General features: G+C 50.1%; 4 protein-coding genes and 1 pseudogene across 5 annotated transcripts in view; 1 reads left to right on the forward strand and 4 right to left on the reverse strand.

The window, feature by feature from the left end:
• LOC136992160 (interferon-inducible GTPase 5-like) overlaps positions 1-1,022 on the reverse strand; it is a 2,826-nt gene extending 1,804 nt beyond the window's left edge. The window contains exon 1 of one of the 2 annotated variants that reach the window (XM_067297048.1): positions 639-1,022. In XM_067297048.1, the coding sequence (XP_067153149.1) occupies positions 639-883 (245 nt within the window). In that variant the 5' untranslated portion in view covers positions 884-1,022. Of the gene's footprint in view, positions 1-591 lie in introns of both variants that reach the window. The other variant, XM_067297049.1, reaches the window with a different exon arrangement.
• Positions 1,023-7,420: 6,398 nt separating this feature from the next.
• On the forward strand, positions 7,421-15,504 carry LOC136992129 (interferon-inducible GTPase 5-like). Its single transcript, XM_067296982.1, has 4 exons — positions 7,421-8,663; positions 9,238-9,317; positions 13,975-14,499; positions 15,312-15,504. Exons 1-4 carry the CDS (start codon positions 7,530-7,532, stop codon positions 15,502-15,504), a joined length of 1,932 nt encoding a protein of 643 aa, XP_067153083.1. The 5' UTR covers positions 7,421-7,529.
• Positions 15,505-21,347: 5,843 nt separating this feature from the next.
• On the reverse strand, positions 21,348-22,982 carry LOC136992161 (interferon-inducible GTPase 5-like). The gene has a single exon (XM_067297050.1). The coding sequence runs from the start codon at positions 22,918-22,920 to the stop codon at positions 21,550-21,552; it is 1,371 nt and encodes a 456-aa protein (XP_067153151.1). The 5' UTR covers positions 22,921-22,982; the 3' UTR covers positions 21,348-21,549.
• Positions 22,983-28,171: 5,189 nt separating this feature from the next.
• LOC136992162 (interferon-inducible GTPase 5-like) lies at positions 28,172-31,217 on the reverse strand (annotated as a pseudogene).
• A 4,089-nt stretch (positions 31,218-35,306) lies between these two features.
• Positions 35,307-38,206, reverse strand: LOC136992163 (interferon-inducible GTPase 5-like). Its single transcript, XM_067297051.1, has 2 exons — positions 38,112-38,206; positions 35,307-37,151 (listed from the first exon to the last, which is right to left on the reverse strand). The coding sequence occupies exon 2, from the start codon at positions 37,118-37,120 to the stop codon at positions 36,209-36,211; it is 912 nt and encodes a 303-aa protein (XP_067153152.1). The 5' UTR covers positions 37,121-37,151; positions 38,112-38,206; the 3' UTR covers positions 35,307-36,208.
• Positions 38,207-69,935: the final 31,729 nt, after the last annotated feature.

Below are 69,935 nucleotides of genomic sequence, written 5' to 3' on the forward strand. Positions count from 1 at the left end.
CAAGCCTGGGGTACGAGGAAGGACTCTGAGGCTGTGCACGCTGGGAGGCAGGAGGAGGCCTGGGGAGCGTGGGCCAAGGTGCTGTGGGGATGGAGAAGAGGGATCCGAGCTGGGATGGGCTGAGGGAGCAGCAGAAGAGGTGCTTGGGGGCAGTCTCAGAGCTGCGGGACAAGGGCTGGGTGAAGGGGGGGTGTCTTGTCTCAGAGGGGATTGCCGGGAAATGGGCCCAGGCACGGGGCAGATGGGCAGGGGAGCCCAGAGCGGGGTGGACCGCAGGGTCCTCTCTCTTGCTGCCTGCTTGCACAGTTGCTTTTCACAGACCAGCACCAGCCGCCTCTCCCAGCCGCTGAGACCCACCAGCACACTCGGCGGCGTCACCCTGCGGGAAGCCAAAGCCCTTCCTGCCCCAGGAACTAGCCGGGGTAGCAGTCAGCACGAGGCAGGCCGAGTTAGGGTAGCTGTTTGCAGAAGCCTGTGAACGTTAACCCTCTTTTTGCTCGGGGAGGAGAAATAGGAAACCACTTTGTTACCAAAGGCCCCAGACAAGAAAGAGTCTCAAGGGGCGGGGGGGGCGAATGGGGGAACTGTTACCATGTCGGACAAGAAGGAGTCTCAACAGGAGCCTCAGACAAACATACCCAAGGACACCGGTGCAGCTGGGCCTGATACATCCTGAGAAAGTACAGATAAACCAGCAGAAGCCAGTTGGAGCCAAGATAAGGACTGAAACAGTTTTTCTCAAACAAGGAAGCAGGCCAAGTTGAGACCATGTATGGAAAAGTAGAGCAAAGTTCATGGCAAGACACTGAGTGACACCTCTTCTGAGACCACTAGGGACCACCAGAGACCCCCACAGAAGACCCCCCAGAGAGTCAGATTGCATGCCTAATGATTATGTAAATGTAGTAATTAGTTCTAGGAAATAGAATGAATATGTGTAATAATTTCTGGAAATTTAATGTGTACGTATATGATAGAGCAATATAAACTTTAGATGATGCGACACCCAGTGTGCACGTAGGGTGGAGCTATCCCCCGTGCACCCGGCGCCGTAATAAAGAGAATGCCTGCTTCTTAATGCTACATTGGTGTAGCGTCCTCTGTTCACCTTGGTGGCCCTCAGCCAGACGCTCTCCCATTTTGCACTGTCCCTCCTGAACAGGGCCGACCGAAACTGGACACAGTTGTCCCGGTGTGGCGGAACAAGCGCCCAACAGCGCGTGATAATCCCGTCGCTTCACCTGCTGGCCACACGTGGTCACCGGTGCCGCCCAGGACACCGCGTGCCTTCCTCCTCCCTGCGGGGAGGGGAGCGCTCAGCCCTGGCACGTGGAGCAGGCCTGGGCTCCGCGGACGCCTGCCCCTGGGGCCAGGGAGAGACGCTCCGCGCCCGGCGCCAGGCACCCTCTTCTCGCAAAGGCGTCTCCGGCAGGGCGCCGTGAGGCCACGGGCGCAGAGCAGCCCTGGGGCGAGGCTGCCCCCCTGCCCCTGCTCCGCACCGGTGCCAGCGGAGCCCGCTCCTCGTCGGGGTCGCGTGGGCGCGGGGGAGCAGACCCGCGGGGCCGGGCGCTCAGCCCCCCAGGCCCTTGGCGGGAGGGCAGAAGCTGCTCTCGTTGAAGGCCCTCCCTCTGCCGCCAAACCCTGCGGGGCTGCGGCGGAGCCGGGCGCAGACGGCACCGGGGCTGATGCCTCACGTGACGGCGGCCCAGCCCTTCTCGTCGGCTGTCAGCCTGCTGCGGCTCGTAGCGACCGCGGAGCCAGAGCGTCCTTAACGGGAGCGCCCGGGCGCAGCAGACCTGTGCGGTTCCCGCAAGGGCACGCAGTCCCTCCCGGGCCGAATAACCTCCGGGCGACGCTCCGAGCCCCCGACCAAAGGCCGGAGGCGTTGTGCCTGCCGGAGAGCGTGTGTGTGCAAGGGCAGAGCGGGAGCCGAGCTGGGAGGCCGAGCAGGGGGAGCTGCGGCGGAGCCAAGCGCAGCCCTTGCGCGTGCCCTGACGGCACCTGAAGCTGGGCAGATAGCTCCTGCCTCTCCGCCGGGCTGCAGCTGTGAGGAAAGCGACTGGGTCTGAAGGGATGAGGTTTTTAATCCCCGGCGGGAAAGCTGCTTGCACCATGCAGGCACTGTGTGTGACAGGTGACTTAGCACAGGCCTTGCAGTTTCTGAACCTCCTTCTCTAGGAGGGGAGAACAGGCCCAAGGGGCTTCTTGGGGAGGAGACCCGGCCTGCTCACCACCGCAGCACGCAAACGACGGACAAGGAGCCCATGACAAGGAGTCGGTGCTGTGCGGAGCAGCCTGGGGTGTGGGCTGCCGGGAGCAGGGCTAAGGTTTTGCTCACAAGAAAGCAACAGTCTCGCGCCACTGATGTGGGACCGGGAGAGCGACGCAGGGCTCCCGGCCTGCCAGGGGCCAGTGGGGATGCCTGGCTGTGCTATAAAGCAGCGTTTGGGACTGCAGATTGCGACGGAGAGGACGCCAAAGGGGCGCCCGTCCTCGGCCGGGGACCCTTTCCCACGGCTTGCCTGAGCTCTTCTCCGTCGCCTTCCCGGCAGCAAGGCAAACTCGTCCCCAGGCCACCCGGGGCAGCCAGAACCGCTGCCCTCAGCTAAAGGCTGCGCCGAGGAGACACTCAGAGCGGGAAGAGGAGGCACAGCCCACCCCGAATTGGACACAAAGCCAGCACCCCCTCAAAGCCAACAAAACCTCAGCCCAGGGGAGGAAAGCAAAGTCCTTCCAGCCCCAGGCCAGGCACTCCCCTCCACATGTTTTCGCTCTTGCAGGTTCCTTCTTTCGCTTTCTCTGTAGGCAGGGCTTGGGCAATACGAGGGCGATGGGCTCAGAGGCCTGAGAGAGCGAGCAAGCGCGCGAGCGAGCTCCTCTCTGCCTCTGCAGGAGTAAGGGAAGGAATCAGCAGAAGGACCCACAGTCAGCGGCTGTCTTTGGGAGAGTGTGTCCAGTGGGGAAGGGAAGAGCCCCTCCTTGCTCTCCCTCCGCTCACGTCCCCTCCTGCTTGGCTGGGAGCCCCTGCCGTTTGTGGGAGCCTGGAGCGGCTTTTGCAACACATTCCAAAGAGCAAAGGTCTGAATTATGGGGGAAATCTGCCCATGTCCCCAGCGGGGGAACACACAAGCCCTACGCAGACAGGATTTCTTCTCCCTTCTTCAAGGAAATACTCCGAGAGGGGAAAATCCCAAGCACGGGAGCTGAATCTCCAGGTCACACAGGTCCAGATGAGGTTCGAGTGGAGCGAAAGCATGCGGGACAGGCCCAAACACATGTCGTTCTCAAGCAAGTTCTTTTCCACCAGCTCTCAGGTGCTTCAGGCAAAGCCCTACGTATGGGAATGCTTCTGGATCATTAGTCGAGCCAAGGGTAAAAGCGAGAGAGCAACTTCCCCCTTCACCGCCAGCGCTGCCCTGGGAGCCCCGCTGAGCTGCACAGCCCATCGTGGCGAGCAGAGTCCGGCCAGGCTGCGCTTTGCCCTTCAGCTGTGCGGAAGGCAAGGGGCTGCAGTGAGGAAAGCACACCATCGCCATCTTTTTGGCCAAGCCTTGCATGCGTCCTGGGAGAAATGACACGAAAGCCTGCAAGCTGAGGGGAGAGGTGGGGCTCTGCGTGGCCCTAAACCAGAAGCGCCCCTCTCCTGGAAGACGAGGAATTTCTCCTCTTCCCCTCCAGAGCACCGGCTCTCTCACCGCAGCACCACGTGCACGGAGCAGCCTAAAGCCCGGGCGGTCTGGGGCACAGAAACACCCAAACGCCAAGGAGCAGACGCGGCACCATTTTCCTGTGCTCCTGGGCCACACAGCAGCACGGTCACTGGTGGAAGTAGCTCCCGTCTTTTTAAGACAGCTACAGGCATCCTCGCCAGGGCCGTGTGAGAGAGAGCGGAGGGAGCTCTGAGCCCTCCAGCCCACGTCCCGGGAACAGGCTTCCTGCAGCACCAGGAAGCCACGCGGAGCTTGTGGGTAAACCAGGAATGCGTGTGGCGCGTGCTACCTGGCTTGCCTGGCCCGCGACACAGGTGAGGCAGAGCAGGGTCCGCAGCGAGAGGGGCTGCAGCCTCGCCTGGTGGAGTGGGCAGAGCAGGGGCCCGACGGAGCCACTTGGAGCCAGGGGAAGCTTTTGTAGCACATTGCGATGTCCCCCTCCCACGAGGAAAGGCGATGAAGTTCGGGGTTACTCCCCACGCTGGATGGAAACACGTGCCGCAATAGCGTACTTTGCCCCAGGATGGAAATGCTGACTCTGACAGCCTCCACGTCAGCTATGCTTTGACTGTGCGAATAGGGGAGAGGAGGGAGGACACCCCGAGACGGGAAGCCATGCTGCTACACGAACGGTAAGCATTTGCCACTCGGCAGCGTGAGCACCGAGAGAGAGCTTGGCCCTCTCTGCTTCAAACAGCTCCTCTGAAACCACTGCGGGGAAGCAGCACGTACCCAGAATCCCCAAAGGCACAACCTTGCAAGCCTTCACTGCGATGCATCAAAGCAATCGTTAGCAAGGCACCAGGCATTAGACAGTCCCCTGGCCAGCTGCCTTGCAGTCTGTGCCCGTGCTCATGTACCCATGGAATTTGGCATGAATTTGCCTAAAGAAGGCGTCATGCCGGTGGTGCTCTGGGGAGGGACTGGCTCCTTGGAGTGCTTTCTCCAGACCAAATCCAAATCCACCCAGTCTTGGCCAAGAGCTTCCTGAGCGAGACCCTAGCACCTCTGGCTTGCTGCACCTCCCTCTAACCGACCGTCAAATAATGTCCCAGCAACACCAGCACTTGCTACGTTTTCCTATATGCGAGACTCTCCCCCGGTTCAGCCATTTGTGTGTTTGCTGCAGGAGGAGCAGCTGACATGGAAGGCGGGATTTTCTGACGCAGCCGTCTCACCTGCAGGCGGTATTGCTCTGGGCATGCTTGTACACCCAGATCACAGGTGCCTGGATGAGGGCAAAGATCCAAGCCGCTCCTCTGGTCAAAGTTTCCTTTCCTCCCCTTCTGCAAAACAAAGCAGCACTTGCTTCTCGGCAAGCTGGTCCAGATCTAGGAGAAGAGACTTGCACAGGGATTGTTCTAAGCACACTTTATTTCATTGCTGTGATGGTCGTGCAGCAGCACCCAAGAGCAGGCAGCAGTGGCTGTCCCCATGACACACATGGCGCAAAGGAGGAGGAGCAGAGAGTCCTCCCTAGCCTGGAGCACTGACCGTCCCCGAGGAAGATGGCAGGGGTGTCCAAGGGAGAGGGGCAGCCCCAAGAAGGGCGAGCTGTGCATGGCACGGGTAGCACGCAATGCCTGAAGGCCCCATGGGGCTGGCCATGGAGGCAGTAGCGCACCTCGTGGCCAAGCTGGGATGGGGGGTGTTTTGTGGGTACCGGTGTGTCAGCTTTGGGGAGAGCAGACGGCAGCTGGTGGGGCAGCCAGGCAGAGGGCCAAAGGGGGCACTGAGGGCAGGGGGATGCATCTGGCCAAGCACAGACCTGGACTTGGGTCTGGGACTCACATCGCAGAGCAGCTTGTTTCTCCTCGCCCGTGGGGAAGGCAGCACCCCCAGCGCCAAGGCAGAGATCTCCCCTGCAGGCAGCCACGCTGGACAGCGGCATCCCGGCCACGTGGTCCAGGACCTTTGTCCTCAGGGCTGCAAGATTTCTCCTTAACCAGACTGTCCTTCAGCTCTTCAGAAGCAGAGCCTCAGGGAATAATCACTGGTGGCCTCCTCAAGGCACAGATTGTAACCTGAGCCTGCGCCCGAGCGAGCGAGTGTTAGCACCATGGACACGTGGTTGGCGACTTCCCCCAACTCACAGGCCTGTCCCCAGCCTCCCCCGGCATCCATGCTGCACAGCCCCAGCCCTCAAGTGGCTCCCAAAGGAGATGCCTCTGTGCCCAGACGCTCCTCCTGAGAGGCTCCTCCTGAAACGCAGAGCTTCTAGGTGAGAAGTCCAGCAGTACTCTTTCAGGGATGTCACCAGGATTGCAATGTCAACAGCAGCAGAGAGACCAGGGATGGGAACAGCAGATGCTCCACACGACGCAAGGCTTTTCAGCCAGACATACTTCATCAGCTCCTCCTTTTTCTTTCTCAGGACCTCCCTTGAAGTGATGGCCAGGCACTGTAGGAAGCGGAATTTCTTCTCACTTGGCAGATCATCCAGGAAGGTTTGCAGCAGTCTGGGACCATCGTACATCATGCTAAAATCATCCCTGCAGACAAGAAAGACTTGAGGGGACCTTATGCCCAGACGTGCCAGCTTCATTTCACAGTCCTGCCTGATCCTAAGCAGGACTGCCATCTCATCATACCGCTGTGACCGGGTCTCAGTAGCTTGCTTCCCTTTTGCCTTCAGGACTCCCTTCTCAGCATTTGTCATCTATTATTTCTAAAACCCAGGCGCCAGGTACTGCTGCGGAGGTGTGCGGGAGCGAGGGGCTGGGTGGTGTCCTCGGGGCATGAGTGGTGGAAGCAAGTGGAGCCTGCAAGAGGGCTGCGGCTGGCCTTGGCGCTTCCCTAGAGGGGTCCGAGCGTGCGGAGATGAGGACGCGGTCCCCGAGAGAGGTCGGGCCAGTTGCCGTGGTGGTTCCTGCTGTGCTGTGCGTGGTCCTGGTGCAGGGGTGTGAGGCTTCCCTGGGCTCTTCTCTGCTCCCGGGCTTCCCTGGTGGCTGGAGAGAAGGTCCCTCCGGGACGGGGTAAAGAATACCTCGCCCATGATTAGTCCGTTCAGATTGCGCTGTGGTCTTCTGATTTGCTCTTGCCGTTGCTGGTGCTCCCAGTGTGCTTCTTCTGGACCTTTCTGGACGCTCTCGCACTTCCTGATGACCATCAGGCTGTTTGCACAGCTTGGCTATGTGCTCCCTTGGGGGCACGCCAAAATGACGCTGTAGTTTGGGACAGGTGGTTTCCTATTTCTCCTCCCCGAGCAAAAAGAGGGTTAACGTTCACAGGCTTCTGCAAACAGCTACCCTAACTCGGCCTGCCTCGTGCTGGCTGCTACCCCGGCTAGTTCCCGGGGCAGGAAGGGCTTTGGCTTCCCGCAGGGTGACACCGCCGAGTGTGCTAGTGGGTCTCAGCGGCTGGGAGAGGCGGCTGGTGCTGGTCTGTGAAAAGCAACTGTGCAAGCAGGCAGCAAGAGAGAGGACCCTGCGGTCCACCCCGCTCTGGGCTCCCCTGCCCATCTGCCCCGTGCCTGGGCCCATTTCCCGGCAATCCCCTCTGAGACAAGACACCCCCCTCTTCACCCAGCCCTTGTCCCGCAGCTCTGAGACTGCCCCCAAGCACCTCTTCTGCTGCTCCCTCAGCCCATCCCAGCTCGGATCCCTCTTCTCCGTCCCCACAGCACCTTGGCCCACGCTCCCCAGGCCTCCTCCTGCCTCCCAGCGTGCACAGCCTCAGAGTCGTTCCTCGTAGCCCAGGCTTGGCTGGGCTTCAGCGTGGCCGGCAGAGGGGAGCGGGCACGCTGGACAGGCTGCTTTGGTGGCCACGCTCTGCCTGCGGCTCAAGCCTTGTGCTGAATTCCTCTTTCTGCTGCTACGCATGGAGAGAGACAGCCTGTGCTCTTCTTCCAGGTTCACCGGGCACCCACTCGCTGCAGCTGCCATGGCCAGCGCTGAGGCACACTTGGAGGCGGAGGCTCTTCCCCCTATTTCTGAAGGAGACATGAATGAGATAAGGGCTGCACTAGAGAAAGGAGACCTCACAGCAGCAGCCACAAAAGCACAGGAGATCCTGGCTAATGAAGAACAGATCCAGCTCCACATTGCTGTAACAGGTGAGTCAGGCTCCGGGAAATCATCTTTCATCAATGCCATGCGTGGCCTGCAGGACCATGAGGAGGGCGCAGCTGAGCTTGGAGTGATGGAGACAACGATGGAGTGCAGCCCTTATCCTCACCCCCAGCACTCCCACGTGACTGTCTGGGACCTGCCTGGGATTGGGACACCCAGTTGCACACCGGACACCTACCTTAAGCAGGTGCATTTTGACCACTATGACTTCTTCATCATCATCTCCTCCAGCCACTTCACACAAAATGCTGCAACTCTTGCAAAGGAGATTCAGGCTCAGGGGAAGCGTTTCTACTTTGTGTGCTCCAAGGTGGATCAGGACGTGAGCAATGAGCGAAGACTGTACAATGAGGAGGGAGTCCTGAAGGCAAAAGGGAAGCAAGCTACTGAGACCCGGTCACAGCGGTATGATGAGATGGCAGTCCTGCTTAGGATCAGGCAGGACTGTGAAAGGAAGCTGGCACGTCTGGGCATAAGGTCCCCTCAAGTCTTTCTTGTCTGCAGGGATGATTTTAGCATGAAGTACGATGGTCCCAGACTGCTGCAAACCTTCCTGGATGATCTGCCAAGTGAGAAGAAACTCAGCTTCCTACAGTGCCTGGCCATCACTTCAAGGGAGGTCCTGAGAAAGAAAAAGGAGGAGCTGATGAAGTATGTCTGGCTGAAAAGCCTTGCGTCGTGTGGAGCATCTGCTGTTCCCATCCCCAGTCTCTCTACTGCTGTTGACATTGCAATCCTGGTGACATCGCTGAAAGAGTACTGCCGGACCTTTGGCCTGACTGAGGAATCCCTCCAGAAACTTGCAGAACAGGTGAACAAGCCTGTCAAGGAGCTCACAGATGGCATAAAGACCCCCCTGGACCACGAAATAACCAAGGATCTTGTAATTAAGCTGTTGACCCAAAGCATTGGGGGTGCTGCGAAAAATCTTCCATTTTTGTTGAAATCCATCCCCACTTTCTTAGGGCCTATAGGTTCTCTGGTGTCTGCAGCAATGGCTTTCCCCACCACGTTCTTTCTGTTGAGGAATTTTCTGTCTGATGCTGCTGATGATGCCGAACGTGTTCTGCAGAAGGCTTTAGAGGGGACGACTCAAAAGAGCCACTTGTGGAGCTGAGCACAAACTGTGTGAAAGGAGTGTGTGGAGCTGCCAAGAGCAGGGGGGAGAGGGGCTGAGTCCAGCCAGCTGAATTCTCCACGGGTGGCCAATGCCTTGCTGTGTGGAAGTGCTGCGGGGTGCTCTGGTGGCGCTGGGGAGTGGGGGGAACCGCTGAAGCTATGTGTGTCTTGGCAGCAGGACAGCTCAGGAGGAGTGTGGCCAAGACTGCTCCTGCAGTAGTCTATTGCTTTCTTGTGAAGCTAGTTAGCAGTAGGTCTTCTATTGGGAATCAACCTAAAATTTTAATCTGTTAAACCAGTCCATTTCCTCAAATGTGTTCATTGTCTCTTCTGTGCAGAGATTAGGTGGGGCATTCCTGGAGCAGTCAGGGCTTGATGACAGCATAGCTCTGGGTATGCGCACAGCCCTTATATCCAGGTACATCACGATTTTAACCACATCTTCTTTCTTATATCACAGTTATTGCTTAAATTCCTTGGATAAGAGGGAAGCAATTCATACTTCCAGGGAGTAGGCTGGGGGAAAGCTCAAGGTGGGTCCAGATTTCTCCCCACTCCATTTGGAGTTTGCCATAAGGAAGCGCTCTTCAGAGCTGGGGTTCTTTCTGGAGGTGTACGGGGGCAGAGAAAGCCAAAAGGAGGGGTCTGAGGGTGGCACCAAAAGCCAAGCCGAGCTCAGGGGAGCATAGGAAGCCTAAAGGAGGGGTGTGGAGAGCATGAAAGGTCTCTTGGGGGTTCAGAAAAAGCATGACAAAGGGATCTGGGGGTCACAAAAAGGTGACAGGCGGGATGTGGGAGGGCATCAGGAAGCCCCGTGGAGGAGTCTGAGGAGCCCATGAGGATGGAGAGCGGCACAAAGAGCGAAAGGAAGAGCCCTGGGGAGGCACCAAAGGTAAAAGAAGGGACCTCAGGGGCATAAGAAGCTAAACAGAGGGCTCTGGGGGCACAGGAAGGGTGAGAGGAGGGACCTGGATGTGAAGGAAGGGTGGAAGAGGGGTGGTGGGTGGCACAAAAAGCTGAAAGCAGGGATCTGGGGAGCGCGAAGCCAAATGGAGGCACCCAGGGGTTGTACGCAAACGTACAATTGAGGAATGTGGGAGCACAAAATGGGGAAAAAAGGGGAGCTGGGGGCAGGGGTGAATAAAGGGAAAAGGAGGCATCTGGGGGGCACAAAAAAGCCCGAAGGAGGGCGCAGAAAGGTCAAAGGGGGATGCGGGTGGCAAAAGAAGCTGGGAGCAGGGATCTTGGGGGTGCAAAATGCCAGAGGGATCTGGGGGGGTTGCAAGGCCTGAACACAGGGACTCGTCTCTGCACTCACCGCAGGGTCGCTCCAGCTTTTCCCCTCACTGAGGAAGGGCTTTGCCAACATTTGGGGTGTCCCGCGACACCATCCCACAACCTTTCGCCCATTCCCCTCATGTCCACACCATCTCCGACATGTTTTGGGTCAAGAAAGTGCAAAACAAGCACCAAAATGCCATCAAAAGGGTCCTTTTGGGGGCAAGGGGGAGGAGGAAAAAATACAGGTTACCTGAGGAACATGCCTGGAATGTGTCAATACAGCTAATATTAACACTAAATATTCTTCTATTTCAATATTTCTATCAATTTGTTTTTCCTAATAGTCTTCTATTTGTTTCATGAATATTTACATCATTTGACTAACCTTACGCTCTTAATTAACATTTCCTTTTCATTTAATGTTACTAATGGTCAAGTTTCCTTTTATTAATATTTATAATATACCTTTATGAATATTTCTCATTTATCACAAAAATTGTTTTTCATTTTCCTATTATTCTATTAATATTTCTATTAATATTTTTCTGCCAATGCTTTTCTATCGTCTTCTGTTCTATTAATATTTCTAGTCTTATTGTTCTAGCGTATTTCTACTGTTGTGTGACTAATTCTACAGCCTTTATGTTAATATTTGAATTATGATTTTAGTTTTCCTTTCAGTGGTATTCCTAGCTTTATTCTTGTGGGGGTGGTGGGGCGGCGGTGGCAGCGAGGACTGCCTGGCCCCAGGTAAGCGGGGGAGCTCAGGAACGAGCTCCGTGGCTCCTCCAGGGGCTTGGTAAAGGCAGGGTGAGGGGACTGGGAGCAGTCCTTTGTGGGAAAAAGACCTCTGTTCTTCCCCTTCTCCCCCCCTCCTGTTTTTTTTGCAAAGATCCTGCTGGATACTCCCCTTCTCCGTCCAATCTGGAGCTCTCCAGCACGTCTGGCTGCTGAAGCAGCAGCAATGGGAGAAACCACGGAGTAAGAAGACTGCAAATATTCTCAGAAAGGGGGAAAAGTCAGGGAAACGGAGGCTAAATCCTGCCTTTTGGGGGCTCAAGAACAGCTTTAGGGGCTGTTTTGGGGGCTCACAAATGCAGACTGAGCCCCCAAAGCAGCCTGCTGAACCTGTCTCTGAGCCCCAAAACCGCAGGATTTAGCTTCCCTTTCTAAGCCCCAAACCAGCCCCTTCAGCCTCTGTTTTTCAAGCCCCCCAAACAGCCCCTGAGCTTGTTTTTGAGCACCCAAAAGGCAGGACTGAGACTCCATTTCTGAGCCCCCCCAAACAGCCCCAAAACATGCTTTATGAGGCCCCCAAATGTAGGACTTACTTAAAAATGAAGGGCAAATCCTGAACTTCTGGGGCTCAAAAACAGCTTACGGGGGCTGTTTTGGGGGGATCAGGAATGGAGACGGAGCCCCCAAAACAGCCCCCGGAAGCTGTTCTTCGGCCCCCAAAACACAGGAGTTTTAACCTTCTTTCCTAACCCCAAACCTGCCCCCTCACCCTGCCTTTCCCAAGCCCCTGGAGCAGCCATGGAGCTCGTTCCTGAGCTCCTGTGCTTGCCTGGGGCTGGGCAGCGCTCGCTGCCACCGCCGGCTCCGGTGCGTGTGAAAGGAGGAGCAATCCCCCATGCGCCCGGTGCTGCAATAAAGTGATGTCGACTTTCTAACCTAATCCCTGTGGTTGGAAAACGTTATTTCCTGGATTTTTGGTGATGATTTCTGGCGACCCAGGCAGGACTCTGCGTCTGAGGCGTCGCGGACCAACGGAATCATGAGGACTCCAGTGCGCACCAGAGTATTTTCAGGGAGATCCTCCCATTCCCTGGTCTGTTAGGTCTCTCGCCTGGCCTTTGGGTAAAGTAAAAGGCATTGCTTGTGGGTTGTTGACTTACCCATAAGTCGTGATGGAAAATTCACGCAGGGTTGAGTTATTTACAGGTTTTAAGGGAATAGGGGACTGGTCTTAGGAAATTCTATATGCAATTACGGGGTTGCCTGGAGTATAGAATAAGGTATTCATATTGTTTTGGGAACTGCTACCTTGTTAATAATGGGAACGGGACAGTTGACCGAAGAGAAGGTTGTGAAAAACTTCTCCGTTAGGTTGCATGTTGAAATATTGGAAACAGTTGGGGGGAGACCCCTTGATGCGAAAGAAACTTGTGGAATATTGTAATCATTGGTGGCCAATGTATAAACTAGAAGATCATGAAAAATGGCCTTTGAATGGAACTGTAAATTATAACACCATTTTACAGTTAATGTTGTTTTGTCGAAGGGAGGGGAAATGGGACGAAATGCCTTATATCGATCTTTTCTTTACACTGCGAAAACACCCTGAACGGTGGAAGGATGGTATGCTTACACCAAAAGATCCTATGGTTCTTGCATTAGAAAAGGAGGATAAAAGGGCCCCTAAGTGGTGTTGCTTGGCCTTTAGCGTAGGGAAGCGCTGTATTAAATATAGACAGGGCGAGGAAGAAGATGTTGAAATGCTAGTGGGCCCTGGGGTTGGGGACAGGCAGGAGCTAAGGGGGGGTGAATGGGAGCAATGAGCAAACTAGACGCACAGGGCATAGGTTGGTGGGTCATGACTCAGAGGAAGACAGTAGTTCAGATGAAGAGGGACAATACGGAGGGGATGAGGGCTCTAGCCCTATTGCAGGAAGAACCAGAAAGGGACCTTCTAGAGTAATTCAGGCACCCCTGAGACAGGCAGTAGGAGCCAACAGACCAGTAACTGTTAAGGTACCATTTTCAGTAATCGATTTGAGATCTCGGAAGGAGTTGGGACTTATAGGGAGGACCCTGACAAAGTAGCTAAGGTATTAGAAACAGTTGTTAGAATGCAAGACCCAGACTGGAATGATCTGCAGGTCATAATGGACACATTATTGTCACTAGATGAGAGGACCGTAGTATTAGCAAAAGCCAAGGAAGAGGCAGAAAGGATTCATGTGCAAGGGGGACAACAAGGCACAGTAAATGACCATTTTCCACCCATGGATCCTACGTGGGACCCGAACAATCCGGCCCAGCGAGAGTTACTCACTAGAAGCAATATGTCAGACTCCTGAACCAGGGTCCGAAAGAGAGCTGAGAGCCTTTCTAGGGATGGCCAGATGGTGTCACTTGTGGATAATTGATTTTGGACTCCTTGCTAAACCATTATATGATACTGTAAGCAGAGAAGGAGAGATCCTTGTCCGGATGCTGGAGTGCTGAAAAGCATTCAAAGAATTAAAAGTTGCTTTGATAAAAGCTCCAACATTGGGACTCCCAAATTTAGAGAAACCTTTTGAACTGTTTGTTCATGAGAGGTCCCACCTAGCCTTGGGAGTACTCGCTCAGAAATTGGGATCCTGGGAGAGACCCGTGGGATACTTTTCCAAACAGCTGGATAACATGAGCAAAGGATGGCCACCCTGTTTAAGGGCAGTGGCAGCAACAGTGCTATTGATTCAAGAAGCCAGAAAACTAACTCTGGGACAAAAGATGTTGGTGTTTGTACCACATACAGTGACGGCTGTGCTTGAACAAAAGGGAAATCATTGGTTGTCCCCTAGCAGGATCCTGAAATACCAGGCTATACTGCTTGAGCAAGAAGACGTTGAATAGAAGATGACAACATCCTTCAATCCAGCTATGTTCTTGGCTGGGCAGGGAGAAGAGGAAGAACTTGTACATGACTGCCTCCAGATCATTGAACAGGTGCACACCAGCTGAATAGACCTTCAAGATATTCCACTTGAGGTAGTAGACTGGGAATTGTTTGTTGACGGCAACAGCTTTGTGAGGGATGGAAAGCGGAAGGCTGGGTACGCTGTGGTTACCCAAGAGAAGGTAATTGAGGCACAAGCTCTGCCTCCTAATACCTCAGCTCGAAAGGCAGAACTGATAGCTCTGCAACGAGCAGTAGAACTCTCAAAAGGCAAAAGAGTCAATATTTCGACTGATTCTAAATTTGCATTTGAAGTCGTCCATGCTCATGGGGCAATTTGGAAAGAAAGGGGGTTACTATCCTCTCAAGGGTCTCCCATCAAATATGGACAAACCATCATGAACCTGTTGAATGGAGTCCAGCTACCTCAACAGATAGCCATAACGCATTGTAAGGCGCATCAGTATGGTAACACTCCTGTAAACAACGGAAACCGACTTGCGGACAAGGCTGCAAAAGATGCAGTTGAGGGAGCACTTCTCCTAGTGATACCAGAAAAATATAGGGACTTGAGTGACAGCACTCCAATATACCAGGAAGAGGACGAAAGACTAGCTGAATTACTAAAAGCAACCAAGAATCAAACAGGATGGTGGGTAACACCCACCAAACAAGTGATTATTCCCCAAAATCTTATGAGGAAAATAGCGGAAGAGACTCATCAGACAACACATTGGGGCACGGAAGCAATGACTGAAAGTTTAAAATACCAAGTTTTAAGTGTAAGAATGAGTGGAATAGTCAAAAGTATTGTAAAGAAACGTGAACTTTGTTTACAAAACAACCCCTATCAATACAAATGTCCTCCACCAGGAGTCACGAAAAAAGGGAACTGCCCAGGTGAATATTGGCAGATAGACTTTTCTGAATTACCAAGACAAAATGGGTACAAGTATCTGTTGGTGTTGGTAGACACCTTTTCAGGATGGCCAGAGACTTTCCTTTGTCGCACCAACAATGCTAGGGAAGGAGTAAAAAAACCTTACTAAAGGAAATAATTCCTAGATTTGGAGTACCTCAGATAGAGGGTCTCATTTCTTACCGGAAATAGTACAAAAACTATCAAAGGTCCTTGAGATAAAATGGGATTTACATACACCTTGGAGGCCTCAATCTAGTGGGAAAGTAGAAAGGGTGAATCAGAGTTTAAAAAAAAAAAGAGTAAGATTTATCAGGAAGCTCATTTAAAATGGCCAGATGCATCGCCATTAGCTTTATTGAGAGTAAGAATAAGACCAAACTCTAAAGAAAAACTGAGCCCATATGAGATAGTGTATGGGAGACCCTATCAGACAACCACGGGGGGGGGGGGGGGCGGGGGGAGAGGATGTACACATCCTTGGGGAGAAAAAGCTAAAAGACTATGTTATGTCCTTGGGAAAGGTTTTTGTCTTTCCTTCACAGGTATGTCATCCAGTCTGCTCCGGTTCCCCTGGCAGTTACTGTCCATCCTCACCAGTCTGGAGACTGGATATACATCAAGACGTGGAGCAATGAGCTCCTGCGGGAGAAGTGGAAAGGACCATACCAAGTATTGTTGACCACCCACACCGCTGTCAAGGTGCAAGGAATAGATTCCTTGAGTCACTGCAGTTGAACGAAACTAGCTCCACAGCAGATGAAGTGGACTGTTGCCAACCCATCACCTGGTGATCCATTATGTCTAAAACTCAGACGGACAGCATGAAATTAATAATAATAGTCTGTATTTTTGGACTAACCAAGGCAAGGGATAATATGATTTTACAATTATTACAGTCATTTGGGAGCATGCACAATACCAGTAGCCTTACTGCATGCCTACCATCACCCCATTCTTTACTTTACTTCACTTTACTTCACTGCCATCCTTTAAAATGGGGCGTATTAACTTTTAACCTCTCTAGAATGTGGAACAATATCCACAATATCAGTGGGGTGCAAATTATTAAAGTCCCGTGAGATCAAACAGTATACTATAGTAACAGAACTCCATGTTGGAGTCGGGGATTAAGCATTCTACCCACCGGAGAAGAGATGATATGGAACGTACTAGAGAATAAGGATAGCTCTTGCCCAGATGGTTTTCAACAGGACGGGTTACCCAATGGTGAGGACTTACGCTGGAACGCAGACAATGTGTATAGTAGTTTATATGGTAGAAAGAAGAGGTCAATTAACTCACAATCAGGAGGTGATTAGACCTCATATGAATGTGCTCAGGTGCCATGGGGAGTGGATTTAACCTCTATATGGAAAAGTTCAGAACAAGGAGAATGGCATTATAGTCAAAAGGCAGATTGGTGTTTAGAGTGGGCTGGGGAAGTAGGTGCAAACTTATCCTCTATTAAGCAACCTTTGCTAGAAGGAGCCAGAAAGAAACTAGGAAACTCCATGCTAAACTCTACTAACATTTTTAATTGCACCTCTAGTGATCTTGAAATACAACAAATTGGACCAATAGCGTGAACTTTAAGGTTAGGTTGCCTTTGCAGGAATCTGACCACTTCTATCAACCAGACACGGATGGGAGACAATTCGATTAATCGTAAAAAGAAGGTACTCCCAGCTATGGGTCACACAGTATGGGTAAAAGGAGATGGAACTTGGACAACTCATCTACCCCTTGATGGAAAAACAACCCTTCTTCACTCTAGGATTGTTGACCCTATGTCCTCTGTGGAGGAAGAATCCCATCACTGCGGTTTCAAATGGCTTGGTAAAACGGGACCGAACTAAGGAAGAGGACTGGAAACAACCTAGTGCGGGAACTGTTGTTGCTTGGGTAGGGCACCACCAGGTCTGTTTATCTGCTGAGACCATCCTGTTCAAGTTGGAGGGGGGCTTCCTTGTCAAACTGCAAGAGTTGTCTTTAAATGACATGCTACCATAAAAGGAAAAAAGAGTAAGGGGAGATTTCTTAAACAACCACCAGGGGCCCTCGGAGTACCCCATAATGTGTATAATGAATGCACAGCTTTGTGATTAATATATGCATAAAGCTCCTGGAAATAGGCAGGGAGTTTGTGGCTAGTTAATGAATATGTAGTGGCTAGCCAAATAAATATGTGCTGTGTAAAATCGTTGGTGTGCATGAAAGGAGGAGCGATTCCCCCATGCGCCCAACGCCGCAATAAAGTAGTGCCGACTTTCTAACCTCATCCCTGTGGTTGGAGAGTGTTATTTCCCGGATTTTCGGTGATACACCCCTACTCCTCCTGCAAAGGGAACGCCGACAGATTGGTACCGATTAAAGCCGTTCCTCTTCCCAGACTTTACTCAAGGGCTTGTCCCTCACGGCCTTGAGAAAAACTGCTTAAAGTGGAGGCCTGTAATAAGTCATTTTAAAAACCAGGCTTGTTTTGCTTCTGAGCAACTGCAGTGCTGCATGTGACCTAAATATTAGCTGTATTTGTGCCAGGGATGAGCAGAAGCCCTTTGGAAAGCAGGGGTTGGAGTGCAAGGGCTTGGCCTTCCACAGCAGATGTTGCAAGGACAACCTGGACGTGGGAGGTAGGGGGTGAGCAGTCACCTGCAGCACTGCCCGGCCACCAGATCTCCCCCTGCCTCCAACTTACGAATGGTCCAAAGAGAACATGGCCTTGTCTTTGCACAGCTCTTCGCCTCCTGCCCTGGGAGGGACCACTACAGCTCTCCCTCCCCTCTTCTGCTTTCAGACATGCAGCTGATGCTTCCTCCTCGTGATTTAGCAGAGTAGTTTCTGCAGAGAAACACTGAGAAACTTCAAATAAAGGAGTACCTGGGGCATTAACAGCCTTAGATGAGTACTTTGCTATTTTAAATACTTCATAAGTTTCATGCCTTGAACCAAAGGACAGGGGAGATATTGCAGCAGAAGAGAATTTTATAGGCTGTTGTGGATGATGCAGCAACCTGGCAGAGTACTTATTGGGAGAGGAGGTAGAGCGAGATAAAGGACAGCAATTCTGAAACTGTCACAAAACATTTAAAAAGGGGGAAAAAATGTATTTGGCAGATCTGCAGCTCCAGAGGTTGTACGATGCTTGCTCGGCTAATCCTTTGTAGCCATTATTAAGAGCTACTGAAATGTCCCAGGATGGTCAGCTCCTGCCCAGTCTGTTTACTTGCCAGTGTCCCTCTGAAAAATCTTGATTTTCCTTCATCTTCACTAGAAAAGGCAGCACAGGTCTGGGAATTAGATCCCAGCTGGGGACCGATTCCCTGGTGATCTCTGATACAGTACCTCTGAGCTTGGGGGGGGGTCTCCTTTTCCCTGTCCATATGACTGCTCTTGCGTTGCACACCTCCAAGTCGTAGACAGGAGGTAGCTTGCCCAAACATCTTCCCAGCGTGGAAGGTTGTTTCTCTTGTAACAGAAGCACCCTGCGTTGGGGATCTATTTGGGGTGCTTGTGTGGCATTTTTAAGGTAACCTCTGAGTGCCCTTTTCTCTTCGTTCTCTCAGCAGAGCTCTGTGCTCCCATCTTACAGAAGGGCAACAGTGGACCAACCCCGACCCCGGGTATCTGACTCTACTTCCATGAGATGATGCTAGGCTCGAGCCACTAGTATTTGCAAGAGAGCAAGAGAGCTGGGCCTGAGGGTGACATCATTAGTAGAGTTTGACACCTCTTCCCCATCTCCCTTCCAATAGTGGCCCTTTCAGCCTCTTTCATGAGGCGCATCCCCAGTGGACACCAGGAGGGCAGCTGGAGCTGCTGGGAGGTAATACCAGGCTGTAGGTTGCCCCTGCCTTGGTGAGAGTGGGGTGATTTGTAGGGCTGCTCCCATGGCATCAGATCTGGAGAGCAGGGTGGTGGCCTTGGTCCCCCCTAGGCAGGTCCTGGCGAGAATTAGTGGGGTAAGATGGCGAGGATGTCCCAAGTCCCTGAACTGGAAGATACCACTCACTTGGCGTCTGGAACCAGATCCTGGGGAAGTGCAGAGCCAGCTTTTGTCGGGAGTAATTTCACCCAGAGGTATGTGGAGGATATTTCTTTCATTCCAAGTAGTTCAATTAGCTCAGTTCAGAGACTAATTTGTTCAAATTTTAGAAACTCTTTGAGAGATGAAAAGCTCTTTCAACAATTTATTGATAAAAACAAGGCGTGAGAGGCTAAGACCTACTAATTCTAAAATCTAAAATTCTAAAATCTTAACAGGTTTGCTAATGAGAAACAACAGTACAATTTGCTGTCTATAGATAAAGCTGACTTCATGCAAGGGAGATCTACTGAAGCAATAAAAGAAGTTCTCTCTTTGTTTATTTAAAGGCAGTTCTGTTTTCCATCCACACAGAGTTTGACTAAAATTGCCAATAAATGGTTCATTTCCTAACCAAAGGAAATGAATCATTCATCATTTTTCTAGAAGTCTTTGCCGACTCACTTCCAGTTTTGAAAGTTTTGTCTATCTGACTTCACCAGTTCCTCGGCCACAGGAGATCATGGGAGTTAACAAACTGTATTGGATGATTGTAACTGGTTTTTATAGCAACACCTGAAACAGGCATTTCTCTGTTAAGTGATTTAAGAAGCATTTATGGAGTAGCTTTCATGTAGCTTGTATTTCTTGCAGGGTTAGAGAAAGCATGAGAAAAGCTTCCAATTCCAGACACTAATTTTCTCACATCCGCCCGAGTACATCTCCAAGCCTCCTAAAATGCCATCATCCCGCTGGTGTGGGATGTTAAATAAGAACACTTACAAAGATTTCCTTTCCCTGTCAAGAGCACAAGCTGATTAAAAACAATGTCTTGAAATGACCTTTTCCACAATCGCCTAACCTGGTAGCCAAACGTTCAGCCCAGTGGTCACCCCACACTCACTATCACCAGTATCTCCTTTCTGCTCACATCCTTCAAAAATTTTGAGGCCTTCTTTATGTGGTGGTGGGTGTCAGAAAAGCACCTTTGGCTTATGAATGGTGTCTGTCGTTTGTTTTGGCCAGGGGTACGTGTTTTCCTGGACATTTGTTCCTTTATTTGTGCTGAGGAGGTCTCACACAGGTCAGGCAGTTCCAACGGTTTTAAGAAGCTGCTGTTTGATGAGGCTTTCGTTACGTGGCATCTGCTTCCCCCTGCTGGGAGGTTTCTCCTGTGCTAGGGTGAAGAGAGCAGTCCGTAAAAAATAACGAAACCCAGTAGAGATTTTATCTACCTTTATTCCATTTATTTCAGAACTTAGAAGACGGATGCAATGAGATTGTCAAGATCAGCAGCGCTCCTGAAGCGGAAATGAGATGCGACAGACTTGTGGATCTGGGACAAAAAATAGTATCACTGCAGGTTTGAATTGCAAGGCGATGGCACTGAATGGAGGGATCCTACCCTTGTGGGAGAAGAGTGATCATCTATATGACACTGCCTGGATCGGCAGAGTTTCTACAGTGGTTAAAAAGGAAGAGATTTCACATCTTATCTGGGATTTTCAGAATGACTTCGTATTGGCGTAATTCAGGGACTTGAGTGCCTAGAGAAGAGCTCTCACAAGGCCACTAGCAACTAAGTGACCACATGGGTGATACCAGGGAAAGCTGGCATGGCCCAGTAACAGTGTCAGAAAAGTCCAGTTTGGGGATGGAGGTATTGAAACGGGGACCAGTGGGGGAGCTAATTACTTTATTAGGGGCTGGTTGTTTATGTGGAAGGAGACAAGGGTGGAGAAAGGGAGAGATGGAGGTGGGTGGGAGGAGAAGAGGCACGGGGAAATGGAGAGAAGGGGGACAAGAGGGGCAGGCGGGGTGCAAGAGAGCAGCTGGTCCGTGCGCTCGTCTGCTCGCACCCCGTGCCCCAGTGCCGCAGTCTGGGCTACCTTCTCATGAAACCGTATTTCTGTGCGAGGTTGTTGTCTGCTCGGTGCGCGGGTGCATTGAGAGGTCCGAGGAGCAGCAGCTGGAGAGGGGCTGTGGGACACGGGAGCCGCAGAGCTGGGTGCCCGTGACACGAGAGCCTGGGGGCACCTGTGCTCCTGGTCCAGGCAGGGATGTTAGAAGGACTGAGAGCCTGGGCTGATACTCCAGGAACCTGCGCGCCTGGTGCGCTTGTGCACCCGACGGCGGGACTTCGGAGGCTCTAGACCGGGGCAGGTATTCATCGTAGGCAGAGGATTCAATATAGGCAGGGAGCCTAGATTTCATTGTGTTGAAAATCACAGAAATACCCATGACAAAATGGAATATTTGCATGAGTGCTATTAAAAGCGATGAACAGTCATGAAAGGCAAGTAAATACAAGAATTAAGCTAGGAATACCACTAAAAGGAAAACGAAAATCATAATTCAAATATTAACATAAAGGCTGTAGAAACAGTCACACAACAGTAGAAATACTCTAGAACAATACTACTAGAAATATTAATAGAACAGGAGACAATAGAAAAGCATTGGCATAAAAAAATTAATACTAGGTTGATTCCAAATAGAAGACCTACTGCTAACTAGCTTCACAAGAGAGCAACAGACTACTGCAGGAGCGGTCTTGGCCACACTCCTCCTGAGCTGTCCTGCTGCCAAGACACACATAGCTTCAGCGGTTCCCCCCACTCCCCAGCGCCAGCAGAGCACCCCGCAGCACTTCCACACAGCAAGGCATTGGCCACCCGTGGAGAATTCAGCTGGCCGGACTCAGCCCCTCTCCCCCCTGCTCTTGGCAGCTCCACGCACTCCTTTCACACAGTTCGTGCTCAGCTCCACAAGTGGCTCTTTTGAGTCGTCCCCTCTAAAGCCTTCTGCAGAACACGTTCGGCATCAGCAGCAGCATCAGACAGAAAATTCCTCAAGAGAAAGAACGTGCTGGAGAAAGAAATTGCTGCAGACACCAGAGGGCATATTAACCCTGTAATTTCCGCGGGGATGGATTTCAAAATAAGCAGAGGATATTGCACAGCTTTCGCCATGTTGCTGGTAAACAGCTTAAATAGAAGATCCATGCTTATATCATGGTCCAGGGGGGTCTTTATGACGGCCTTCAGCTCCTTGACAGGCTTGTTCACCTGTTCTGCAAGCTTCTGGAGGGATTCCTCAGTCAGGCCAAAGGTCCGGCAGTACTCTTTCAGGGATGTCACCAGGATTACAGTGTCAACAGCAGTAGAGAGACCAGGGATGGGAACAGCAGATGCTCCACATGACGCAAGGCTTTTCAGCCAGACATACTTCATCAGCTCCTCCTTTTTCTTTCTCAGGACCTCCCTTGAAGTGTTGGCCAGGCATCGTAGGAAGCTGAGTTTCTTCTGACTTGGCAGATCATCCAGGAGGGTTTGCAGCAGTCTGGGACCATCGTACATCATGCTAAAATCATCCCTGCAGACAAGAAAGACTTGAGGGGACCTTATGCCCAGATCTGCCAGGTTCCTTTCACAGTCCTGCCTGATGCTAGCCAGGACTGCCATCTCATCATACCGCTGAGACCGGGTCTCAGTAGCTTGCTTCCCTTTTGCCTTCAGGACTCCCTGCTCATCGTACAGTCTTCGCTCATTGCTCACATCCTGATCCACCTTGGAGCGCACAAAGTAGAAATGCTTCCCCCGAGCCTGAATCGCCTTTGCAAGAATGGCATCATTGCATGTGAAGCGGCTGGAGGAGATGATGATGAAGAAGTCATAGCGGTCAAAATGCACCTGCTTAAGGTAGGTGTCCGGTCTGAAATTGGGTGCCCCAATCCCAGGCAGGTCCCAGACAGTCACGTGGGAATGTTGGGGGTGAGGATAAGGGCTGCACTTCATCGTTGTCTCTGTCACTCCAGTCTCAGCTGCGCCCTCCTCATGGTCCTGCAGGCCACGCATGGCATTGACGAAAGATGATTTCCCAGAGCCTGACTCACCTGTTACAGCAATGTGGAGCTGGATCTTTTCTTCATTAGCCAGGATCTCTTGTGCTTTTGTGGCTGCTGCTGTGAGGTCTCCTTCCTCTAGTGCAGCCCTTATCTCATTCATGTCTCCTTCAGAAATATGGGGAAGAGCCTCCACCTCCAAGTGTGCCTCAGCGCTGGCCATGGCAGCTGCAGTGAGTGGGTGCCCGGTGAACCTGGAAGAAGAGCACAGGCTGTCTCTCCCCATGCGTAGCAGCAGAAAGAGGAATTCAGCACAAGGCTTGAGCCGCAGGCAGAGCGTGGCCACCAAAGCAGCCTGTCCAGCGTCCCCGCTCCCCTCTGCCGGCCACGCCGAAGCCCAGCCCATGGCCGGGAAATGGGCCCGAGCACGGGGCAGATGGGCAGGGGAGCCCAGAGTGGGGTGCACCGCAGGGTCCTCTCTCTTGCTGCCTGCTTGCACAGTTGCTTTTCACAGAGCAGCACCAGCTGCCTCTCCCAGACGCTGAGACCCACCAGCACATTCGGCAGCGTCACCCTGCAGGAAGCCAAAGCCCTTCCTGCCCCAGGAAGTAGCCGGGGTAGCAGCCAGCACGAGGCAGGCCAAGTTAGGGTAGCTGTTTGCAGAAGCCTGTGAACGTTAACCCTCTTTTTGCTCGGGGAGGAGAAATAGGAAACCACCTGTCCCAAACTACAGCGTTGTTTTGGCATGCCCCCAAGGGAGCACACAGCCAAGCTGTGCAAACAGCCTGATGGTCATCAGGAAGTGCGAGAGCGTCCAGAAAGGTCCAGAAGAAGCACACTGGGAGCACCACGAGCAACGGCAAGAGCAAATCAGAAGACCACAGCGCAATCTGAACGGACTAATCATGGGCGAGGTATTCTTTACCCCGTCCCATAGGGACCTTCTCTCCAGCCACCAGGGAACCCAGGGAGCAGAGAAGAGCTCAGGGAAGCCTCACACCCCTGCACCAGGACCACGCACAGCACAGCAGGAACCACCACGGCAACTGGCCCGACCTCTCTCGGGGACCGCGTCCTCATCTCCGCACGCTCAGACCCCTCTAGGGAAGCGCCAAGGCCAGCCCCAGCCCTCTGGCAGGCTCCACTTGCTTCCACCACTCATGCCCCGAGGACACCACCCAGCCCCTCGCTCCCGCACACCTCCGCAGCAGTACCTGGCGCCTGGGCAGGGGCGCCCAAGGCAGCTCTCACCCCTCCGCGCAGCAGCTGAGGACCAACAAAAGGCTCCTGGTGGCCCGCACCAGCCCTGTGCTCCTGCTCTGCTGCTCTCCTGAGTTTAAATGTTCAGCCCAGGTGTGACGTGCAGCCAAGAGGGCTGGCTTTGCGTTTAAGGAGGCTCCTGAGCAGCCAGCAGCTGGAGGTTGCTCCCCAAAGCCAGGGGAAGTGAGCTCGGCTGGCAGGGAAAAAGTCTTCCTGCTGGCTATCGGCAGGTTCTGCAGCACGGCAGGAAGGGCAGGAGGGAGCCCGCGGGCACAGCCGGCTACCCCTGCTGCTCCTGCCACGCGGACTGAATTCCCCCCCCCCCCCAAAAGCCTGTGCCCACTGCTGCTTCTCCTGTCACCTCCCATCCTCACGAAGACAGGGCTCTCCGCTCCTCTCTAACTAACTCCCCTGTAGGTATTGGGAGAGTGGGATTAGATCCCCACGAGCTGGAGCTTCTCCAGGCTGCGATAGAGCCAACTCCTTCAGCCTTTCCCATAGGCAAGTTCTCCAGCCCTCTGTTCACCTTGGTGGCCCTCTGCCAGACTCTCTCCCATTTTGCACTCTTTCTTGAACAGAGTCAACCGCATGACGAGTGAGTAAAGAGTTAACAGGATTGGAGAAGTTTGTCAACACTACGTGCAAGGCCGTGGAATAGAAACTGCATGGACCACAGGGAGGGAGGAAGCGATACGGAGGTACTGCGGTCTTCCCTCGCTAGCACGGACTTTCGAAGCAGAAAAAGAAGAAACAGTCCTGTGCTGGTGCGACTCGCAGAGGTCAGCAAAAGCAGTGTTTGCCCAGAGTCCCAGTCATATAAAAAGGAACTTGGAAACTAAGAGAGTTTGAGCAGGGACGGGGACCCTTTCCCACAGCTTGCCTGAGCTCTTCTCCATCGCCTTCCCGGCAGCAAGGCAAACTCGTCCCCAGGCCACCCGGGGCAGCCAGAACTGCTGCCCTCAGCTAAAGGCTGCGCCGAGGAGACACCCAGAGCGGGAAGAGGAGGCACAGCCCACCCCGAATTAGACACAAAGCCAGCACCCCCTCAAAGCCAACACAACCTCAGCCCAGGGGAGGAAAGCAAAGTCCTTCCAGCCCCAGGCCAGGCACTCCCCTCCACATGTTTTCGCTCTTGCAGGTTCCTTCTTTCGCTTTCTCTGTAGGCAGGGCTTGGGCAATACGAGGGCGATGGGCTCAGAGGCCTGAGAGAGCGAGCAAGCGCGCGAGCGAGCTCCTCTCTGCCTCCGCAGGAGTAAGGGAAGGAATCGGCAGAAGGACCCACAGTCAGCGGCTGTCTTTGGGAGAGTGTGTCTAGTGGGGAAGGGGAGAGCCCCTCCTTGCTCGTCCTCCGCTCACGTCCCCTCCTGCTTGGCTGAGAGACCCTGTGTCGCGGAAGGAGCGATGCACTCCCCTCGTAAGAGGGAAGCAGCACTACGTTTATTGCGGTAAGACAGCGACTTAACAAAGTTCAGTTGTAAATAAGAACGATTTAACGAGGTTTGATTGGCAAGGTTCACTCAGTTATTTACTGCATGAAGGACAAGGTCAGATGCATGCGCAACAGAGACCCTCCCGTTGAGTCACGAGGTTCAGAAAGGACCCCCTTGCTTTCTAAACTCCTTCGGAGAGGAGCCTGGGTGCGGCTGGATCTGATCCTAGTCCCAGACTTGGTCAACGGTTCATGTCTAAAGGAGTGTGTGCGCAGGAATCTCTCTCGTTGAGTCACGAGGTTCAGAAAGGACCCCCTTGCTTTCTAAACTCCTTTGGAAAGGAGCCTAGGTGCAGCTGGATCCAGTCCTAGTCCCAGACTTGGTCAACGGTATATGTCTAAGGGAATATGTGCACAATTAATCAGAGATATAGCTCATGAAAGTTTCATAAAGTTCAGCATGCTATTAATCACTTACTGAGGATCTGTCGTGGGTAGGGAATCTCTCAGCCTCGAGGAGTAACCTTGAGAGGCATCCCTGCTCAAGAGGAGGTTCTGCAGTGCAGCCCGCTGCTGTGCAGGAGAGCTCCAGGGGCTCTGGGCTGCCCCCTAGTTATGGGGAGGGGGAGATGATTGACTCATAGTCATATGATGAGGTTCTCCAGAGCCCTGTCAAGGCGAGTCTCGAATATTGCTGGGGACGGGGAGTCCACCCCTTCCCTGGGCATCCTATTCCAACGGGGAAGCAAAGGAGAATCAAGAGCAGCAAGGCTAACTTCATTTTACTAATCACTGCCACCTTGAGATAGAACAAGGAATGAAGTCTTGAACCTTGGGTGAGGTCTTGTACCTTGTAAAACACAGGAAGTCAAAGTGGATAAAAGCAGTTGGAAGTTGTAGAGGTTGCTAGTGAAACCCCCCCCAAAACACATTCTCTTAGCTCCTCAGTGAACATTTAGCCAATCAGAGGGTGACTGTACCACCCTAAGAACCGTACGCAAGTCATTTGCTTGTTGTAAGCAGGGAAGCCTCTGCCTGACCTGTGCATCAGGCACACTTCCCCTGCTGCTGCCGGTGTGTGGGAATAAGGGCGCTCTGAACCAAATCGCTGCTAGCAGCTTTCTACGACACTAATGTTCAGTCGTTCTTGGGGTGGAGGAAGTGGTGAGTGACTGCGGTGGGTTAGTGCCTGCTGCAAGTGACAGAGGCGCTCATCTGCAGACCTCACCTGTCACCTGGAGACGATTGCTGCTTGCTGGGGGCTTGGATCCACAGTGCTGTGGAGAGACTGCCACAGCTTGTCCACCCCTCGGACGATTACCCCTGCTGCTCTTCCAAGTGAGCACCAAAGATACTGCCGTGGCAACCTGGAAAGTACCAAAGCCAGTAGGAGCCCCATGTTCACAGGCGCTGATCCTCAGGGGGGACTTGAACCACCCTCATAACTGCTGGAGGGACAACACAGCAGGGCACAAGCAAACCAGCAGGTTCCTGGAGAGCATCAGTGACAACTTCCAGCTACGGGTGATATGATAGAGGAGTCCTCAAGAAGACGACATGCTCTGCTGGACCTCGTACCTTCGAGCAAGCAAGGGCCAGCTGGGGATATAAAGGTTGGGGGCAGCCTTGGCTGCAGTGACCATGAGGTGGTGGGGTTCAGGACCCTGAGAGCAGCGCAAGAAGGAGGATTACAACCCCGGACTTCAGGAAAGCAACTGTGGCCTCTTCGGGGACTTGCTTGAAAGAAGCCCAGGGGATAGGGGCCTAGTGGGAAGAGGGGTCCTAGAAAGCTGGTCCATATTCAAGGATCACCTCCTCCAAGGCCAAGAACAGTCCATCCCAATAATCGGGAAGGCAAGCAAAGATGGCAGGAGACCTGCATGGGTGAACAAGGAGCCCCTGGACAAACTCAGACGTAACAAGGCAGTATGCAGCAGGTGGAAGCCGGGACAGGCAGCGTGGCAGGAATACCAGGACAGGGTCTGAGCACCCATAACCCAACACCCGCCCCCTCACCCTGCCTTTCCCAAGGCCCCGGAGCAGCCACGGAGCTCGTTCCTGAGCTCCCCCGCTTGCCTGGGGCTGGGCGGGGCTCACCCCCACCCCCACCCCCACCCCAAGGTATATGGAGGAAATTTCCTTGCTTCCAAATAGTTCAATTAGCTCAGTTCAGAGACTAATTTGTTCAAATTTTAGAATCTCTTTGAGAGATGAAAAGCTCTTTCTACAATTTATTGGTAGCATTTATGGGGTAGCTTGGAGGTATTGAAACGGGGACCAGTGGGGAAGAAAGTAATTAGGGGGTGGTTGTTTATGTGGAAGGAGACAAGGGTGGAGAAAGGGAGAGATGGAGGTGGGTGGGAGGAGAAGAGGCACGGGGAAATGGAGAGAAGGGGGACAAGAGGGGCAGGCGGGGTGCAAGAGAGCAGCTGGTCCGTGCGCTCGTCTGCTCGCACCCCGTGCCCCAGTGCCGCAGTCTGGGCTACCTTCTCATGAAACCGTATTTCTGTGCGAGGTTGTTGTCTGCTCGGTGCGCGGGTGCATTGAGAGGTCCGAGGAGCAGCAGCTGGAGAGGGGCTGTGGGACACGGGAGCCGCAGGGCTGGGTGCCCGTGACACGAGAGCCTGGGGGCACCTGTGCTCCTGGTCCAGGCAGGAATGTTAGAAGGACTGAGAGCCTGGGCTGATGCTCCAGGGACCTGCGCGCCTGGTGCGCTTGTGCACCCGACGGCGGGACTTCGGAGGCTCTAGACCGGGGCAGGTGTTCATCGTAGGCAGAGGATTCAATATAGGCAGGGAGCCTAGATTTCATTGTGTTGAAAATCACAGAAATACCCATGACAAAATGGAATCTTTGCATTAGTGCTATTAAAAGCGATGAACAGTCATGAAAGGCAAGTAAATACAAGAATTAAGCTAGGAATACCACTGAAAGGAAAACGAAAATCATAATTCAAATATTAACATAAAGGCTGTAGAAACAGACACACAACAGTAGAAATACTCTAGAACAATACTACTAGAAATATTAATAGAACAGGAGACAATAGAAAAGCATTGGCATAAAAAAATTAATACTAGGTTGATTCCCAATAGAAGACCTACTGCTAACTAGCTTCACAAGAGAGCAACAGACTACTGCAGGAGCAGTCTTGGCCACACTCCTCCTGAGCTGTCCTGCTGCCAAGACACACATAGCTTCAGCGGTTCCCCCCACTCCCCAGCGCCAGCAGAGCACCCCGCAGCACTTCCACACAGCAAGGCATTGGCCACCCGTGGAGAATTCAGCTGGCCGGACTCAGCCCCTCTCCCCCCTGCTCTTGGCAGCTCCACGCACTCCTTTCACACAGTTCGTGCTCAGCTCCACAAGTGGCTCTTTTGAGTCGTCCCCTCAAAAGCCTTCTGCAGAACACGTTCGGCATCAGCAGCAGCATCAGACAGAAAATTCCTCAACAGTAAGAACGTGGTGGGGAAAGCCATTGCTGCAGACACCAGAGAGCCTATTAACCCTATAATTTCTGCGGGGATGGATTTCAAAATAAGCAGAGGATATTGCACAGCTTTCGCCATGTTGCTGGTAAACAGCTTAATTACAAGATCCATGCTTATATCATGGTCCAGGGGGGTCTTTATGACAGCCTTCAGCTCTTCGACAGGCTTGTTCACTCGATTTGCAAGCCTCTGGAGGGATTCCTCAGTCAGGCCAAAGGTCCGGCAGTACTCTTTCAGGGATGTCACCAGGATTGCAGTGTCAACGGCAGTAGAGAAACCAGGGATGGGAACAGCGGATGCTCCACATGACAAGGCTTTTCAGCCAGACATACTTCATCAGCTCCTTCTTTTTCTGTCTCACGACCTCCTTGGAAGTGTTGTCCAGGCACCGTAGGAAGCTGAGTTTCTTCTGACTTGGCAGATCATCCAGGAGGGTTTGCAGCAGTCTGGGACCATCGTACATCATGCTAAAATCATCCCTGCAGACAAGAAAGACTTGAGGGGACCTTATGCCCAGACGTGCCAGCTTCCTTTCACAGTCCTGCCTGATCCTAAGCAGGACTGCCATCTCATCATACCGCTGTGACCGGGTCTCAGTAGCTTGCTTCCCTTTTGCCTTCAGGACTCCCTCCTCATTGTACAGTCTTCGCTCATTGCTCACGTCCTGATCCACCTTGGAGCGCACAAAGTAGAAACGCTTCCCCTGAGCCTGAATCTCCTTTGCAAAAGTTGCAGCATTGCATGTGAAGCGGCTGGAGGAGATGATGATGAAGAAGTCATAGCGGTCAAACTGCACCTGCTTAAGGTAGGTGTCCGGTCTGAATTTGGGTGCCCCAATCCCAGGCAGGTCCCAGACAGTCACGTGGGAGTCCTGGGGGTGAGGATAAGGGCTGCACTCCATCGTTGTCTCCATCACTCCAATCTCAGCTGCGCCCTCCTCATGGTCCTGCAGGCCACGCATGGCATTGACGAAAGATGATTTCCCAGAGCCTGACTCACCTGTTACAGCAATGTGGAGCTGGATCTGTTCTTCATTAGCCAGGATCTCTTGTGCTTTTGTGGCCGCTGCTGTGAGGTCTCCTTTCTCTAGTGCAGCCCTTATCTCATTCATGTCTCCTTCAGAAATATGGGGAAGAGCCTCCACCTCCAAGTGTGCCTCAGCGCTGGCCATGGCAGCTGCAGCGAGTGGGTGCCCGGTGAACCTGGAAGAAGAGCACAGGCTGTCTCTCCCCATGCGAAGCAGCAGAAAGAGGACTTCAGCACAAGGCTTGAGCCGCAGGCAGAGCGTGGCCACCAAAGCAGCCTGTCCAGCGTGCCCGCTCCCCTCTGCCGGCCACGCTGAAGCCCAGCCCATGGCTGGGAAACGGGCCCAGGCACGGGGCAGATGGGCAGGGGAGCCCAGAGCGGGGTGCACCGCAGGGTCCTCTCTCTTGCTGCCTGCTTGTACAGTTGCTTTTCACAGAGCAGCACCAGCTGCCTCTCCCAGACGCTGAGACCCACTAGCACACTCGGCGGCGTCACCCTGCAGGAAGCCAAAGCCCTTCCTGCCCCAGGAAGTAGCCGGGGTAGCAGCCAGCACGAGGCAGGCCGAGTTAGGGTAGCTGTTTGCAGAAGCCTGTGAACGTTAACCCTCTTTTTGCTCGGGGAGGAGAAATAGGAAACCACCTGTCCCAAACTACAGCGTCGTTTTGGCGTGCCCCCAAGGGAGCACACAGCCAAGCTGTGCAAACAGCCTGATGGTCATCAGGAAGTGCGAGAGCGTCCAGAAAGGTCCAGAAGAAGCACACTGGGAGCACCACGAGCAACGGTAAGAGCAAATCAGAAGACCACAGCGCAATCTGAACGGACTAATCATGGGCGAGGTATTCTTTACCCCGTCCCATAGGGACCTTCTCTCCAGCCACCAGGGAACCCAGGGAGCAGAGAAGAGCTCAGGGAAGCCTCACACCCCTGCACCAGGACCACGCACAGCACAGCAGGAACCACCACGGCAACTGGCCCGACCTCTCTCGGGGACCGCGTCCTCATCTCCGCACGCTCAGACCCCTCTAGGGAAGCGCCAAGGCCAGCCCCAGCCCTCTGGCAGGCTCCGCTTGCTTCCACCACTCATGCCCCGAGGACACCACCCAGCCCCTCGCTCCCGCACACCTCCGCAGCAGTACCTGGCGCCTGGGCAGGGGCGCCCAAGGCAGCTCTCACCCCTCCGCGCAGCAGCTGAGGACCAACAAAAGGCTCCTGGCTGGCCCGCACCAGCCCTGTGCTCCTGCTCTCCTGCTCTCCCGAGTTTAAATGTTCAGCCCAGGTGTGACGTGCAGCCAAGAGGGCTGGCTTTGCGTTTAAGGAGGCTCCTGAGCAGCCAGCAGCTGGAGGTTGCTCCCCAAAGCCAGGGGAAGTGAGCTCGGCTGGCAGGGAAAAAGTCTTCCTGCTGGCTATCGGCAGGTTCTGCAGCACGGCAGGAAGGGCAGGAGGGAGCCCGCGGGCACAGCCGGCTACCCCTGCTGCTCCTGCCACGCGGACTGAATTCCCCCCCCCCCCCAAAAGCCTGTGCCCACTGCTGCTTCTCCTGTCACCTCCCATCCTCATGAAGACAGGGCTCTCCGCTCCTCTCTAACTAACTCCCCTGTAGGTATTGGGAGAGTGGGATTAGATCCCCACGAGCTGGAGCTTCTCCAGGCTGCGATAGAGCCAACTCCTTCAGCCTTTCCCATAGGCAAGTTCTCCAGCCCTCTGTTCACCTTGGTGGCCCTCTGCCAGACTCTCTCCCATTTTGCACTCTTTCTTGAACAGAGTCAACCGCATGACGAGTGAGTAAAGAGTTAACAGGATTGGAGAAGTTTGTCAACACTACGTGCAAGGCCGTGGAATAGAAACTGCATGGACCACAGGGAGGGAGGAAGCGATACGGAGGTACTGCGGTCTTCCCTCGCTAGCACGGACTTTCGAAGCAGAAAAAGAAGAAACAGTCCTGTGCTGGTGCGACTCGCAGAGGTCAGCAAAAGCAGTGTTTGCCCAGAGTCCCAGTCATATAAAAAGGAACTTGGAAACTAAGAGAGTTTGAGCAGGGACGGGGACCCTTTCCCACAGCTTGCCTGAGCTCTTCTCCATCGCCTTCCCGGCAGCAAGGCAAACTCGTCCCCAGGCCACCCGGGGCAGCCAGAACTGCTGCCCTCAGCTAAAGGCTGCGCCGAGGAGACACCCAGAGCGGGAAGAGGAGGCACAGCCCACCCCGAATTAGACACAAAGCCAGCACCCCCTCAAAGCCAACACAACCTCACCCCAGGGGAGGAAAGCAAAGTCCTTCCAGCCCCAGGCCAGGCACTCCCCTCCACATGTTTTCGCTCTTGCAGGTTCTTTCTTTCGCTTTCTCTGTAGGCAGGGCTTGGGCAATACGAGGGTGATGGGCTCAGAGGCCTGAGAGAGCGAGCAAGCGCGCGAGCAAGCTCCTCTCTGCCTCTGCAGGAGTAAGGGAAGGAATCGGCAGAAGGACCCACAGTCAGCGGCTGTCTTTGGGAGAGTGTGTCCAGTGGGGAAGGGGAGAGCCCCTCCTTGCTCGTCCTCCGCTCACGTCCCCTCCTGCTTGGCTGAGAGACCCTGTGTCGCGGAAGGAGCGATGCACTCCCCTCGTAAGAGGGAAGCAGCACTACGTTTATTGCGGTAAGACAGCGACTTAACAAAGTTCAGTTGTAAATAAGAACGATTTAACGAGGTTTGATTGGCAAGGTTCACTCAGTTATTTACTGCATGAAGGACAAGGTCAGATGCATGCGCAACAGAGACCCTCCCGTTGAGTCACGAGGTTCAGAAAGGACCCCCTTGCTTTCTAAACTCCTTCGGAGAGGAGCCTGGGTGCGGCTGGATCTGATCCTAGTCCCAGACTTGGTCAACGGTTCATGTCTAAAGGAGTGTGTGCGCAGGAATCTCTCTCGTTGAGTCACGAGGTTCAGAAAGGACCCCCTTGCTTTCTAAACTCCTTTGGAAAGGAGCCTAGGTGCAGCTGGATCCAGTCCTAGTCCCAGACTTGGTCAACGGTATATGTCTAAGGGAATATGTGCACAATTAATCAGAGATATAGCTCATGAAAGTTTCATAAAGTTCAGCATGCTATTAATCACTTACTGAGGATCTGTCGTGGGTAGGGAATCTCTCAGCCTCGAGGAGTAACCTTGAGAGGCATCCCTGCTCAAGAGGAGGTTCTGCAGTGCAGCCCGCTGCTGTGCAGGAGAGCTCCAGGGGCTCTGGGCTGCCCCCTAGTTATGGGGAGGGGGAGATGATTGACTCATAGTCATATGATGAGGTTCTCCAGAGCCCTGTCAAGGCGAGTCTCGAATATTGCTGGGGACGGGGAGTCCACCCCTTCCCTGGGCATCCTATTCCAACGGGGAAGCAAAGGAGAATCAAGAGCAGCAAGGCTAACTTCATTTTACTAATCACTGCCACCTTGAGATAGAACAAGGAATGAAGTCTTGAACCTTGGGTGAGGTCTTGTACCTTGTAAAACACAGGAAGTCAAAGTGGATAAAAGCAGTTGGAAGTTGTAGAGGTTGCTAGTGAAACCCCCCCCAAAACACATTCTCTTAGCTCCTCAGTGAACATTTAGCCAATCAGAGGGTGACTGTACCACCCTAAGAACCGTACGCAAGTCATTTGCTTGTTGTAAGCAGGGAAGCCTCTGCCTGACCTGTGCATCAGGCACACTTCCCCTGCTGCTGCCGGTGCGTGGGAATAAGGGCGCTCTGAACCAAATCGCTGCTAGCAGCTTTCTACGACACTAATGTTCAGTCGTTCTTGGGGTGGAGGAAGTGGTGAGTGACTGCGGTGGGTTAGTGCCTGCTGCAAGTGACAGAGGCGCTCATCTGCAGACCTCCCCTGTCACCTGGAGACGATTGCTGCTTGCTGGGGGCTTGGATCCACAGTGCTGTGGAGAGACTGCCACAGCTTGTCCACCCCTCGGACGATTACCCCTGCTGCTCTTCCAAGTGAGCACCAAAGATACTGCCGTGGCAACCTGGAAAGTACCAAAGCCAGTAGGAGCCCCATGTTCACAGGCGCTGATCCTCAGGGGGGACTTGAACCACCCTCATAACTGCTGGAGGGACAACACAGCAGGGCACAAGCAAACCAGCAGGTTCCTGGAGAGCATCAGTGACAACTTCCAGCTACGGGTGATATGATAGAGGAGTCCTCAAGAAGACGACATGCTCTGCTGGACCTCGTACCTTCGAGCAAGCAAGGGCCAGCTGGGGATATAAAGGTTGGGGGCAGCCTTGGCTGCAGTGACCATGAGGTGGTGGGGTTCAGGACCCTGAGAGCAGCGCAAGAAGGAGGATTACAACCCCGGACTTCAGGAAAGCAACTGTGGCCTCTTCGGGGACTTGCTTGAAAGAAGCCCAGGGGATAGGGGCCTAGTGGGAAGAGGGGTCCTAGAAAGCTGGTCCATATTCAAGGATCACCTCCTCCAAGGCCAAGAACAGTCCATCCCAATAATCGGGAAGGCAAGCAAAGATGGCAGGAGACCTGCATGGGTGAACAAGGAGCCCCTGGACAAACTCAGACATAACAAGGCAGTATGCAGCAGGTGGAAGCCGGGACAGGCAGCGTGGCAGGAATACCAGGACAGGGTCTGAGCACCCATAACCCAACACCCGCCCCCTCACCCTGCCTTTCCCAAGGCCCCGGAGCAGCCACGGAGCTCGTTCCTGAGCTCCCCCGCTTGCCTGGGGCTGGGCAGGGCTCGGCCCCACCCCCACCCCCACCCCCACCCCAAGGTATATGGAGGAAATTTCCTTGCTTCCAAATAGTTCAATTAGCTCAGTTCAGAGACTAATTTGTTCAAATTTTAGAATCTCTTTGAGAGATGAAAAGCTCTTTCTACAATTTATTGGTAGCATTTATGGGGTAGCTTGGAGGTATTGAAACGGGGACCAGTGGGGAAGAAAGTAATTAGGGGGTGGTTGTTTATGTGGAAGGAGACAAGGGTGGAGAAAGGGAGAGATGGAGGTGGGTGGGAGGAGAAGAGGCACGGGGAAATGGAGAGAAGGGGGACAAGAGGGGCAGGCGGGGTGCAAGAGAGCAGCTGGTCCGTGCGCTCGTCTGCTCGCACCCCGTGCCCCAGTGCCGCAGTCTGGGCTACCTTCTCATGAAACCGTATTTCTGTGCGAGGTTGTTGTCTGCTCGGTGCGCGGGTGCATTGAGAGGTCCGAGGAGCAGCAGCTGGAGAGGGGCTGTGGGACACGGGAGCCGCAGGGCTGGGTGCCCGTGACACGAGAGCCTGGGGGCACCTGTGCTCCTGGTCCAGGCAGGGATGTTAGAAGGACTGAGAGCCTGGGCTGATGCTCCAGGGACCTGCGCGCCTGGTGCGCTTGTGCACCCGACGGCGGGACTTCGGAGGCTCTAGACCGGGGCAGGTGTTCATCGTAGGCAGAGGATTCAACATAGGCAGGGAGCCTAGATTTCATTGTGTTGAAAATCACAGAAATACCCATGACAAAATGGAATCTTTGCATTAGTGCTATTAAAAGCGATGAACAGTCATGAAAGGCAAGTAAATACAAGAATTAAGCTAGGAATACCACTGAAAGGAAAACGAAAATCATAATTCAAATATTAACATAAAGGCTGTAGAAACAGACACACAACAGTAGAAATATTCTAGAACAATACTACTAGAAATATTAATAGAACAGGAGACAATAGAAAAGCATTGGCATAAAAAAAATAATACTATGTTAATTCCCAATAGAAGACCTACTGCTAACTAGCTTCACAAGAAAGCAATAGACTACTGCAGGAGCAGTCTTGGCCACACTCCTCCTGAGCTGTCCTGCTGCCAAGACACACATAGCTTCAGCGGTTCCCCCCACTCCCCAGCGCCACCAGAGCACCCCGCAGCACTTCCACACAGCAAGGCATTGGCCACCCGTGGAGAATTCAGCTGGCTGGACTCAGCCCCTCTCCCCCCTGCTCTTGGCAGCTCCACACACTCCTTTCACACAGTTCGTGCTCAGCTCCACAAGTGGCTCTTTTGAGTCGTCCCCTCTAAAGCCTTCTGCAGAACACGTTCGGCATCATCAGCAGCATCAGACAGAAAATTCCTCAACAGAAAGAACGTGGTGGGGAAAGCCATTGCTGCAGACACCAGAGAGCCTATTAACCCTATAATTTCCAAGGGGATGGATTTCAAAATAAGCAGAGGATATTGCACAGCTTTCGCCATGTTGCTGGTAAACAGCTTAATTACAAGATCCATGCTTATATCATGGTCCAGGGGGGTCTTTATGACAGCCTTCAGCTCCTTGACAGGCTTGTTCACTCGATTTGCAAGCCTCTGGAGGGATTCCTCAGTCAGGCCAAAGGTCCGGCAGTACTCTTTCAGGGATGTCACCAGGATTGCAGTGTCAACGGCAGTAGAGAAACCAGGGATGGGAACAGCGGATGCTCCACACGACAAGGCTTTTCAGCCAGACATACTTCATCAGCTCCTTCTTTTTCTGTCTCACGACCTCCCTTGAAGTGTTGTCCAGGCACCGTAGGAAGCTGAGTTTCTTCTGACTTGGCAGATCATCCAGGAGGGTTTGCAGCAGTCTGGGACCATCGTACATCATGCTAAAATCATCCCTGCAGACAAGAAAGACTTGAGGGGACCTTATGCCCAGACGTGCCAGCTTCCTTTCACAGTCCTGCCTGATGCTAGCCAGGACTGCCATCTCATCATACTGCTGTGGCCGGGTCTCAGTAGCTTGCTTCCCTTTTGCCTTCAGGACTCCCTCCTCATCGTACAGTCTTCGCTCATTGCTCACGTCCTGATCCACCTTGGAGCGCACAAAGTAGAAATGCTTCCCCCGAGCCTGAATCTCCTTTGCAAGAGTTGCAGCATTGCATGTGAAGCGGCTGGAGGAGATGATGATGAAGAAGTCATAGCGGTCAAACTGCACCTGCTTAAGGTAGGTGTCCGGTCTGAATTTGGGTGCCCCAATCCCAGGCAGGTCCCAGACAGTCACGTGGGAGTCCTGGGGGTGAGGATAAGGGCTGCACTCCATCGTTGTCTCCATCACTCCAATCTCAGCTGCGCCCTCCTCATGGTCCTGCAGGCCACGCATGGCATTGACGAAAGATGATTTCCCAGAGCCTGACTCACCTGTTACAGCAATGTGGAGCTGGATCTGTTCTTCATTAGCCAGGATCTCTTGTGCTTTTGTGGCCGCTGCTGTGAGGTCTCCTTTCTCTAGTGCAGCCCTTATCTCATTCATGTCTCCTTCAGAAATATGGGGAAGAGCCTCCACCTCCAAGTGTGCCTCAGCGCTGGCCATGGCAGCTGCAGCGAGTGGGTGCCCGGTGAACCTGGAAGAAGAGCACAGGCTGTCTCTCCCCATGCGAAGCAGCAGAAAGAGGACTTCAGCACAAGGCTTGAGCCGCAGGCAGAGCGTGGCCACCAAAGCAGCCTGTCCAGCGTGCCCGCTCCCCTCTGCCGGCCACGCTGAAGCCCAGCCCATGGCTGGGAAACGGGCCCAGGCACGGGGCAGATGGGCAGGGGAGCCCAGAGCGGGGTGCACCGCAGGGTCCTCTCTCTTGCTGCCTGCTTGTACAGTTGCTTTTCACAGAGCAGCACCAGCCGCCTCTCCCAGACGCTGAGACCCACTAGCACACTCGGCGACGTCACCCTGCAGGAAACCAAAGCCCTTCCTGCCCCAGGAAGTAGCCGGGGTAGCAGCCAGCACGAGGCAGGCCGAGTTAGGGTAGCTGTTTGCAGAAGCCTGTGAACGTTAACCCTTTTTTTGCTCGGGGAGGAGAAATAGGAAACCACCTGTCCCAAACTACAGCGTCGTTTTGGCGTGCCCCCAAGGGAGCACACAGCCAAGCTGTGCAAACAGCCTGATGGTCATCAGGAAGTGTGAGAGCGTCCAGAAAGGTCCAGAAGAAGCACACTGGGAGCACCACGAGCAACGGCAAGAGCAAATCAGAAGACCACAGCGCAATCTGAACGGACTAATCATCAGCGAGGTATTCTTTACCCCGTCCCATAGGGACCTTCTCTCCAGCCACCAGGGAAGCCAGGGAGCAGAGAAGAGCCCAGGGAAGCCTCACACCCCTGCACCAGGACCACGCACAGCACAGCAGGAACCACCACGGCAACTGGCCCGACCTCTCTCGGGGACCGCGTCCTCATCTCCGCACGCTCAGACCCCTCTAGGGAAGCGCCAAGGCCAGCCCCAGCCCTCTTGCAGGCTCCACTTGCTTCCACCACTCATGCCCCGAGGACACCACCCAGCCCCTCGCTCCCGCACACCTCCGCAGCAGTACCTGGCGCCTGGGCAGGGGCGCCCAAGGCAGCTCTCACCCCTCCGCGCAGCAGCTGAGGACCAACAAAAGGCTCCTGGTGGCCCGCACCAGCCCTGTGCTCCTGCTCTCCTGCTCTCCTGAGTTTAAATGTTCAGCCCAGGTGTGACGTGCAGCCAAGAGGGCTGGCTTTGCGTTTAAGGAGGCTCCTGAGCAGCCAGCAGCTGGAGGTTGCTCCCCAAAGCCAGGGGAAGTGAGCTCGGCTGGCAGGGAAAAAGTCTTCCTGCTGGCTATCGGCAGGTTCTGCAGCACGGCAGGAAGGGCAGGAGGGAGCCCGCGGGCACAGCCGGCTACCCCTGCTGCTCCTGCCACGCGGCCTGCCCACGGCACTCCTGCCAGCAGTGGGCATCATCTGGGCTCTTGCGGAGGGCCCACAGCCCTCGGAGGCAGCACAGCCCCAAAGGGCCTCTCCTGCGGTCACCCTCCGAGAGCCTGACCCACAGGCCTGTGGAGCTTTCCCTGGGTTGGCCCCTGCTGCGGGACACCGAATCCCAGAGAAGTCCCTGTTGGGAGGCACCTCTGCAGATCGTCTGCTCTGACTTTCTCTTGGGAAGCAGCGCCTTAGATGAGCTTCTCCAGAGCCCTGTCGAGGCTAGTCTCGAATATTGCTGGGGACGGGGAGTCCACCCCTTCCCTGGGCGTCGTATTCCAACGGGGAAGCAAAGGAGAATCAAGAGCAGCAAGGCTAACTTCATTTTACTAATCACTGCCACCTTGAGATAGAACAAGGAATGAAGTCTTGAACCTTGGGTGAGGTCTTGTACCTTGCAAAACACAGGAAGTCAAAGTGGATAAAAGCAGCTGGAAGTTGTAGAGGTTGCTAGTGAACCCCCCCCAAAACACATTCTCTTAGCTCCTCAGTGAACATTTAGCCAATCAGAAGGTGACTGTACCACCCTAAGAACCGTACGCAAGTCATTTGCTTATTGCTCTGCCTGACCTGTGCATCAGGCACACTTCCCCTGCTGCTGCCGGTGCGTGGGAATAAGGGCGCTCTGAACCAAATCGCTGCTAGCAGCTTTCTACAACACTAATGTTCAGTCGTTCTTGGGGTGGAGGAAGTGGTGAGTGACTGCGGTGGGTTAGCGCCTGCTGCAAGTGACAGAGGCGCTCATCTGCAGACCTCACCTGTCACCTGGAGACGATTGCTGCTTGCTGGGGGCTTGGATCCACAGTGTTGTGGAGAGACTGCCACAGCTTGTCCACCCCTCGGACGATTACCCCTGCTGCTCTTCCAAGTGAGCACCAAAGATACTGCCGTGGCAACCTGGAAAGTACCAAAGCCAGTAGGAGCCCCGTGTTCACAGGCGCTGATCCTCAGGGGGGACTTGAACCACCCTCATAACTGCTGGAGGGACAACACAGCAGGGCACAAGCAAACCAGCAGGTTCCTGGAGAGCATCAGTGACAACTTCCAGCTACGGGTGATATGATAGAGGAGTCCTCAAGAAGACGACATGCTCTGCTGGACCTCGTACCTTCGAGCAAGCAAGGGCCAGCTGGGGATATAAAGGTTGGGGGCAGCCTTGGCTGCAGTGACCATGAGGTGGTGGGGTTCAGGACCCTGAGAGCAGCGCAAGAAGGAGGATTACAACCCCGGACTTCAGGAAAGCAACTGTGGCCTCTTTGGGGACCTGCTTGAAAGAAGCGCAGGGGACAGGGGCCTAGTGGGAAGAGGGGTCCTAGAAAGCTGGTCCATATTCAAGGATCACCTCCTCCAAGGCCAAGAACAGTCCATCCCAATAATCGGGAAGGCAAGCAAAGATAGCAGGAGACCTGCATGGACGAACAAGGAGCCCCTGGACAAACTCTGGGCACTGGGCAGCAGGTCCAGGGTGGCATCACGGGGGCTCCCCAAATCCTGGTACCCCCCCAGCTTTGGCTTTGTGCCCACCCAAGATCCCTCCTTCCACGTTTTTGTGCCCCCCTCCCAGATCCCTCTGCTTGGTTTTTTGTGCCTCCTAGATCTCTCCATTTCTCTTTTGGGAGCTCCCGTGCTGCCTCTGAGGGCAGGTTTTGTGCCCCCTCTCCCCAATGCCCCCATCTGGCTTTCTTTACCCCCCAGATCCCTTCATTCACCATTTTCTGTCCCTCCTGGTCCCCATTTGGCCCCAAGGTGGCTTTGGGGGCCTGAGCACTCTGCTCCCAGAGGATTCCCCACCTTGTGCAGGGCAGAGGGATGGGGGGGCAGGTAAATAGCCCATGAGGTTGGCTTCTTTCCAGCCCGACCCCTCTTGCATGACTCACCCAGCTCCTCGCTTTGGGACAGGCCCCTCTGCAACCATGATGGGATCACAGACAACCCCCACACTACAGCTTTTCTCTCCCAAGTAGGCAGAAGCAGAGAGGCTGGGGGGGGGGGGGGCAGGAAGAGGACTCAAACCTACCTCGGTGCCACCAGATTGGGTTGGATAAAGGCAAAATCAGTGGGGCAGGGGAGGCCCCAAACCCCAGGTCAAGGGGCAGGAGGAGCCCAGGCTCTCCCCTCCCCAATTCCAACCCAAATCACAGCATGACAAAAGGGTGGAAGGGACCTCTGGAGATCTGCTAGGCCAACCCCCCTGCTGAAGCAGGGTCACCTGGAGCACGTTGTCCAGCACCATGTCCAGACCACCTCTGAAGATCTCCAAGGATGGAGACCCCACAACCTCTCTGAGCAACCAGCAGGGATGGAGCTCCAGCACAAAGCAGAGCAGCACCTGCACCAGCAGCCCCCTGGGAAGAGCCTTTAAATAAACTCCCAGGCACTAATTGGCTTAATTAGGAACCTGGGGCAGGGGTAGGAGGTTGATGTTACTAGTCCTGACTGGGGAGGGAGGCTGGATTAGCTAGAGGAAATTGGGTGTGGGAAGGGGGTGGCTCCTTAAGTGAGCTTTACAAGGGAGATCAGCACTTGGACCTTGAGACCATCTGTGAGAGGAAATGGAGGCTGGGAAACCCTTTGCTTCAATGGCACCTAACAAAAGAGATGCTCCTTCTTTGCTCTCAAACCAGCTCCAGGACAGGGCTTGTCCCCGGAGGCTTGTGCAGCCAGAGGGTCTGTATGGACCTGATGTGTTGGAGGCTGCCTATGAGCCAAGCCTCTGATGCAGTTTCAGCACAACACCTTCTCTGTGATGGCTTTACGCCTTGATTTGCCTTTCACGGCCAGAGTTGGACCTCATGCCACCACTGCTAGACGAGGTTTCACTTGTCGCTAGTACCCAGAGAAGCTGATCTGACATTGTTGGAGGACTGCACAGTGAGCAGTACAGTGCACACGTCTGTCTCCACCTTTCATCTTTGACCACATTTTTCAGCATCAAAAAGTACTCACTGGAGCACACATGTCCTCTTTCCCCCTTGCCTCAGCACAACACTCTGAAAGTGGCTGTGGCATTAACTAACACCACCAGCATCGCTTTGGCTTCCCTCCCTGAATTCCTTGATTTTTACACGGTAATCCCGCTGCTTTGTCCGAAGGGCTCTCCGTGCAAACTCAACATGGAGCAGGTGTCCTGGGGAACTTTCTAACACGCCCACTGGAGAGCGGAGCAAAACACCAAGCCGCAGCACACCCGTTTAAAAGTGCTCAGTTAGTGAGGGCTGACACTGAAAATTGGCCTGTTTCTAAGAAGTTGCTATTTGCTTTGCTTTGCAGGACGCCAAATTAACCACAGGCCAGACATGGCATTTACTCAGGGTTCATCAGGCAGCCTGCAGCTTTCTCAGTCACTTCCAAGAAATCCACCTGTCCAGGCTGGATTTTTACGACACAAAAGGTAGAAGCACTGTAGTTGCACAGGCCTTTCTCAGGGCACAGCCACATCCGTTTAAAAGTGCTCATTTAGTGAAGGCTGACACTGAAAATCGGGCTATTTCTCCAAAATCCCACCTGAGGGCAGCACAGCACCACCAAAGAGGCAGAGCTGCTCAGAACGGGAATTGTCTCTTCAGCAAATACGTCCCCATGACACATCTCACAAATGCCCTTTTACTGAGTAACACATACACCGTTTGGTCACATCCAAAACATACCAACTATCGCGGACTGCCATCACGCATATCTGTTGCTAAGTCATTTTATTTCAGCCTCACCCAATGAACACCACTGCACAAGGGAATTGCAAAGCGCCATCATCCACAAACTGTTACCATTGCTCCATACCCGTGCGTATATTAACCAAAGGACCTGCTCTTTGAGATGGACTTGATGAGACAAACAGAGCTAGGTCCTAGCAAATATTTCTAGCTTTGGTCAGGCTCCAGGTCTGGTTATCTGCAGCTTCTTCTCCTCGCCTCCAGATAAATTCAGCAGACTGAACTTGCAAGCCTCCATAGTTTCTCCTTCTAAATCAATCTGAAAGTTTCATGAACGAGTGATGGATAGTATAGCCAAAAGCAACAAACTCTATGTCTTTCTTCTTTTAAGCCACTTGTCTTCCTTACACGGCTCATGAAGACAACAGGTACATAGGCATTTTATGGCATCTCCTAACACTTTATCAACTGCAGGTCCCATGGTAAACTGAATGAACTTCAATGACTCAAAAGATATCCCTCTGCTTTTGAGCCAAGCTTTGATTTATCCAGTACTCTCGAAGTCAGAGAAACTGTGTGAGGGTTTAAATCCCAAGGTGAAAGGGGTCCCATCCGGGTAGACGATACCAGTGCGCCCCTCCAACTATTCCAGCAGCGCTGGGTACCCCGTAATCAATACCTGGACGTGCTCAAGGGGAGTTAAAAAGGTTGTTGCTGGAAAGAGCACACACTAAAGGAGGATTACAACCCTGGACTTCAGGAAAGCAACTGTGGCCTCTTCGGGGACTTGCTTGAAAGAAGCCCGGGGGACAGGGGCCTAGTGGGAAGAGGGGTCCTAGAAAGCTGGTCCATATTCAAGGATCACCTCCTCCAAGGCCAAGAACAGTCCATCCCAATAATCGGGAAGGCAAGCAAAGATGGCAGGAGACCTGCATGGACAAACAAGGAGCCCCTGGACAAACTCAGACGTAACAAGGCAGTATGCAGCAGGTGGAAGCCGGGACAGGCAGCATGGCAGGAATACCAGGACAGGGTCTGAGCATGCCCTGGGGGCCGGAGCGACTGTGCAGGTGCCACCCTCGCCAGGCGCCGCCTCTCTATTACAGAGATGCTGTACTGTCGCTTTTGAAAAGGAAAGAACAAATAGTCCATTCCTTAAGCATAATTGGAAGTGTGTTTTTTTTTTTTCCCTATTCAATGTTTCTAATTCTTATCTACTATAATATATGCTGGGTGGCAGCTTCATTTAATTGGCCTTGCGGCAACTGATTCAAGCAAGCACTTTAATTAGGTAATTATTTTGTTACGCAAGGGGGTGTCTCGTGTGCCAAAGAGAAGCCAGGATTTTCACTTTGTGCTCACTAAAATCCAGACCTGCTTTCAAATGGAAGCGGTAAAGTGATAAGTAATAAAAACTCGGGACTTCAGCCTCGTGCAAGCAAGCAGCTTGCTGCCCCATGGATCTTTTCTAGCGTAACTTAGTTATCTGCATGTGGGATGTTTGTAAGAGAGCCTCAAAAGGAAAATCACCATTTGTAAAGGAAAATAATGGTTAAGAACACATTTGCAATAACCAGTGTTTTCAAAATTTGTGCTGATAGCAGTATACAAGCATATTTTTTGAAGCAATTGGCAGTCTCTGCTCTGTGCCTGGTGAGGCTGGGAAGATCTTTTCTGAGATTCCCACTATTTTTTCTACGTGGGAGCACAGAGATTTGGGTATCACTGGAAGCCAGCAGAGTTTGTTTTCTCTCTTGGCTCTGAACTCACCCCTGGAAACGTCATTCTTCAAAACGGTGGGTCTGCTCCACTGTCTCTCTCCCAGGTAGAAAACCTTTTGGGTTATTTCCCTTGGTTTCATCCTGCACTTTCACCATCTCAAGCAGCCTCTGCCTTTTTACAAGCTTGCAAAACTTTTGTTGCTTGTGGTATCTCTCAACAAAGCCCAGACAGTAAATTAGTCGCCATCCTTTCTGATAACATCTGCCATGTCTTTTTTCTTACAAGTCAGCTGTTTCCAAAAATCTTTTTTTTAAGTTTACAGCAATAAAAACATAGTGCAGTCCTGCAAGATTCATTCTTAAATGAAAAGTTAACCATTTTACCTGACTACAGATCTGAAGAGATTTCCCAATCTCTTATTTTGTCTATGTCCAAAACCATTGTCCTCTAATTTGTCCCGTGAGCGCTTGTTGTTATTAGAACCCTCCACATCTACCTGCTTGGCACATTTTTTCATGCTTTTAATTTACTCATTATGAGGACAGCAACACTTGCAGGACATTGCAGAGCACTGGAGGAGGCTATGAGAGCCATCACCCTAAGTGCTGTGCAGTAAGGCTCATACCTGAGATATTGCATAAAGAACTTGAACCTGAAGTTGATCCAAAGCTGGCATTAATGTCCCAGAGTCCTGTAATTCAGACCCAGGGACAGAGATAAATTAGGCATTGCAAACTGGCAAATTCCAACAGATTTACCAGTTCTCAGTTAAGATTTATATAAAACGCAGGATTTGGGGTACTGAACTGAACAATCAGTCATTCTGTGAGCCCTCCAAAAAGCAGTAACTAATAACTTCTAATTCAGTAGAAGGCAAAAATAGCACAGCTGTCCAAGAGACTTCAGGTTTATGCTTTAAAATGTCATTTCCTTCCACTCCCTGCAGGAATTAGCTAACACTGGTGTTTGCTTTCTCTGTAAAGCTAGAGAGCATAAGCCCTTTTGGTTGATCTTCAGAAAAAGCCCTAAATCCACTGAAATGAAAAATAAATTCCAGCAGCTTTTGCTCTACCAATTGGGAACTACAAGATTTATTCATCGCCATTCATAATGTGCTTCTCCTTGAGATTTTCAGATGCTGAGCAGGACCCAGAAACACAGGAGAAGGTATTTAGGAGGACACATGGCTGAGTCTTATAGAAAATACATTCAGAAGGCCAAGACCCTGAAGGTGATACCCGTTATTTTATCTCTTTGGGAATGCTCTGGTGGAAGAGGGGTATCTCCATGTGAAATGGCAGGGGCAACCACCTCCAATCTATTTCAGAGGGTCTTGCAGACTCTGGAGTTGCAGTAGGAAACTACCATAATAGCGCTCAGCATTCTCCATAGCTCTCAATATTTCAAAGCCTCTGTACAGAAGTTGGTTTCCACTGTGGGTATATGATGAGTTTGGATAGGCTTCTTAGATCAGCAAAATCTTGATGGGATGCAAACTGCAGGCTCTGGAAGAGATTGCTCTTCTCAGCTCTACCTGTTAGTGGTACTTTTTGAGACTGGGATCTGTGAGGCTGTAGGCTTTGCTAAAATCATTTTCAACTGTGTTTCTAAACTTAAGCTAGAACACAAAAGCCCATGGATCATTTTTCTTGGTGTTTCCACAAGATTTTACTTACGAGCAAATAAAAATGAAGATAAATATTTGATGTTCATGCATTGTTTTGACTTTCTCCCTGCACTGGGAAATAATTTTGTACATGTTATTTGTGTCACTTTTTGAAATCTTGCAGACCCCTCAGTGGTAAAAATACACCCACCCACACACCTTACAGAACATTCTCAGCTTTCCAGCTCATAACACCCTGTGGACTTCCTTAAGAGTGCGCGTTCAGACTTGAAGGCAGCAATATTCGCACCATACCTAGAGAAATGCTTTCAGCACTCAGATTTGCAATGGTGTGGAGCTGCATTGGGCAGAGAGCACTCTGTCTTCTGGCGATGTTCTTGGATACTTGATCCCCTTCTAAACAGTTGCTCACATCCATCTGTTTTCAGACCTTTCTTTAGTTACTACTCGTAAACCAGAGTTTTCCCTCACTCACACATCTGCATGTTCCAGAAATAGCCCTTCTTCAGCAAGCAAAAGTCTGTTGTGCCTGAATGGATGTAAAACACCTTCCTGGTCTGGTAGTGCTTCAAGACTGAAGGCAGTGTCAGGACAAAGCAAAGCAAGGTCATTAAAGGAGATGTAAGTCAAGGCAATAAACAGTATTTGGACTGAAGCATGCAAGACCTGGCCAGTGTTTATTCACAAGAAACTAAAGCACTCAGTTTTTACAGCAGCTCCTGGTCTTCACAGACAATACTTATCTGAACACCCTCCTCCCCTCAACTTATTACTTTGTCCTCCAAACATTTCTTTGAAATACCATGTCTGTTTTTAGCCTGCCCCCCTTCCCCCCCCCCCCCAAACACATGGCAATTTCACCTGGCCTTTTCTTATGCTCTGAAGCAAATGCAATATGCTGGGTTGTTCCTAGAGCCAGCTTGTCTTGCTTCCTTCCATTGCATTTTGTAGCACTTCAGTGTCACTCTGTTAGTCTCTCTCAAGCATTCACAATACTTCCCCTTCCTTTTTTTTGCTGGTCTATTTATAAGCTTCCACCAGATAATGAGGTTATAGAAACAGCCAACAAGGACAAATCATGTCAAATCAGTCTAATTTCCTTATCTAACAAAGTAACTGGCTGGCAGGCAGCCATCCATGTGATGAGTCTTGATTTTAGTAAAGTGTGGGACACTGTCATATGTGGCACTGTTGTAAACAAACTGGGGAAATATGATCTACCAGGTGATCCAGAGGAAAGAGGTTGAGCAAATGGGCAAAAGAGGAGTTTGCAGGGGCTTGTTCTCAAACAGACCTGCCAAGGTCCATCTTCAGTCCAAGCTCTATTTAATATTTTAATGAGTGCTTAAGGAAGGGGGGTAGAAAGTATGCTGAGGACACTGAGCTGTGAGAGACTAAGCACTCTGACAGAACCAGAACTTAAAATGATCTTGACCAGCTGGAAAAAAGGGTTGTAGTAAATATATGGAAGCTCTAGAGAAAGAGACCTACATTTAAGAAAGCCAGTGTGGCAGAAGAGGGCTAGTGGGGGAAAAAGAAAGACACAAGCAATTTGGGGATATATAAACAGGAGTCATGTGTGGGTGTCTCTATTCCATGTCCACATTACTGGAAAAATGAAAACAAACTGGAGAGAGTCCAAATACAAACAATTAAAATGGTTACAGATTTAGAAAGACTGATTTATGAGGAAAGGCTTGTTTTGTTGGGGGGAAGCAGGAAAAGGAAACATGGGGATTAATTGCATAGGAAAGCTGTAGAATCTCCACCTTTAGAGGGTTACTCAAACAGCTGTCGTGGAGGGCTTGATCTAGATCTCCTGCTTCCTCAGAGGAAAGGGTGTCCGTTTTGAGATACCTTTGAGTGAAATGAGATTCTCCATATGACCTAGAGCTAAACTGTGGAACTCACTGCTGCAAGAGACTGCAGGTGAAAAAGATTTAGAGAGACTTACCAGATTCATGGAAACAAAAAAATTTGTGAAAGCTGTTGAACATGAAGATGCCATAACTTGATCAGGAAGTCTCAAGGTAGTAATGCACCATTACGTAATTCCCACGTTCCTTTATTCTTTCCAAGATGGCTAGGAGGCTGCTGTTGATGAGAGGATACCAGGTTAGAGGGACCTTTGAGATCATCCAGTAAATCCATTTCCATGTTTTAATATATATTGATCTCTTCAGATTGTTTCCAGCCTTACATTTCTATGATTTCTATTAGCTTACAGGTGGACATTTAATGGAAATACTGCAAGTGGACATATAGCAGGATCCTACACTCCCTGTATAAAAGCTTCTCAGATTATTCTAGGAAATCTAACCTGGCTTGTCCAAGCCCCTAATTTCCTGGTATCAGCTGCCATAAAGAAACATGGAAGAGAAAGATCAGTGCAAGCAACATAAATGCTCCTGAGCGGTTCTCACATTGCTAACCAGTGCATGGGCTGGCAGAATAATCCTGAGTGCTAGACCCACCACAGCCTATATCCTGTGCTCATAGCTTCTAAATCAGGTAGACCTCCCTCAGAGCATGTGTATGCTCAGAGATAGTTGAAGCTCTCTCCTCCTTTACAAAAAGTAGATTTCTTTCTCTTCACTTCAACTTTTTTATGAAGTTGGCAATCTACCTACCTGTCTATCTGAAGGGTAAGTCATAACCCCCTGCCCCTTGTTTGTCTTGCTTTGGTAACGTTCAGAGATCATGGTTTGGAGATGAAGCGAGCCACAGGTCTACGAAATGGGCGAATGTTTTGTCAAGGTGTTGCATGAAACTTGCTTAGCTTTTGCTTGCAAAATGCCCTGCAAAAAAGTACAAAAAAAGTATTGTAGAAATGCAAGACTTAGAAAATTGATGACTTAAGTTCTTAAAATAGTTCTGCTCCTAGCTGTAGGCACTCTGTTGGTAATGTCCAAATCCCATTTGTTTCCAGAACCGAGTTTCTTGAAGAATGAATGATAAAAAAGTTAGTGGGACCTGGAGCTTTAAGTGAGTTCAGAAGTGAATGGAAATAAGACAAAGATATATCCCATCTTAATATAGTGAGCTGAGTACTTCAAATGTTTTTAAGAAACACTTAGCCAAACAGAATTTTATACATAACAAGTAGATCCTGTTTCTACTACACTTCCCCAAAGAAAATAAAGACAGCTTTGGCAAGCATTGCTAAAATAATAATGTTCAGGCATTAGCCTCACTGGTCAGGCTATACTCTATTCTGGGTAGTTAAGTACTGAGAATATCTCATGGAGTAATTTCAGTAGGTTATGGTAGTCTTCTGTGTTATTGCAATGACCAAATAAAGTAAGACTATGCTTATAGAAGAATCGGGCGCAGCCTATTTTCAACTGGAGAATAACTGAGCAGGTTCATTTGCTTGTTTTTAGGACATTTTGTATAATAGGAAAGCAACCTAGCAGCTGCTAGAGAGATCCGAGGGTATTCTCGGAGACTGTACAGCTCCAGGAGTCCCAACCCCCTGCAGCAGTGGAGTTGCCAGAGGGCTCTGTGCCGTGTGAAACGGTACAACATAACATCATAGAAGAAGGCTGGAAACTGGTCACTGCTCGTGGGAGGAGAAAGGCTCCTACTCCTCCTGAAGACCTGAAGCTGAAGAACAGGTTTAGTGCCCTCCAGGATGAGGAGGAGATGGGCATGGCTGCCAGGGAAGTACCTGGGACAACAGACCCTGTGCCTTGCCGGAACGCCCGGAAGAAGCAGCGGGTGGTTGTTGTGGGGGACTCCCTGCTGCAGGGGACGGAGGCATCTATCTGCCAACCTGACCTCTTGTCTAGAGAGGTTTGTGGCCTGCCGGGGGCTCGTGTGAGAGATGTCATGCAAAGACTGCCAAGGCTCGTCCATTCTTCGGACTATTACCCACTGCTGCTCTTCCATGTGGGCGCCAATGACACCAAGGGCAAACTGGAGACCATCAAGCAGGATTTCAGAGCTCTGGGGATGATGGTCAAGGGTCTGGGAGCCCAGGTCATCTTCTCCTCAATCCTGCCAGTGAGGGGGATGGATGAGAGGAGGAGGAGACGGACTTTCCAGGTTAACGACTGGCTGCGCCGCTGGTGTTGGCAACAGGGTTTTGGTTTCTACGACCATGGGACCCTGTTTGAAGATCGACAACTGATGGCGAGAGATGGGATCCACCTCACGAGGCGGGGCACACGGGTCTTTGCCAACAGGTTGGCCAACCTGGTAAGGAGGGCTTTAAACTAGAAAAGATGGGGGAAGGGGAGAGTTATAGTGACAGGGTAGTTGGCAAAAGACTGCTCAAGTCAGGATGCCTCCAGCAGGTGAATGCAGCCAGGGAAGTGCGCATGGGATGTGGCTATGGAAGACCCTCTTTTACCCCTCCTGGGAAACCTGCATGCTCGATCACCTCCCTGAAATGCCTGTACACCAATGCACGCAGCTTGGGGAACAAACAGGAAGAACTAGAGATGTGTGTGCGGTCGCAGGGCCATGATCTCATTGCCATTACAGAGACATGGTGGGATAGCTCGCATGACTGGAGTGCTGTCATGGATGGCTACGTACTTTTTAGGAAAGACAGGCCGGGAAAGCGAGGTGGCGGAGTTGCTCTTTATGTGAGAGAGCAACTGGAATGTATTGAGCTGTGCCTAGGGGTGGATGAAGAGCGAGTCGAGAGCTTATGGGTAAGGATCAAAGGGCAGGCTAGCATGGGTGACACTGTGGTGGGTGTTTACTACAGACCACCTGATCAGGATGAGGAAGTCGATGAGGCCTTCTACAGACAGCTGGAAGTAGCCTCACGATCCCAGGCCCTGGTTCTCATGGGGGACTTCAACCACCCCGATATCTGCTGGAAAGACAACACAGCTAGGCACAAACAGTCCTGGAGATTCCTGCAGAGCATTGGTGACAACTTCTTGACCCAGGTGGTGGAGGAGCCAACAAGGAGAGGTGTGCTGCTGGACCTCATACTAACAAACAAAGAAGGACTGGTGGAAGATGTGAAGGTTGGGGGCTGCCTTGGCTGCAGTGACCATGAGATGGTGGAGTTCAGGATCCTGCAAGGAGGCAGCAGGGCACCAAGTAGGATCGCAACCCTGGACTTCAGGAGAGCAAACTTTGGCCTCTTCAGGGACCTACTTGGAGGAATCCCATGGGTGAGGGCCCTGGAAGGAAGGAGTGTTCAAGAGAGTTGGTTAATATTCAAACATCACTTCCTCCAGGCTCAAGAGCGGTGCATCCCTATGAGTAGGAAGTCAAGCAAAGGAGGTAGGAGACCTGCATGGATGAGCAAGGAGCTCCTGGCAAAACTCAACCAGAAGAAGGAAGTATACAGAAAGTGGAAAGGGAGACAGGCCACTTGGGAGGAATATAGGAATGTTGTCAGAGTATGCAGGGATGCGACGAGGAAGGCTAAGGCCCGTTTGGAATTAAATCTGGCTAGAGATGTCAAGGACAACAAGAAGGGCTTCTTCAAATATATCAGCAGCAAGAGGAAGACTAGGGAAAATGTGGGCCCTTTGCTGGATGGGGTGGGTGCCCTGGTGACGAAGGATGCAGAGAAGGCAGAGTTACTGAATGCCTTCTTTGCTTCAGTCTTTACTGGTCAGGCCAGCCCTCAGGAACCCCAGACCCTGGAGGCAAGAGAGAAAGTCTGGAGAGAGGAAGACTTTCCCTTGGTGGAGGAGGAGTGGGTTAGAGATCATTTAAGCAAACTTGACACCCACAAATCCATGGGCCCTGATGGGATGCACCCACGAGTGCTGAGGGAGCTGGCGGACATTATTGCTAAGCCACTCTCCATCATCTTTGAAAGGTCATGGAGGACAGGAGAGGTGCCCGAGGACTGGAAGAAAGCCAATGTCACCCCAGTCTTCAAAAAGGGCAAGAAGGAGGACCCAGGGAACTACAGGCCAGTCAGCCTCACCTCCATCCCTGGAAAGGTGATGGAGCAGATCATCCTGGAAGCCATCTCCACGCATGTGGAGGAAAAGAAGGTGATCAGGAGTAGTCAGCATGGCTTCACCAAGGGGAAATCATGCCTAACCAATCTGATAGCCTTCTATGATGGAATGACTGGCTGGGTAGATGAGGGGAGAGCAGTGGATGTTGTCTACCTAGACTTCAGCAAGGCTTTTGACACTGTCTCCCATAGCATCCTCATAGACAAGCTCAGGAAGTGTGGGTTAGATGAGTGGACAGTGAGGTGGATTGAGACCTGGCTGAATGGCAGAGCTCAGAGAGTTGTGATCAGTGGCACAGAGTCTAGTTGGAGGCCTGTAGCTAGTGGTGTCCCCCAGGGGTCAGTACTGGGTCCAGTCTTGTTCAACTTCTTCATCAATGACCTGGATGAAGGCACAGAGTGCACACTCAGCAAGTTTGCTGATGATACAAAACTGGGAGGAGTGGCCGATACGCCAGAGGGCTGTGCTGCCATTCAAAGAGACTTGGACAGGCTGGAGAGGTGGGCAGAGAGGAACCTCATGAAGTTCAACAAAGGCAAGTGCAGGGTCCTGCACCTGGGGAGGAATAACCCCATGCACCAGTACAGGTTGGGGGTTGACCTGCTGGAAAGCAGCTCTGCGGAGAAGGACCTGGGAGTGCTGGTGGACACCAAGTTAAGTATGAGGCAGCAATGTGCCCTTGTGGCCAAGAAGGCCAATGGTATCCTGGGCTGCATCAGAAAGAGTGTTGCCAGCAGGTCGAGGGAAGTGATTCTCCCCCTCTACTCAGCCCTGGTGAGGCCACATCTGGAGTACTGCGTCCAGTTCTGGGCTCCCCAGTACAAGAGGGATGTGGCACTACTGGAGCAAGTGCAGCGAAGGGCCACAAAGATGATTAGGGGACTGGAGCATCTCTCTTATGAGGAAAGGCTGAGAGAGCTTGGCCTGTTTAGCTTGGAGAAGAGAAGGCTGAGAGGAGATCTTATCAATGTGTACAAGTATCTGAAGGGAGGGTGTCGAGAGGATGGGGCCAGACTCTTTTCAGTGGTGCCGAGCGACAGGACGCGAGGCAATGGGCACAAACTGAAACACAGACACTTCCATCTTAACATGAGGAAAAACTTTTTCACTGTGAGGGTGACAGAGCACTGGAACAGGTTGCCCCGAGAGGTGGTGGAGTCTCCTTCTCTGGAGATATTCAAAAGCCGCCTGGATGCAATCCTGTGCAATGTGCTCTAGGTGACCCTGCTTGAGCAGGGGGGTTGGACTAGATGATCTCCAGAGGTCCCTTCCAACCTCAGTGATTCTGTGATCATGGACCTCTTTTTCACTACCTGAAAGGCTGAGGTATCAGGTAAAACTGGGTAAAGCCAATGCAAAGTGGTTGCAAACCCCATCAGGTGGACTGGATAATCTTGAGTTAGCAGACTTTAGAGTCACTTTATGCCAGCAAGAAAGGATGTTTTGAATGAAAACACTTGAGCAACTTGAAACGTGCCTGTTTATATGCTCCAGCGATGGAGAACTCGGACCTCCCTTGAATAACATAAAAAGAGGTTTTGAAAAGAAGGCAGCTAGGTATTTCACCCTTGAGCACCTGCCTCACTGCACGATGCACTTACGGAGAAGCCTCTAGCTTTGTAAACAGAATGACAGCTCTTAAGGTAGGATCTGAACTCCTGCTGGAAGGCACCCAGACCCTTCCAGAAGTTCAACAACTGGATTTTATGTCAACCCAGTATTTGTGCCTTACGCAATGTGGCGGTGACACTATTCAAGCAGCCCAGCCTGCAACCTCTGCTCTCCCAGTGCTGTTCATCCTACACAGGGCAAAAGCAGCCCTCTTTGTCCTGAGCCCTTTCACCTCCTCCTCCCCATTTACTGTCACACCATCTGCTCTGTCTGCACAGGAAATATGAGTAAGGTCCAGTAGGTGGTTAGGCAGAGCTTTGGTGGTGACACCCCTTCGCAAAGTCCTTTTACCCTCTTCCCTCTGGGGGCTCATTTACACCTTAGCTTTGCTGGTTGCTTTCCCTTCAGACAAGCTACCACTAAAATACAGCAGTCAGTGAAACAATCCAATTAAAAACAGCTTTCCAAAAAGCAGAAGCTGGGCGAGGGGGTGGATGAGGAGGGGAAGAGGGGGTGGAGTGGGGGAGAAGGGACAAATGTCAAGAAAACTCTATTGCATGACATTTTCAGCTGAGATACTTTAATCTAAAGTACCCAAAGACTGATCATTTCTGCATGAGTAGAGCTAGGTAAAATAACCAGGACAGAGAGATAAATTTCATCATCTCTTTTGCTGTCTCTGAAGGCTTCTTCATTTTGGCAAAGCTGTGAGAAGTTCTGCCTTTTTCTTTTCAATTATTATTCTGCATTTGTTGCTCCAGCTGTTTCCTTTGACATCTCCAAGAGGTTTCCAGTTTTGGACAGAGGCATTAACTCCCTTGTTTGCTCTTAGCCAGGCAAGAAACTGATTTCTAGTGTCTGAGCAAAAACAGGCACCAGGAGTTAATAGAGTCCAAAACCCATCCAGGAGACAGGGCCAAAGGCAGGACTGGAGAGATGCTACAACATACATCCAAAGGGCTCCTCCAGGAGACAAACTACTTACTGCACAGGTCCAAGGTCCATCCAGGAGGCAGGGTCAGAGGCAAGGCTAGAGACAGGTATACTTACAACATCCTTCAGGGAAAGAGTGAGTCTCCAGGCTTGGGCTTAAATGGAGCTCCTTGACCCACAGGTGGGGAGTGAGTGGAGGTCCAGGTGAGACTGGTCAGGGCAGTTAAGGTCTATTAGTGCCCTCAGGGCCCTGGCAGACATGTTGTTTTTTGTGGCTCTCAGAGCTGAATCTCTGTCAGGGCTCTGAGCACAGTCTATGGCTGTAGCAAGATTAAATGTTGGAGGGTGGTGTGTTTGCTGAGGAATGGTCTTGATGACCCAGGCATTTTGTTCCAGGCTCTTTTTCAACCTTGTTGCTGTAGCCAGCACTCCAGTCTGATAGCTCTGGACCCATACAAAAGCATTTTGTTTTATTTTTTGCACAGAATCCATGCATGTGATCTGTGCTCCCATTTTTTCTCGTTCCTCAGTAGGTACAGCAGAAGCTGCACTAGACCAAAAAAGATGGTCCCCAGTTCAGTGTCATGCAAGTGACATGAAATATCTGCAAGATATCAACACCTTGCTGGTTTGCTTGCTTGCAGCCAGGTTCTTGGCAACAAGGATAAGGGAAAACTAAGTTTTGGAGTCTCCTCAGCTGTTGGGAACAGGTGTGTAGCTCTCCAGCTAGCTACAGGACCAGGAGAGGGAAGATATAGGTGACCTGCTTCTCCAGGTACTGTATCCAGTGAGGTCTCTGTTTTTGTCTACCCTGAGGGTATTTCCCACACTATTTTCCATTCAGCTAAGTATCCTGCCTAGGGCTGTTTGTAAAAAAAAAAAAAAAAAAAAAAAAAAAAAAAAAAAGCCTGAATTCATCAAAAGTCACTCTCTCATCCTCCTCCATCCCTGGCAATTGGTTGTTTTTCATTGCTATTGCAATTACTATGAGGGAAACTCCAGGGCTCTTGGAATGACACAAAGCAACAGATGACAGTGAGGCTTTGGAGACTGATCAGTCTAATCTAGCATGGTAATTTTGCACTCTGAATACGTGTCAGCACGGAGGTGTGTAACAGCACCCCTACAAACCTGCTAATTTTCACTACAAAAACTGGTTTTTTTTTTCAGGTGAGGGATTACTATAAATAAGGGAGCAGAGAAATTTGCCTTTTCTCACCAGAAATGCTGCATGGGTATGACAACAATGGATGTGCATACGATAGGGCTGGGATGCTGAGAGATGGTGGCTTCCTAGTGAAGAAGAACCACTGAGGCTTCAGGGCTACAAATGAGTTTGAAATGCGGGTGAGGGGATACATACCTGAAAGCAAGCAACCCTGCATTCTTAAACACAAAATAGACCACAACACTGTATTGCACATGATGCACCTTTTTCTTCTAAGTGGCCCATTATGTGCAGAAAAGGTTGCTTGTACAAACCTTTCCTTTGACAGGAATGGTAACAGAGGGAATGGAAGTTTTCCTGGAGGTTCATTTCCTCTTCTGTCCCACTGGGTCCAGCTGCTTCTTCCAAGCAGCATAAACTTTGTACTGTTGACATTTTTTGACTCAACTTCTGGCGTAAATGGTATTGGTTTATTAAACAATCTTGACTCATTTCAATTACTCTTTTGCCCACAGTACTGGTGGCATATGTGATGACTAGATGCTGATTAAATTAGAACCCATGCCCCTCTGAAAGATACTCCCCATAAAATGCCTTTCTGTTTTTTAAATAATAAAAACATCTTCTCTTTAATTCATATTCACAGGATAGATCTCTTTGGGTTGTATATTAATATTCATATGATAAACTGCATAGCTGAAGAAGGAGATTGAAGTTGGGTCTCTTAAAGAAGTAAGAGTAATGACTACAGTAAAATCTTCAAAAATGCCACTATTCCCCCAAACAGTAAGTATTGTTACTGTACATGTATTGATGCTAAGCAAGAGGACAATATCAAATGACTAAGTGCTGTCGTTTAGACAGTAATATCCACAGGAGGGGTTTGAACATGTGCACAGAGATCAGCCTTGTGCGAGGATAACCATGTTACCAGTCACTTTAGGGGGGCTGCAGCATCATCAGGGAGAGAAGGGCATTGCCGTGGGTACCAGCGAGGAAATGTATGTGGATGGGATTGTGCTACGAGATGAAACACTGAGCATTTCAACTGCTGGAGGCTACTGAAATTAACTGATCGAACGGGAGCCTTGTTTAGTGACTTACAGCTATATTCACTGCTTCTCCCCACGAGGTAGTTTCTCTGTGGCAAATCAGATATCCAGAAACAAAGCTAAGATGCTTTCGGCCCCTATGATAAGGCTCTGTATAGGATGGCATGCTGTATTCCAACTAAGAGCCACTCTCAGTCAGGGAACATGGTGTACATCACTTCTATCTTCCTCACTAAATTCGGGACCCCAAGCCTTAAGGCCAAGATACATGTTCAGTTTGCTGACACCTGCAGTGGTTTAAGGTTTAAGTTGTGCACTATTCCTAAAGGGATACCAAAATCAGACCAGAATTAGTTACTGCATTAAATAACATCCAACAGACCAAAGTGATGTTTAAAGGCATTCAGGTTGCTCTGCTGCTTTGTCTCTCTGTTATTTCCCCCAACCCTAGTTTTCTGAGGTAGTGAGGAAAAGTAATAAAATAGAAGAATCACCATGGATTAAAAATCAGTTCAGCCCTCTCTGTGACAACACTCCTGGAAGGTCGTGACTCTAACTTCTGTATTTCCATGTGCATATCCGTGGCTTGCCTGTAAAACAACTACCGACTGCTGCTGTCATTCGCAGCAGCTGCCTAGAGCATATATCCACGTGCGGGAAATAAGGAGCAGTTTAGCGCCCGTTTTCCTCCGATTGCCCCCTTTCACTCCCTCATTACCTGCCCCTACTTTGGCAGCCTTCAGATCTCTGAATCTGGAGCTCCCAGATCACATCACGGTGCACATCTCAACCTAACTGAGCTTGCTTCGTCCCTCCTCTCTTCCAGGCCGTGGTGTCCGTGGGAGAGAAGCTCAGGCTGGAGGAGGGCTGTGGAGCAACTTGGTCGCGTTCCAGCCTCGATGACCAGAGCGTGAGGGCCTGAAGGGCACTGTGAATCGTAGCCAGTTATCTGAGGAGTTATTTTAAAGAACAGGTACTTTTAGAAGACCGAGTTTTCTGGAATGAGGGTTATACACCTGAAAATAAGGCCTACAAGCACTGCATAGCGTCTTTAGGTGGCAGAACAGCTGGATGTACAAACCATCCATTTCCACAACTTCACTCATTCGGATTTAATTTAAAATTAAACTAATTTTCCACTTGCTAGGTTGGCAAAATCTGGTTTGGGAATAAAGACCGTGTTGTGTTTTTTTACCTTTGTGGAGATATTGTTTGTGCTCCTGTCATGAACTCCTCTTTAAATAGATTGATGTCTAGGAGACAGTATGTGGCAAACACAGGGGTGTTAGACTTGTCCAGACCTCTGCAATTGTTTTTCAATGAATTTCAGATCTCTCCTCAGGATTTTGACGAATACGTTGATCACTGAACCCAAACATGAATATATTTCCTATATTACCTTGCATAAAGATGTGGTTTTAGTAATGGTCTCTGAACATACGTTTATTTCCTCTGTGACCACTTCAGCTACATTAGCAGCCTGCTGAAACTTGTATCTCTCTTCCCTGCTTGTTCTTCTCTGCGAGTTCACAATAAACAACTTTTTTACCCCTTTTCCAGATTCCTGTTGACTTTGGTGGGTTCAGAATGGCACCCGTCCCGCTGACCCACTGGAAATGAGGCAGAGGAACAGTGTCCCTTTCTTACAACGTTGAAGGCAATTAAAAACTCTCTGAAAAATACCTGAGTTCATTATTACATAAAAAGACTGTGTCACACTCTTTGATCTCATCAGACACTAAAAATGAGTCTTCTTGGCTAGAAACATGTTTAATGGCCAGTGTCTTTCCTAGCGCACGGGACAATTAATTCTTTGCTGTGAATGTCATATTCGGATCTAATAAAAGATGGTGCCAACTGCTGCTAAAGGCATGATCCTGGGAATCACCATCCAGCAAATTGAACTGCCTGTCTGAAGATGGGCTGGTGGTCTCAGGTTAATAAATTTCAGGCATGAAGCCATGATTTTTTCTAGCTTATATTTTAGCTAACCCCTTCTTTAAAGCAGGAAATAAGCATATTTAATATTTCTAGTTCTCTATGGAAGAAGAGAAAATGTTACTGACATCTTATTTCCACTGACAATGGCGTTACCTAAGAGCTTCCCAGCTAATTTTTACTATGTAGGACCAGTGTCTGTACTTAGCTTTTTGACAATGTCCCCGACATTTTCTTTGCTAATTTGGTACTTCAGTGAAAAAAGGGCATTTGCTGGCTCACCCCATCAGTCTTGACACTATTTTATTATATTCAGAGGTGAACTGTCCATTTAAATTAAGCAGCTGCAACAATTTTTTCTTGAGTCTGTCAAGCAGGCATGTGAAAGAAGACAATCTTTCAAAAGCAAGGTACCGTGGTTCTTTAAAATAGCTCCTGTCTCTTCGAAGATCATTACATCCCGAAACTTTTCTTTGAAGACTATCTTCTTGAACAATATCAATTGCAAGAGGGTAAAACTCAGCACTTTCAATACCACACAAGAGGTATTGTAGGATGAATAGAATTAAGTTTGGTTAATTTGCTCTGTCTCAACAAATGCCAGCTTTTCAAAAACCTCACTTTAGAGTTATTTCACATTTTCTTTTTATGCCCTTGTCTTCATTCTGTGTATGTCCTTAATCCTTTAATACTTCTTCTTATCTTTACATGTTTGTTCAGAATCCTTAATGTTTGGTAGAGCCCTTTTTCAATCAAGTTTTAAACTTGTCAAGGAACAGTAAATAAGCATAGTATTACAGATTAGATAAAAAGGTTATTAAAGTCACATCAATGCAATCCATATTAATACCTGAACTGTCATGAGGCTTCATACCACTGCAGCTTGGAGGGGATCTAAAATGTCTTAATCCCTAAAATATAGCATAGTAAGAAAGATGTTACATTTTGACTTTTAGGCCTGCAGCATGTGCATAAAACTAAAGCTCTCCAAGGGCAGACTGAGGCCCATTCATGCAAAGGAAGAAATGAAATTAAAATAAGGCAACTTGAATTCCTGTGGGACTTTCTGTCTATTTCCTAAGTATTTGCCTGTATGGATTTATTTTGTTGTTGCTGATGCTCTTAAATCAGTCAGGATTTGTATCTACAAAACTACTTTTAAAGAACCTGGAACGGGGAAAAGGTGAACTTTATTATAAGTTCACAGGAAATACTATATTCATAAAACGGCTGCTCTTTACAGCTTCTGTTGAAACATCCCCATTTCTCCAAGTCATCTGAATATTTTCTGTTTAGAAAATATTTCCACTTGTGTTTTAGTGCTGGAAATTTCTCCAGCTTTATGACTTCTACAAAGGCATCTTATGTTCATTACCGTCTCCATAAAAACTAGCGATTTGGTAGAAGCCATGCACTTTATGAGCTGTCATGGGATATGCAGCATATTATGTTTAGGCTGGGAAGAGGGAGATGACAAACATCATAAAGTTCTCCATCTTCTCAGCCAATTTCAATCTGGTGCCTTCCTTTCAGTTCGAAATGTTAAGTGATCTATTTCTCTGCACAGCAGAATACATTAGCTGTCTATTTTCCCAGACTTTGGCTACAGTAAGTGAGTGATGTGACTCACCTGACGCCCCCTGAGGAGCAATATGAGCTATGGGGTGAGGGAAGCTCTGTAGCTCTTTGCCCTTCTCGTCAGCAGCAGGAGACAGAAAGGGGACCAAAGCCATTCTTCATGTTTTTATGCACACTTGAAAGTCTTTTAAGGAAGGAAATATTAGTGCTGCCATATAGAGTGGTAGAGTTACTAGGATAACAGCAAGTGCAGGCGTTGTATACAAGCAGAGAAGGCTGCAACAAGAGGAATCGGACCTGGCTGAGAAACATCCTGAGCTTTGCCAAAAAGGAAAAACTCTGTTAAGCAGGACTTTTCAGAGAAGATCAGGACCAGGCTGGATCTGCAGAGCACCATGAAGAATGGAGCAATGGTACTGGTTAGTGCACAGGGCAAATGGAAGTGTCTCCCCTCAAGCTACAAGGCTCCTAAGAGGTGCTGCTGCATGTTGGCTCCCCGGGAGATGTGTTTTAGTTTACTTATGTAAGATTTACCTTAAAACTCCATAAAGTTACCTTAAAACCTCCTTAAAAAAAAAAAAAAGCTGTTCTGTGAAAAACTCAGTTTCTAGAACACAAAAAGATTGTTGTTGGGAAAGGATTGAAAACATAAACAAAAGACTCAAAATCCCAAGGGAAAATAAAAACACCTCCCTTTTTTAGCTCGAAAGCCATGAGAGCTTAAGTCTTATGATTTTCACGGGACTGAGGCTAGCAAAGTCATACTGGCTTCTTTGCCTTTTGGGATGTCCCAAAGGTAGGGAGGGCTGCCAGAAGTCCATAGTTATGTCTAGTCTCAGGTCTTTCTGAGAATATTGACCAGATGGATGTCAGGAAGAAAGAAAGCAAGCCTACCAGAGATTCTCCTCCAGCAGTCAGTTCTTATTTAATAGGGAATTTCAGCTGCTCACTCAACACCCGCGGAGAGTTTCCTTGAGTTTGGAAAACAGGGTGAGCAAAGAGTCCATCTAATGAAGATGCTGTGACTTGAGCTGTGTCGCAGAAAGAGACAGCAAAATAGCTGGCATTGCCTGAAGGATTTAATGAAACATGAACATGTTTTTTTAATGTGCTGTATGACAGACTATCCTCCCAGGTGCTGGAGAGGCTGTTTCTGCTAAATCGTGGCTGCATATTGTGTATTCAACTGGAGCATTGTAGTGAGTTGGTCATAGCAAAGCCTCCCAGGACCCTAAAGAAACAGAGAGGAGAGTATCCCACAAGAAACTGAATGGTGTCGTGGCCACCTCTTTGCTGGTTCCTGAGCTGAAACAGTTTTAACTGAGCTCTAAAAGCTGCTTTCTCACCCTAGGTAGCAACATAAGTGTAAGAGACAGCATCTAGTTTCCTGAGAGCCGTGAAGACCAGCTTTTGATAAAAGATGCAGACTCTTCTCCACAACAATAGATCCTGAGAGATGTGACCTCCTTGAGGTTTGCCCTGAGCTGAGCAATGCCCACCCTTGGCCTCAGCACAGTCTGGGTTTGGGGGAGGAATTCCACATTTGGGAGGAGAAAAGGAAAGGTCTTTCTAGTTCGCTTTATTGAAGCAGAAGATGCGTAAAGCTGCTCCTGGGTCACGAACAGGGGAATGCACTGGCTTTGGATCAGAGGGGTAGGGATGTATGTTGGTAAAGAGCATCCTTCTTTGGAGGATCTACTGCTACTGGCATGGAAGTAGGCAATGCTCAGTATGTGCTGCACACATGGCTACCTGTGTGCTCTCAAGACAATGTCAAGTAAATAAATGGTGGAGCTGGGTGATATTTGAGTCGAGGATCAGCATTTGACAGGAGAAAAATTGAACCTGGGAGCAGCCCCCAAAGCACGTTCTGTCCCTGACATTCACTAGCTGCACAGTCTCCTGCCTCCTTCACGACACAGTGGAGCACTGACCCGTGTTCCTGTGGTGTGCTGGCAACTAGCACACAAGAGCAGCTGAGGATGCTTTTGTGTCCTGGAAGTGCAGGTTTGTTACAGGTGCATGGAGACAATGAAGAGAGAACAGGACAGGGGAGGGAAGGGAAAGGAGGAAAGGGAAGGGAAAGGAGGAGGAGGAGAAGGAGAACGAGGACGAGGATAAGGAGGTGAAGGAGGCGAAGGAAGAGGAGAAGAAGAAAGAGAAAGACAAACCCAAAGAGCTTAAATCAAGGTCACCACTGAGATTTGGGTCAATTTTTCTAGTCTTTGGATGAACACTGATGTCTAAGACAGTTTTGTCTGAATAAGGCTTGGGGAAGCATTGCACATGAGGGTTTCTGAGAACCAAGGGCTCCTTGCTAGGCCATTTCTTAGTCGGAGAATAGATCAGCCTGCGTGGAGCCAGTTGAGAAACAACCTCTCAGTTATGTGTTCTCTTAAATTAGGTTCTTGGTGCTTCTAATTAGTACTATCATCAGTTGCTTTTCAATGGAGTGTCTTGTTTTGGGAAGTCCCTGATTTGTGACTCAGGTGCCCTCAGCATATGTATATATAAAAACATAAATGTCTGTACATGCATCTATATCATATATAATATCATATACACCTCTGTATAGATGTATACATATATACACATCTATGTATACACATATAAATATATACTTATACGTAACATCATATACAAGTATATATACATATATACATAAACATCATACTGATATTTGTGGTTAGTGAAAGTATTGTAGCAGCCATGGTGCCAAGGAGGCTGCTTGCTAAGATGTCACAGTCATTCCCAATCACCCTTAAAATGCCAAACTGGATGTTATTTGTACAGGTTCTGGCCATGGCCTGGGATCCCACTGAGCTAGGCACTACACAGGCACAGATGGGACAGAGGGTCCCTCCTTCAGAGAGATGATGACTGCAGGGTGGAGAGTTCACTCTTTCTCCATAACGCTGATAAACTTTGCTGCATAAGCTCTTTGAACGTTAATACCTCCTTTCTATGGCAGGCACATTTGCATGTGCAAGTATTGCAGATATCTTATGGGAATAGGAGCAACAAATAGGTTTGGAATGAAGCTCGTTAGGGAGATGTACATGAAGGAATGACCAACCTTGCTGCTTTAAGGCAACGTCATCTCCATATGATAATACAGAAAAAAAGGAAAATCTCTTGAAATAGAGGAAAGTTGCACTTAAACTCTTTCCTTATGCCTTGCAGCAAATATTCATGAGTTTTTAACATGGACATTATGCTTCAACTAAAGCCTGGGAGTCAGGAAGTAGGTGAGATTTTCAATGAATATTGAGTACAAGAGAGAAAATGTAAAGATGAAATCAGCCTCTGTTATACATAGTCAGAAAAAAATCTCACATGAAAAATCTTGAATGTCTGATTGGTTTATCAGAAATGCTGCACCCTGAAGGTGCCTTGCACTCAAATCTCCCTGGGAAGATCATTTGTCCCCATGGGTAAATCACGCTATATTCCTACAACTCTTGCAAGCTGCTGTGGGACAGTGGAGTGTGATGCAGAAGAAATGCCAGATACCGGTGTTCCCTTTTCTGTGGGGCTGTGGGTCAATTCCCTGGATAGCGGTATCTGAAAATTCCCTAAAAATATGCTACCCTGGTTTCAGTGTGATAGAAAGAAAGCTGTGGATCACTTGGCTGGGGAGACGGCTGTGAGAGCGCTTTATTAAACCTGCTTCTGCTCTCTTAGTCACAGTGTACAGACCAGACCGGCACCATCGCCCCCACTTGGGACTCCCTTCACACAGGTCATAAAGATAACGGCAGGGGAGAACCGGGTCTTAAAAACAGTGGCATACAGCCTTGGTGTAGAGAGCACGGAGTGGCCTCCAAGAAGTTCCTAAGGGGGTTTGGCTACTCAGGAGATTTCTTTCTTCCCAGGTGGCTGGATGCTTTCAGGCTATGTCACTCATTGCTGGGGTGCCACCCAGCCAGTGCTGACACTGTCCTTGGTTGGACTGACTCAATACGGAGAGCAGAGAGGTGACTTTTCTCTCTCTCAGGATGCTCTTTCCCTGGCAGGATCAGGAGGCAGTGTGAGGATGGAGGTCTGGCACAGCCCATACACTTTCTATGCTCAAACAAGAGGTTTTCCTGGGTCTACATCTTGTCCCACCTTGTATTGTTACACTGCACGTGGTCCCTGCTTTTCCTAAAGTCAGCAAAAGGAGCAGGAATGGTCATGTCTCTAGGATAGTCTGCCCTCAGCTCCAAAACATGCTTCCTACCACATCTATAGTCTCTAGCTTGCTAAAATATGAGTTTAGTTTTTAACATCTGGCTTGCCTAACGGATACCCTTAAAGCCTTTTTGCTGTGTAGATAGCAAGTCGTGTTAGTCCCATGAGCTACACGTATGAAAAGAAGCCATTTCTCATACCTCCTCATCTGCTTTCTGTATCCTTAAACCCCTTGGCCTAGACAGAGCAGTGTGGGGGGCTGTGGTGCCCTGGGGTGGGGGTTAGTTGGTAATGGGATAGAGGGGACTAACTGGTACTGTCCATGATCTTAGGACATGGGTCAGCTCCACATCTCTGGAAGGATTTAACAGCCAAATGGCTACTGTGCTGTTGGAGGAAGTGACCTGGGTCCTGGTGAGTGACAGGCTGTTAAGGAGTGAGTGAAAGTATCTTGTCCAGGTACCCAGTCATGGTAATATCACGGTGGATAACCAAGCAGGGGATGCTTGCTCATGCAGGTAGCTATAGCACTACATAACTCTGATGGGCTGTGAGCAGAGCTTGTGGTCCAGAAGCTACTCGCACCATTACCACCCCTGTCAGATAAGGCTCTGCTGCTCATGTCTATTTTATAGAGTCTTGTTTATTGTTCAGTCCGAGTTTGAATTACAGGTGGTCTGTCTGGAAGAACTGGAAGTGGTCACTAACAGAAATGGCATCTTGTGTGTATCAGCTGTGGCACCAGTACTCTGGGAGGATGGGGCTACCTGTAGTCCCAGTGGCCTGGACAAAGGAGTACGGGACTGCAGGAATGATGCCACCCCTGGTGGTGGTACTCAAGGGAACTGTGTGTACTGCCCAAGGATTTCTGTGGAGCAATGCTTCAAACAATGTGTCAGACTTTCAGCGGTCGAACCCTGTATTAGGTGCAACCTGGGAGACAGTTGCAACCAAAGTGACTGTGTCCCAGCAAGCAGCATGAAGCCTTACAGACACAGCACAGGGTACTAGTTCAGGTGGTTCATTTATCTGAACAAATTGTGAAGGTGATTGCTACTCTAGAAAGCACATTGGCTAACCAGTGGAGTGGCATTTTTGAATGGCCAGTGACCAAGAATGACATATTTTGTCTGTCACTACATCCTATAGTTGTGCTACTGATTGGAGTTTGCTTATTTTTCTGTATTTGGTTATGTCTGTGTTGTTATACCTGGTAAAAATGTCTTATGCCAGAACACCTGATAGCAACGGCTAGCCAATATTGGGTCCCCAATAGCAAGAGACAGGAACAATGACATCACCCTCTCAGCAACCATAGTCCCAGTATCCCTTGGGCTGATATAGGTTGCCTGTCCTGCAGCTACTCCATCCTCGGTGATTTGTAACATACACAACAGATCAAGGGGTGGAATGTGGCAAGAGCTATAGGACTTTAGTTGTTTGTGAGCTGCAAGTACGAAAATCAAATCCGTTCTTCGGTTTAGTGAATTAGTGAATTCAAAACTGGACACTCACTAACCGATATGGATTTAGAAGAAATTATCCCTGCATTTTGTTGTGCACCTGGATTTATAGATGGTGGTGTAACTGTGGTGAGCTGCAGGCTGGACTATCAATAATCAGTGTGCAAATGCAGAAGTGGTATACTTTTAAGCAGCTTTTTTTTTTTTGATGGCTGAAAATGACATTGTTAAATTAATAGAAATAAGCAGCATGGCAATTTTTGTAGTGATTTGCACTTGTGAAAGGTGAGCATTAAATTCTTCCCAAGGAAAATGAGTTTACTGAACTGGGCCAAAAAGATTTTCATCAATAGGGGGTTTTTTTTGCCCCTAGTGAAAAATCGGGCTTTATATTTAGTGAGGGAAATGTTTTCTTTCCTTTGAATTTCACAGGTTTTGGACAAAAACGTTGGTGGGTTTTTGTCTTGTTAAAACTTTCCAGAAAGTGACGTTGTTTACATTTGTTTTCTGCAGGTTCAAATGCATTAGCTGCTGGGTGAAAATTTTATTTGCTTGCTTTAGAAGAGAGGTGAACATTGTGCTAGGTGCTCATATGGCCCCTTCTGATCTGAAAAGTACCGCCTAGTGCTCCCAATGAAAGCCAGGGTCTGTTCAGTCCCAAATTTCGTGTAGAAGGCTCGGTGGGAGTTAGGTGCCTCAGAAAAGGATTCATAAGAGCTAGCTGTAGCTTGCTGAAAGCCATGGCAGGACAGTGTCTATCTTAAAATATGGCAGAATTTAGCTTTCTTATTCAGTAATCCCACAACAGCTCTCTCCACATGGGTCCAGCTGCCCTGAAGCCCTCTGAACCCCCCTAAAATACAGACCTGGACATGCTCCTATTTTGCAGTGCGGTGGGGAGATGGGGAGATGTCTATGTAACCACAAAGCAGTTAGAAGACTCACTCAGATGTGTTAAATTTCTTCACGGGAGAGAGATCAACCCCATCTTTCCCATCTCCTCGGGCGCTACCTGAGCCACCGGGAGAGGAGCGTCTAGCTTGCTAGGCATGGGAATGCCATAAGCCTTCAGTTGCTCAGCCCATATCACGACTGAAGCACTTCATGGCAAGACTGGACTGGAAGCACAGCTCCATGGGCCTGGGGCTTCTTGCGCTGTGGGACCAATGAAGCCTCCACGTGGAGGCTTTAGAAGCTCGGTTTGGGCCTTTGCACTAAGATTTCATCCAAGGTTGGGTTTGGCTGTGATTCTGCAGCCCTGTCCGTCTTCATTTGTACACTGGCTCATCCTCCTTTGCGTCCCTTTGTCTTACCAAGCTAAACCTTAAGAGCAGAGGCCCACGTGCTCTGTCTTGCTGTCGCCATTCACCACAGGCCAAGACTGATGGTCTGAATCCTGGAAAGCACGTTTTTGGCAGGCGGCATTTAGAAACTTGATCCCAGGGAAGGTTAAGAGGGGACCTTGATCATGGTCCGTTAGCGCAGATGCGAAAGACTTCTGTCGGCAGGGCAGTTTAACGTAGCAGCAAGCACAACGAGATCTAGCAGCTAGAAGCAGAAGGCAGACCCTGCAGGTAAGAAATGAGGGGCAGATTTTAAAAAATGAGGGTAATTAACCTTTGAAGCACTGTATCTAGCGATGCACCGAATCTTCCATTACTCCCCCACTGGAGTCTTTAAAATAGAAATGTGTCCCTTTCTGTACTAGATGGGAAAAATGCAGGGTTTGTGGCGGCGTCTTAGTTAGCCCTTCATCTACAGAAGTCAAATCTCCGTGCTGCTGTCAGGTTCCTTAAGGCTTTCATGCCAAGGCCTGGGATCTCCAACTCTTTGGGGGATCTGTGTGCGTCAGAAAAGGCATTTGGGTTTGTTTATGTGTTTGGAGTCTGCAGTTTTTGCCAGACAGGGAAGGGGGACACTGGCTTTTGTCTGCAAGGTATAAATCATACAGATACTGAGCAAGAATTATTGTCCATTAGCTTGGTGTTTTGCTCCTCTAGTTTTCGCCTGGAACAAATCCCCCATCACCCCTAAGCCTACCACTGCCTGCGCTCAAGAAAACAGCGAAGAGTAAGTACTCACTTGTCATTGCTGGCTTCTTTGGGCAGGACTGCCAGCGCTGACCGACAGGGTGCACCCATAAATTAATAATATTTGACATAAAATGACTGCACGGGGTCAGGCTGCGTAGCCTGGTACTCTGTGTCCGAGAGGCAGCTTGTAGCACGTTCACAGGGGAGAGAGCATAACAAAATCCCGTACGGCGCCCAGCAACTTGGGCTTGGCTAAAGCAGATCCCCGCTGCCGAGCTGAGCATATCTGATCTTGAGAATGGTTAAAAAACAGATGTTTAGCTCCCTGTTTGAATTGGTCTGGCTCAATCTCCTAGCCCTTGTTTCGCCATGCTTTTCTTGGCCAGGCTATAGAGTTCTGTGTATTTCCCACTGCTGAAGAGCTTTAGACGCTACAATCAAACATCTCTCAATCTTCCTTATGATAAGACTGAACAAGCACTTTAGGTCTCTTGCTGCAGAGAATTTTCTCTGCACTCAGCTCGTTATCTGTGCTCTCTCTTCCCCTCCCCAGCTTTACAACACCCTTTAAGAAATGTGGATACCAGAACTGCAAGCAGTCTTCTAACACCGGTTCGTTTACGCACCTGTGGATTGTCAGGATTTCTCTACTGTCCTAAAATCGTGGGGCAATCTGTTGTCCACTGTCCGAGCAGCCTCTTCAGACGCACAGCCTTCAGAGATCCTGTTAATCTTTGTTTTCAGCAAAATGTACCAGCAGCGACTTTCATTTTCACTTCTAGTTCACTGATCGAAGCATTAAAGGAAGTCACGCCTAGAGATGGTCCCTGTGAAGCTCTGCTGGAAACGTCCCATTTGTTGACTGTTCCACTGTGACAGCTTCTCTCTGAAATCAGTTATTTAGTCCTTAATCCATCCAGTGCATTTTGCTGGCACTGTATAATGCTGTTTCTATGAATAAAATGTCTTCAGTGGGAGATCAAAGTATATATGCCTGTGTAATTTCATTTGTCAGCCAAATCCAAATCAGATCTGCCGACAACCTCTGTTTTCTATAAACTATGTTAAATGGGTATTAATCCTGTTCCCGTCTATTTGTTCTTCAGACATGCAAGCCCATGTCAGTTTTTTCATTATTTTGTTCAGGATGGATGTCATATATGATTCATCCTATTTTAATGGATATTGGTGCAGCCCGATACCCTGCTAGTCCATTGGAGATTCCTTGCTAATTCAAGTTTATTAGATATTAACATCAGCAAACTAGAAAGTGCCCTAGCCAATTCTCTTGGAGCTATCTGACGCAAATTATGCAGGCTAGTTATTGTTCATCTCTTGGGAACAGTTTTTAAATGTTATCCTTACTACTGATCTGGAAAATCATTAATCATCGTCATTGTCTCTATCACGGTTCTTTTAAAATAGAAATCAGAAGTTTTTCCTGAAAATACCAGACTTCTCTGAATCATTTACTAGCTATTTTTTACTGTCTCCTTATTGACATGGACCTATACAAAAGCTGAGACAGCTTTTATTTCAAACCAAATGCCTGTTATTTATACATCTCTCAGCCATGGATTTTTTTTCCTTTATACCTGTAGCTTCCCTTTCCAGTTTTATGTACTTTGTAACTTCTAAATCTTATTCATTTCTATGTCTTTTTTCTCCACTTGTCATATATTCCCTTCACTTTCCCACTATATTAAAGAGGGCTTTACCAAAAATTGTCCTCTCTTGGTAGTATAATCATAGTTTTTAGTATAAACACTTGTTCTAAGGAACTTCCAATTTTAATTTACATTTTTATTTTCCTTTTCAATACATTTATCCCATAATTTTCCTTTGCTTTGGGAAATAATATTTTAAGTGACATATCTAAATAGAGTTTACATAAAACTTTCGGAAAGATCATGTATTTCCACAGCGGGTAAACAGAAGGCTGTGTTTTCCTTGGCAAAAAAGGAACTCTGCTGGTCCATGATGGCAGGCCAGAGAGCATATGGCTAAAGATGACATACCAAAGATTTAAGCTCGAGTCTTTAGTTTCTTCTAGTTTAGCCTGATGAGATGAAATCCCAGTGATAGCAAAGTCAGTGACCAAATTCCTGTTCCCTTTGGCGAGCCTGGGCTGGGTGTACAGAGCAGTGGTGGAGAGGAAGGGGAATTTCTTAAGTCTGGATGAGAGAGGTCAGGTCCTAATGCAAAAAATAGAAAGGTTGCAGCTCCATGCTTCTAGCTGTCCCTGTCACACTTCCCCAGTTAGGCACACATCAGACTACTCATGTGATTCACTAGGGGAGTGAGGAGTGACAAAGGTGATGACCTGAGAGAGCATCTTCAAGACCATCATAGCATCATCGGAGAGTATCCTCAGAAACATTCTCTCAGGTCATTGCCTTCATCACCTGCTGAATCATAAACCATGAAAATCCCATCTCTACAAAATGCTGGGAGAAGTTAATTGTTCAGGGTTGGCAATTTATCCCATGAGTAGGCCCACCAGTCTCTCCTGTGGGACACCAGATTGA

Source organism: Apteryx mantelli, chromosome 5 (assembly GCF_036417845.1).
Source record: "Apteryx mantelli isolate bAptMan1 chromosome 5, bAptMan1.hap1, whole genome shotgun sequence".
Lineage (NCBI taxonomy): Eukaryota > Metazoa > Chordata > Aves > Apterygiformes > Apterygidae > Apteryx > Apteryx mantelli.

Bases quoted from the DNA above. Each gene is read 5' to 3' on its own strand.
- LOC136992161 (XM_067297050.1), bottom strand. From the start codon at position 22,920: ATGGGGAGAGACAGCCTGTGCTCTTCTTCCAGGTTCACCGGGCACCCA.
- LOC136992163 (XM_067297051.1), bottom strand. From the start codon at position 37,120: ATGGCCAGCGCTGAGGCACACTTGGAGGTGGAGGCTCTTCCCCATATT.
- LOC136992129 (XM_067296982.1), top strand. From the start codon at position 7,530: ATGGAGAGAGACAGCCTGTGCTCTTCTTCCAGGTTCACCGGGCACCCA. The intron at 8,664-9,237 runs GTAATTAAGCTG...TCTTCTGTGCAG, and splicing joins ACGAAATAACCAAGGATCTT to AGATTAGGTGGGGCATTCCT. The intron at 14,500-15,311 runs GTGGGTAACACC...TTTCCTTCACAG, and splicing joins ACCAAGAATCAAACAGGATG to GTATGTCATCCAGTCTGCTC.